The sequence below is a fragment of the Aristolochia californica genome, unplaced genomic scaffold (assembly GCF_029961685.1).
Source record: "Aristolochia californica isolate CCGP_79_NKW_82.1479 unplaced genomic scaffold, dmAriCali1.0.hap1 SCAF_6, whole genome shotgun sequence".
Lineage (NCBI taxonomy): Eukaryota > Viridiplantae > Streptophyta > Magnoliopsida > Piperales > Aristolochiaceae > Aristolochia > Aristolochia californica.
This window is the reverse complement of record NW_027182257.1, coordinates 39944317-40003837: the sequence shown is the minus strand read 5'-3', so window position 1 is coordinate 40003837 and position 59521 is coordinate 39944317. Positions and strand designations below refer to the sequence as shown.

At 38.2% G+C, this 59521-nt stretch overlaps 9 protein-coding genes across 13 annotated transcripts; 5 read left to right on the top strand and 4 right to left on the bottom strand.

Annotated features, from left to right (window-relative positions):
• Nucleotides 1–6113: 6113 nt before the first annotated feature.
• LOC137967120 (pentatricopeptide repeat-containing protein At3g48250, chloroplastic-like) lies at nucleotides 6114–8356 on the bottom strand. The gene has a single exon (XM_068813567.1). The coding sequence runs from the start codon at nucleotides 8266–8268 to the stop codon at nucleotides 6358–6360; it is 1911 nt and encodes a 636-aa protein (XP_068669668.1). The 5' UTR covers nucleotides 8269–8356; the 3' UTR covers nucleotides 6114–6357.
• Nucleotides 8357–8529: 173 nt separating this feature from the next.
• On the top strand, nucleotides 8530–14184 carry LOC137967119 (stromal 70 kDa heat shock-related protein, chloroplastic-like). The gene is made up of 8 exons (XM_068813566.1): nucleotides 8530–9345; nucleotides 9902–10154; nucleotides 11293–11372; nucleotides 11478–11620; nucleotides 11738–11836; nucleotides 11954–12143; nucleotides 12683–13081; nucleotides 13700–14184. Exons 1-8 carry the CDS (start codon nucleotides 8794–8796, stop codon nucleotides 14087–14089), a joined length of 2106 nt encoding a protein of 701 aa, XP_068669667.1. The 5' UTR covers nucleotides 8530–8793; the 3' UTR covers nucleotides 14090–14184.
• A 2394-nt stretch (nucleotides 14185–16578) lies between these two features.
• On the bottom strand, nucleotides 16579–20153 carry LOC137967184 (probable serine/threonine-protein kinase At1g01540). The gene is made up of 7 exons (XM_068813660.1): nucleotides 19356–20153; nucleotides 18179–18283; nucleotides 17865–17987; nucleotides 17606–17776; nucleotides 17389–17518; nucleotides 17095–17304; nucleotides 16579–16964 (listed from the first exon to the last, which is right to left on the bottom strand). The coding sequence occupies exons 1-7, from the start codon at nucleotides 19907–19909 to the stop codon at nucleotides 16815–16817; spliced, it is 1443 nt and encodes a 480-aa protein (XP_068669761.1). The 5' UTR covers nucleotides 19910–20153; the 3' UTR covers nucleotides 16579–16814.
• Nucleotides 20154–29126: 8973 nt separating this feature from the next.
• Nucleotides 29127–29696, top strand: LOC137935400 (transcription repressor OFP8-like). Its single transcript, XM_068780054.1, has one exon. The coding sequence runs from the start codon at nucleotides 29127–29129 to the stop codon at nucleotides 29694–29696; it is 570 nt and encodes a 189-aa protein (XP_068636155.1).
• Nucleotides 29697–32387: 2691 nt separating this feature from the next.
• LOC137935177 (uncharacterized) lies at nucleotides 32388–36341 on the top strand. The gene is made up of 9 exons (XM_068779867.1): nucleotides 32388–32885; nucleotides 33508–33560; nucleotides 34311–34370; nucleotides 34664–34741; nucleotides 35046–35175; nucleotides 35321–35373; nucleotides 35576–35752; nucleotides 35961–36103; nucleotides 36187–36341. The coding sequence occupies exons 1-9, from the start codon at nucleotides 32543–32545 to the stop codon at nucleotides 36203–36205; spliced, it is 1056 nt and encodes a 351-aa protein (XP_068635968.1). The 5' UTR covers nucleotides 32388–32542; the 3' UTR covers nucleotides 36206–36341.
• A 686-nt stretch (nucleotides 36342–37027) lies between these two features.
• On the top strand, nucleotides 37028–41504 carry LOC137934882 (uncharacterized). Of its 3 annotated transcripts, none has more exons than XM_068779448.1 (3): nucleotides 37028–37300; nucleotides 40772–40959; nucleotides 41123–41504. In XM_068779448.1, exons 2-3 carry the CDS (start codon nucleotides 40789–40791, stop codon nucleotides 41189–41191), a joined length of 240 nt encoding a protein of 79 aa, XP_068635549.1. In that variant the 5' UTR covers nucleotides 37028–37300; nucleotides 40772–40788; the 3' UTR covers nucleotides 41192–41504. The 3 variants fall into 3 exon arrangements, with proteins under 3 accessions (XP_068635549.1, XP_068635550.1, XP_068635551.1); XM_068779449.1 differs by having other exon boundaries at nucleotides 40757–40959; XM_068779450.1 differs by lacking the exon at nucleotides 37028–37300 and adding an exon at nucleotides 40413–40505.
• A 3538-nt stretch (nucleotides 41505–45042) lies between these two features.
• Nucleotides 45043–46565, top strand: LOC137934854 (heavy metal-associated isoprenylated plant protein 39-like). 3 transcript variants are annotated; one of them, XM_068779404.1, is made up of 3 exons: nucleotides 45043–45140; nucleotides 45943–46018; nucleotides 46106–46565. In XM_068779404.1, exons 1-3 carry the CDS (start codon nucleotides 45135–45137, stop codon nucleotides 46417–46419), a joined length of 396 nt encoding a protein of 131 aa, XP_068635505.1. In that variant the 5' UTR covers nucleotides 45043–45134; the 3' UTR covers nucleotides 46420–46565. The 3 variants fall into 3 exon arrangements, with proteins under 3 accessions (XP_068635505.1, XP_068635506.1, XP_068635507.1); XM_068779405.1 differs by lacking the exon at nucleotides 45043–45140 and adding an exon at nucleotides 45155–45349; XM_068779406.1 differs by lacking the exon at nucleotides 45043–45140 and adding an exon at nucleotides 45411–45555.
• A 1772-nt stretch (nucleotides 46566–48337) lies between these two features.
• On the bottom strand, nucleotides 48338–49520 carry LOC137934472 (heavy metal-associated isoprenylated plant protein 39-like). The gene is made up of 3 exons (XM_068778825.1): nucleotides 49293–49520; nucleotides 48879–48954; nucleotides 48338–48794 (listed from the first exon to the last, which is right to left on the bottom strand). The coding sequence occupies exons 1-3, from the start codon at nucleotides 49296–49298 to the stop codon at nucleotides 48382–48384; spliced, it is 495 nt and encodes a 164-aa protein (XP_068634926.1). The 5' UTR covers nucleotides 49299–49520; the 3' UTR covers nucleotides 48338–48381.
• Nucleotides 49521–57107: 7587 nt separating this feature from the next.
• LOC137934999 (transcription repressor OFP13-like) lies at nucleotides 57108–58218 on the bottom strand. The gene has a single exon (XM_068779614.1). It carries the CDS (start codon nucleotides 58045–58047, stop codon nucleotides 57262–57264), a length of 786 nt encoding a protein of 261 aa, XP_068635715.1. The 5' UTR covers nucleotides 58048–58218; the 3' UTR covers nucleotides 57108–57261.
• Between the last annotated feature and the right edge of the window lie 1303 nt (nucleotides 58219–59521).

Here is a 59521-nt window from a genome sequence, read left to right as displayed (position 1 = left end):
CCGAATATTGCAAAAACCGTTAAGGAAATTATTAATTTCTACATTAAGATTAGTTATCCTAGTCTATAGGAATGTCAGTTTCAGTTTAATTTGTTAAGTAAGTTTGTTTTGCACATATCGTGCCTGTCGTGTCTATTTTTAGTTGTTTTTATTGTGTATTAGTCTATTTATATATCATCCAAGGTTTATCCTCTGCATCAACGTCCGTTAGCATTTTGTTTTTATCAACTTTTAATCAGTGGTATCAGAGCATGATTAGCGACTCGGAGGAAAATTCCGTTCGGTGATGACGTAGCCGCATCCGTAGCCTTCGTCTTCCATTCGACTATCCCTTGTTTTTCTTGCGCCGCAGGCGTAGAAGGAGAAAGGAGAGAGCTAGACCTCTCCAGAGTCGAAATTTTTTCGAAACGATCCCCAAAATCAGAACTCTCTGTCCACCGAGGGCCGTTGTCACTGCCGCCGGTACCAGAGAAGAAAATTTCGGAACCCGTCGCTGAAGAAACAGAGCTGAAAAAAATAATTTTTTGGAACCCGTCACTGAAGAAACAATGCCGAAAATCTTCGGAACCCGTTGCTGAAGACACAGAGCCGAAAATCTTCAGAACCCGTTGCTGAAGAAATAGAGCTGAAAATCAAAGCTCTCTGTCCACAGAGGGTCGTCATTGCCGTCGCCGCGGACCTTCCTCGCCGCTGCCGTTGTCGCCGCCAATATCTGATCGAGGATTCGAAGCAACTCGTCGTGAAGGTTAGTCTATTGTTGAAACCAGTGCACCGAAAGGGTCGTACCTTTTAGGAAAGCAACCCCACATCTTATACAAGGACTCGCTCAATCTATACAAACACAAATTTCAACACTCTCCCGCACGGGAAAACCCGTGGACAAATATACCGGAAAAACCCAGGACAAATTCACCAGAAATACCTGGGACAAAACTCGGTGGGAGCGGGATCGAACTCGGGACCTGATACCATGTTGAAACCAGTGCATTAAAAGGCCCGAACATGGTATCAGAACAGGTTGGTCCCGAGTTCGAGTCCCGCTTCCACCGAATTTTGTCCCAGATATTTCTGGTGAATTTGTTTCGGGTTTTTCCTGTGAAGTTATCCACGGGTTTTCCCCATGCGGGGGAGTGTTGAAATTTGTGTTTGTATCGACTGGGCCAGTCCTTGTATAAGATCCGTGGGGTTGTTTTCCTAATAGGTTCAAACCTTTTAACGCAATGGTTTCCACATAGTATCAGAGCAGGTTGGTCCCGAGTTCGAGTCCCGCTCCCACCGAATTTTGTCCCAGGTATTTCTGGTGAATTTGTCCCGGGTTTTTCCTGTGAATTTGTCCACGGGTTTTCCCCATGCGGGCTGGGCGAGAAACGGTCCCCTGTTGTCTGTAGGGCCTTCGATTCCACCGGGGTCTGACGTGATAGAGGGGTACCTAACTAAAGAAGAATAGTGCTCTTTCTAAGAGTAGGCGTGGAGAGCTTTTTGCGGGGAGGCGAGCGTCGACCCAAGGGAGTGTTGAAATTTGTGTTTGTATCGATCGGGCCAGTCCTTGAATAGATCCGTGGGGTTGCTTTCCTAATAGGTTCGAGCTTTTTAGCGCAATGGTTTCCACATGGTATCAGAGCAGGTTGGTCCCGAGTTCGAGTCCCGCTCCTACTGAATCTTGTCCTAGGTATTTCTGGTGAATTTGTCCCGGGTTTTTTCGGTGAATTTGTCCACGGGTTTTCCCCGTACGGGGGAGTGTTGGAATTTGTGTTTGTATCGACTGGGCCAGTCATTGTATAAGATCTGTGGGGTTGCTTTCCTAACAGGTTCGAGCTTTTTAACGCAATGGTTTCAACATGGTATCAGAGCAGGTTGGTCCCGAGTTCGAATCCCGCTCTCACCGAATTTTGTCCGAGGTATTTCTGGTGAATTTGTCCTGGGTTTTTCTGGTGTATTTGTTCCGACTGGGCCAATCCTTGTATAAGATCCGTGGGGTTACTTTCCTAATAAGTTCAAGCCTTTTAGCACACTAGTTTCAACATCTATGAATTGTCACCTATCGAGTCACCCATCTCCGGCAGGATTCCGACCCGTCGAGATTAGTGACGTTGATCGAGTTTCTCCAAAATTCCAACAGAAATCTGGTATTTTTCTCTAGCTAACTTTTTAGTAGAAATTTTTTGATAAATTTTTATCATCGCTCCCAGTAGTCTAGCCAAGGCAGTCTAGCAGTATACCATGTCGTTTCAGTAGAATAACAAGAGCAACCTCAGTTTAGAAAAGGTGAAATTTATGGCTTCGAAAAGTTTTATACAACCAGTCATTCCACATTTTTATGGTCACTTGGAGCATACTCATGGAGAATTTTTTGAGGTCCAAAGAATATTGGACGGTTGTTATTTCTGAAGTAGCAGAACCAGTAGTAGGTGTTGTGCTTACAAATGCACAAAAGACAGAGCTTGAAGGGTTGAAATTAAAAGATCTTAAAGCAAAAAATTATCTATTCCAAGCTATTGATCGCTCAATCTTGGAAACCATTCTTTGCAAAAACACAATCAAGCATATTTGGAATTTCATGAAGAAGAAGTACCAGGGTACAACAAGGGCTAAGAGGCAGCAACTTCAAACACTTTGTTTGGAGTTCGAAATACTTTGAATGAAGTCAGGACAATCAGTTACAGACTATTTTTCAAGAACGATGAAAATCGTTAACAAGATGAGGATCCATGACCACAAAACAGAGGATGTTCTCATTTTTTATAAGATTCTTCGATCCTTGACACCAAAATTTAATTTTGTTGTTTGTGCTATAGAAGAAACTAATGATGTTGATTTACAGTCAATTGATGAATTACAAGGTTCTTTGTTGGTTCATGAGCAAAAAATTAACTAACAGGAGAAAGAAGAACAAACATTGAATGCTTTATTAGAAAATCATTCTACACCCAGTAGAGTTGATAGAGGACGAGGAAGAGGCAGAGGTCGAGGTAGAAGAGGCAGAAACAACAATGATCGTGGCAACCAACAACAAAATCATCATCACCAAGAGAGTCAATTTCAAGGGAGAGGCAGAGGACGTGGAGGCCACCACTCAACAACTTATAGATCAAAGTCAGCAGACAAGTCCACTGTTGAATGTTTCAGATGTCTTAGGTATGACCATTATAAATCAGAATATCAAACTGATTTGAATAAACAAAGTGGAGATCAAACTAACTTTGCAGAAAAGGAAGAAGAGGAGTCTCTTTTGATGGTGTGTCATGTGAAAGAAGAAACTCAACAAAACATGTGGTATTTAGACATTGGCTCTGATACCATCAAACAGTCTATATAAATAGACTAATACACAACTTGAAACAACTAAAAATAGATACGACAGGCACAATCCAACGTGCAAAACAAACTTACTTAACAAAGTAAATTGAAATTTACACTCCTAAAGACTAGGACAATTAGTCTTAATGTAAAAATTAATAATTTTCTCAACAATCCCTCCCTTAAACTGATGTTCCAGATATAACATTCAGTTTAATAAGAGTCAAACTTTGAAGCGACATCCCTCAAAGTGAATCGTTTAAAATGCAAACACCAAGTAGCTTCCTGAGCTTATAAAATGCATGCAACTTGAGAGACTTGGTTAGAATATCAGCAATCTGGTCTTTACTTCTGCAGTAAATAAGATTAATGACTCCATCATTTGTGAGATCCCTCAAGAAATGATACTTCACATCTATATGTTTTTTTTTTACCATGTAAAACTGGATTTCTTGAAAGCTTTATTGCTGAACTATTGTCACAATATATCTAAGTAGGTCCATCCTCCTTAAAATGCAGTTTTTTAAGGATTTTCTTGAGCCAAATAGCTTGACAAGCACAAACTGTTGCAACAACCAATTCAACTTCAGTGGATGATAATGTGACAATAGGTTGTTTTTTTTATGACCATGAAACAACTCCTGTCCCATCATGAAAATATACCCAAATGTGCTTTTTCGAACATCTGAATCTCCTGCATAATCACTATCTGTAAAGCCAAACATATTTGATTTTTTTCCATTTTTGTAGAACAACCCAAACTCCTTAGTACCTTGCAAGTAACGAAAAATTCTTTTTGTAGCCAAGAGATGAATCTCTGTAGGATGTTCCCTGTACCTGCTAATCACACTTACAACATGCATTATATCGGGTCTTGTTGCTGTCGAATACATTAAACTCCCCACTATTTGTTTGTAAAGAGTGTCATCAACCTTCTTTCCTCTATTATCTTTGTTTAGCTTCATGCCAAACTCAGATGGAGTATTTACAGGATTGCAATCCTTCATCTAAAACTTGTCCCAGATTTCTCGCACATACTTCTTTTGAGAAATAAAAATTTCGGTAGAAGACTGCACCACTTCTATGCCAAGAAAATAATACATCAAGCCAAGATCAGACATCTCTAAGGGCTACAAGCATAGCATGTGCCCTTATAGAAACTCCTGCTTGTAGCCCTTTGAGATGTTTGATCTTGGCTTGATGCATTATTTTCTAAGCATAGAAGTGGTACAGTCTTCTACTGGAATTTTTATTTCTCAAAATAAGTATGTGCGAGAAATCTTGGACAGGTTTCAGGTGAAGGATTGTAATCCTGTAAATACTCCATCTGAGTTTGGTATGAAACTAAACAAAGATAATGGAGGAAATAAGGTTGATGTCACTCTTTACAAACAAATAGTGGGGAATTTAAATGTATTTGACAACAACAAAACCTAATATAATGCATGTTGTAAGTGTGATTAGCAGGTACTTGGAACGTCCTACAAAGATTCATCTCTTGGCTACAAAAAGAATTTTCCGTTACTTGCAAGGTACTAAGGAGTTTGGGCTGTTCTACAAGAATGAAGAAAAGTCAAATCTGTTTGGCTTTACAGATAATGATTATGCAAGAGATTCAGATGACCGAAAAAGCACATCTGGGTATGTTTTCATGATGGGGATATGAGCTGTTTCATGGTCATCAAAGAAGCAAACTTATTGTCACATTATCATCCACTGAAGTTGAATTTGTTGTTGCAACAACTTGTGCTTGTCAAGCTATTTGACTAAAAAAAATCTTTAAAGAGCTACATTTTAAGGAGGATGGACTTACTCAGATTTATTGTGACAACAATTCAATAATAAAGCTTTCAAGAAATCCAGTTTTACATGGTTAAAACAAACATATAGATGTGAAGTGAAAAACCAAATTGCTGATATTCTAACCAAGCCTCTCAAATTTCATGCATTTCAGAAGTTCAGGAAGCTACTTGGTGTTTGTATTTCAAATGATTCACTTTGAGGGATGCCGCTTCAAAATTTGACTTTTATTAAACTGAATGTTATATCTTGAATATCAATTTAAAGGAGAGATTGTTAAAAAAATTATTAATTTCTACATTAAGACTAGTTGTCAGTCTTTAAGAGTGTACTTTGTTAAGTAAATTTGTTTTGCACATTAGATTGTGACTATAGTGTCTATTTTTAGTTGTTTTCACTTGTGTATTAGTCTATTTATATAGACTGTTTATTTATCAATATATCATCGAAAGTTTATCCTCCGCATATTATCAGCTTTTTATAAAAAACTACGATATTGGCAAATGCGATCCTGTTAGCGGACATATCGAAAAAACTGCAACGAATTCTGCCGCATGGGCTGCACTTATGGCGGCACCTGCCCCGCCAATGCATTAGGCCAGTACTGCGAATGCACGAATGCGCCGGCCGTGGGTGCCTCAATCTGCTGTCTCGTCCCTTGCTTTCTGCTTGCTCTCTTTGATGCATCTGCCAGACTAGACTAATCGTGCACATGTGGATTCCTCTCCGGTTTCAATGTAATCAACAACTTTGATTTACCTTAAATCCTTCGAAAGGGTCTACCTATAGCCTATGTCTTCTTCCAGACAATGCGCTCTCGTGAAGATGCCTTGGAATTTTCTGAAACTCGTCTCAGAGTGAGAAACGGCAATCAGGACTAATTGACGATCCTGATTGCAATCTCATGCTACGTGTATCAGGCCTGTAGTCTCGATAGTTTGCTGAAAAGCAAATATTTGCTGTAGAGCCATGTCTGAACATCAGATTCAAACATCAACAGAATTCCGAAACGAAAGTACATCAAAATCAACTTATTATCTAAATTCCAAATTAATGAGGAAAGTTATTTGCAGTAAAGTTTGTTTCCAAATTAGTCTCGATAGTTTGTTTGTTCATATTCTTTACATCCAAATTATCACAAAAGGCAACATAAGCAACACATAAAATAAGAAAAACCTAGCCATTCAACTCTCAGTTGTTACTGGTCAGTGTCGTTCGTTTTTGTTCCTCTTCCAAGTCTCAAATTCCTTGATTCCTTTCTCAGGAGACCACCAATTTGTTACCTGAATCATCTGTTGAGTTCACAGTACCTTTCTCACCTTTCTTGCAGCTACCAAACAGGCGCAAGATTTCTGAATGGTTGCGGATATGGTGAGGGCACTTGTAAAGCAAGTCTTGTGCTTCAGAAAACCGACCTTCTTTCAAGAAAGCCTCAAAGATGTTTCGATAAGAAGAAGATGATGGGAATCGCTTTGCAGATAAAGCCTTCAAATACTGTGTAGCATCTTCAACTGACCCAAATTTAGAGACATACTTGACAAAAGGATCTGCATAAGGAGGATAGTTCTGGCACTTCATTAAATTCAAAACCTTAAACGCCTCTTCAAGCTTCCCTCCCCCCAGTAATCTCTCAATCAATTGCTTGTATGTGACTTGCCAGGGCTTCAGCCGTGCCCTCTCCACCATCTCAACAACCAATGTGTAGGCACTGTCTACCCTGTTCTTACTGAGCAGCCCTTTCACCAGAACCTCCAAAAGATCAGCATCTGCATCCAAGTCTTTCTCAAGCATTTTTGTGAAACATGACAGTGCTTTATCAACTTCACCCATGAAACAATGGCCCTGAATCAAGATTGTCCAAGTCTTAATATCAGGCTTACATCCCTGTACTTCCATATCATCAAGCACTTTGCAAGCTTCATCCAATCTTCCAAACTTACATAACCCAAAGACTATCTGACTATGTGTAACGTTATCTGGTTCAAATCCAGCTTTTCTCATGGTTTCTACTATCTCTTCTGCTTTATCAAAATTTCCCAAAGCAGTCAAGGATCGATGAAGCCCATCGTACATCGACTTGGAAAGAGAAAACCCAGAAGACTCGTAGTTTTTGATAACTTTATGCACTAAATCAAGATCAGGGGTCTCATTTATCGAAATATAATTCAAAAGTATACTACAATCTTGAATTGAAGGCTTATATGGCCCTGCCATCATCATCTCGTGGAGTTCAACTGCCTCCTTAATCAATTTCCACTTCAAAAATTGTCTGAGAATCTTAACATAAGTGTCAATGTCGATCTCAAATCCTTCTTCTTTCATCTCCTTCACCATATTCCAGAATTCATCAATTGAATCCTCCCTTGCGAGAATCCTGAGCATTGCATTGTATGTAATAGAGTTGTGTTGATAGCCCGGACGATGCTGAGCCCAGTGAAAAAATCCCAGAGCTCGATATGGATGCGCTCTAATTTCCTTCAATATCATCAACACCGTCGTCTCAGTTACTGAAAGCACGCCGTCCCCTTCCAATTTCTTCTGAACCGCTTCACCCCAATCAGATTCCTGAAGAATTTCAACTGCAACAGCAACGCCAGCATCAGTCCCTCCCTTCTCCTGTCGGGTATAGAATTCCTTCAGCGCAGAGGCTTCATTTACCATTTTTGCAGTTTTAAAGCAGCTAGAAAGGGTCTTATAAGTCTCCTCATTTAATTGGTACCCCTTAAAAGTCATCTCCTTAAGCACGAACCAGAAGTCCTTGATCCATTCCTCGTTAACCAATATCCTGAGCATGAGATTGTACGCCGTCCCACTCAGCTTCGACTCATTATTCTCTATTACCCAACTAAAAAATTTCAAGGCTTTCTCAGGTGTTTTGCTGAGTTTTCTCAACGCATAAATGACAGACTCATGAGTTAATTTCGAGTTTGATTTTTCTGACAAGGTTTCTGTTTCTTCAGACGTCACTTCCGCGACGGATGAGAAGTGAAAGACTTGGGGTATATTAAGACATGGAAACTGTTGATTTTCCGAGGGAAGAAAGGAACAACGAAAATGGAAGCGGATCGGAGAGCGAGTCACCTGAGAGTAAAAAACGCGGGGTCTCGATCCTCCAGCGAGAAGCGGAGCAAGAACTCGGATGGAATATGCTCTCAGTTTTTCTTTGAACATAATGACTGGAAGAACGAGCTTCTTTTCCGTGTGAAGCTGCGTTTTGAGAAGCTCTTAAACCCTAAAACGAAGAGGTAGAAAAACCCTCGTTGACAAGGGGTAGAAGGCAGTGTTTTAAAAAAGCCGAAAGTATATTCCTTAAGCAGGTCACCTAGATAATAGAGTTACGTAAATACCCTAATTAGGTTTTACGGAAGCATGGCAATTGTACTATTTAAGCGGGTATAGATGGAAAAATGAACAAGATAATTGCACGTCTTACTTGTCTGGCTGCGACGGCAACGTATCGACAAGGTCGAGATAAAGAGCCCGAGGATAGGGAGGCGTCTCCTTGGAAGAGCTTCTAGTCTTCTCTGGAAAACCCAAAGCGGAGCTTGAAATTCATTTTTCTTCCAGGGTTTTCTCTGCTCTCTGATTTCTCAGGCTTACGCTTTTAACCTTTTATTATTCCGTATTTTTGTCTCGTCCCCTGTTGTTGTAGTCCTTTGATAAACCTGTTGGGAGAAACCCTAAGAGCCGGCGAAAATGGCGTCCACAGCTGCACAGATACACGTTGGTGGAGCTGGATTTCTTTCTTGTAAGACAAAAACAAAGGGAAATTATGGGCCTAGGTCGGTGTTCTTTGGCAGTGGTTCATCGCTGGGGCTCCCGCAGTCTGCTTTCTTAAAAGTCAGGAAAGGACCACGGAGGAGTTCCTCGCAAGTAGGGCCTGTTCGTGTCGTAAATGAGAAGGTGGTCGGGATTGATCTGGGTACCACTAATTCGGCCGTCGCGGCCATGGAAGGTGGGAAACCGACTATTGTGTCCAATGCGGAAGGTCAGAGGACGACACCCTCTGTGGTTGCCTACACCAAGAATGGAGATCGGCTTGTGGGTCAAATTGCCAAGAGGCAAGCTGTTGTTAATCCCGAGAATACCTTTTTCTCTGTGAAGAGGTTCATTGGGAGGAAAATGTCTGAGGTTAATGATGAATCCAAGCAAGTGTCATATCGGGTAATAAAGGACGAGAATGGGAACGTGAAGCTCGAGTGTCCGGCCATCGGGAAACAGTTTGCTGCCGAGGAAATATCAGCTCAGGTAGACTTGTATCTTGATTACCTTCGCAAATATGCCGCAATTGTTTCCTAATTTCCGGGGAAATCAATACCCTTAAAAAATAGTCTATGAGTGGCCTGAAGTTTCTCAGTGGTTGTGTTAAAGTCACGATAAGTTTGATGTACGGTACTTCTAGGTTCAACTTCAAAGTCCCCAAAAATGGCTAACTGAACCCGAAGGAAGAATTTTTTAGGAATCGGATTTTGGTCTCATTTTTTTCGTTAAACTTATTTGTTTAGTTTTATTGCATTTTATTATTGGAGCAAGTGTTGGTGTTGCACGTATTAATTCCGAAGTGAGTGTGGTATTATATCAATTGCGAGTGAAATTTGGTCTACATTGGTATCATTATGCAATTTATGTTTCTGGCCCATTTCCCCTGGCATTCTTGCCAATCACTGCTTGGGCTCCTCTGAGTAAGGAAATTCACATGATTAAGGAAATGCACACCTTTGACATAGTCTTCGTGAAAGCATTTCTGTTATATTGCAATGTCAGTAAGTTATTGACGGGGTCCTTGGGTGCCTTTTGATTTCAGGTTCTGAGGAAGCTTGTGGATGATGCATCAAAGTTTTTAAACGATAAGGTGACAAAAGCAGTGGTTACGGTTCCAGCATACTTTAATGATTCACAACGTACAGCTACCAAGGATGCCGGAAGGATTGCTGGGTTGGAGGTCCTCCGTATAATAAATGAACCCACGGCTGCATCACTGGCATATGGTTTTGAAAGGAAGAACAATGAAACTATTCTTGTGTTTGACTTGGGTGGTGGCACTTTTGATGTGTCAGGTACTGAATTATGCTGCACTCAGATTATGTCACTTATGTGTTTATTTTTATAGTAGTGGTTATTACTTAGTTGCTCACAGCTGATTTGGGTTTCTCTGTGGAGGTTGTGGATGTTGACTGGAATGTTAAAAAAATGTTATTCGATGCAAGAATCATTTTTCTTTGTTACTTATTGCAGGCTTTAAAAAAAATTCTTTTTCTCTGAATAGAAAATTCTTTTGTGATACAAAAAGTAGTGGAGGTGATTGTTAATATTTCAATGGAAGCTTGAATTATGCACAACTTCGCATCTTCCTGCAGATTGATATTACAGGGAGTAAATTTCCTCTTCAGAAACAATAAAATTTATGAAAGTAAGGAATTGTCATAAATTCTACTCTTTTTGTTGGGATTTGTTCCATCATATAATTTTTTTTTTTTGTTATTAGAAGTGTAGATGCTGAAATAAGTAAACAACTGTGGTGTGATGTAATTCATTCATGTTTTCTGTTTTGGTTTCAAATCATGTCTGGCTCAGAAATCAGAATCAGAGTAGGCGCCCAACCAAAATGCTGGTAGGTGAATTAAACAATAATAATGTGGTAAAAAGTTAATAAACAATCACTAATCTAGACTTGCTCATCTTGGTTAAGCTATTATAAGTAGCAATGTGCAATGTGCAATGTGCAATGTGCAACGTGCAATGCACTCAGTTGACTGTCCTAGACTGACTCTTTCAACTTGGCCGAGTAAAGATAGAGGGCGGAACAACCCATTGCAATATTGTCATCAATGGATTTATTTTAAACTCTTATCCAATGAAAAATTTATATAATGAAACCTCTGAGCTCTGCTACTCTAGTTCAGAGAGTTCCTTCGTGATTAAACAATAAAGTGAACCTTACAATTCTGTTTCTTCAAAAAAAAAGTCTCTTACAGAATTAGTTTTCATACATGTCAGTTGTTCAACTTAGAGAATCTAAGAGCCTTGTGGAAAGGTTTTATGTGCTCTGTAAAATTTTGTACTAGAGTTTCAAAGTTGAACTTTTGTTGTTTGTCAACTCAATTAATCTCTACAAACTGTAATGTGGAAATGATCTGCTGGTCCAATTTTCAACATCTTTCTTGTACTGAAGTTGTGAATTTTTCTGGATTGCAGTTCTTGAGGTTGGTGATGGAGTGTTTGAAGTGCTCTCTACCTCAGGAGACACACATTTGGGTGGTGATGATTTTGATAAGGTTGGATTGCCCCTGCCAATGCTTCTGAAAAGTGACTATAATTTAAATGTACTTTTGTTGCTCTTATTGGTGTCCTAAATTATTTATACTTTTTGATTGATGCAGAGAATTGTTGACTGGCTTGCTTTGAACTTCAAAAGAGATGAAGGGATTGATCTCCTGAAGGACAAACAAGCTCTTCAACGTCTCACTGAAACTTCAGAGAAGGCCAAGATGGAGCTTTCATCTTTGTCACAAGCAAATATTAGGTAGATAATGAAGTGTAGTGACTCTCTCTCTCTCTCTCTGAGTCCATGGTGGTGTTTTATAGAAAGTATATTCTTTTCTTCTCTGAAAAAAAAAAATCTTCTTTTCCTATTTTGCAGTTTGCCTTTCGTTACTGCAACTGCAGATGGTCCAAAGCACATTGAAACAACTCTTACAAGGGCAAAGTTTGAAGAGTTGTGCTCAGATCTGCTTGACAGGTACATAAGAACTTTTAAATGCATAAATTCTGTTGGTTCTCATGGTTATAAGTAACACTTGAACTTTGACTATTTGGTTTCATAAGTTGATTACACATGTTTTGCTGTATTGATCAGGCTAAAGACCCCAGTGAATAATGCATTGAAGGATGCAAAGCTTGGATACACAGATTTGGATGAGGTGATTCTCGTTGGTGGATCCACCAGAATTCCAGCAGTTCAAGAACTCGTGAAGAAGATGACGGGAAAAGAACCTAATGTCACGGTCAACCCTGACGAAGTTGTGGCTCTTGGTGCTGCAGTTCAGGTCTGTCCTAATGACATTGATATTGTTATCTTTCTCCCAACTCATAATAGTTTGCATAATATTATATGTTATGATACGCCCAATTGTGATATGAAGCTGTTCCAAAATGTCATTTTCATTTAGTTTACCAAGAATTTATGTACCTTGCTCATTCTAAGTATGCCCATTACGTTTTTTTCCTTCAATGGTGAATTTGCCCATTTTTTAATGTTTTTTTGGGAGCTATCAGCTGATTAATTTGTTTTCAGTGTGATATTAAGCTGTTCCAAAATGTTAATTTGATTTAGTTACCAAGAATTTATGTACCTTGCTCATTCTAAGTATGTCCATTACGTTTCTTTCCTTCAATGGTAAATTTGACCATTTTTTTATGTTTTTTTCTGAACTATTAGCTGATAAATTTGTTTTCAGATACCTTTTTGTAAAGTTAGGCATTACATTGTTGACGTATGAATAGAGCCTATGAAACTTGCCATTACGATACTTCTAGGGGCTACTGCCATTTGCTAATCTGTAAACATTCTTCTAAATAATTTCAGGCGGGAGTCTTGGCTGGAGATGTCAGTGACATTGTGCTCTTGGATGTGACACCATTATCTATTGGTCTCGAAACCTTGGGAGGAGTGATGACTAAGATCATTCCAAGGAATACAACATTGCCAACGTCCAAATCAGAGGTCTTCTCAACTGCAGCTGATGGGCAGACAAGTGTTGAGATCAATGTCCTCCAAGGGGAAAGGGAATTCGTGAGGGACAACAAGTCTCTTGGTAGTTTCCGCCTTGATGGTATCCCACCTGCCCCACGTGGGGTACCTCAGATTGAAGTCAAATTTGATATTGATGCCAATGGTATTCTGTCTGTTTCTGCCATGGACAAGGGCACGGGAAAGAAGCAAGACATCACCATTACTGGTGCAAGTACCTTGCCTAGTGACGAGGTAACTTTTGAAAACTCTGCTGTTTGTGGTGAGGATATAGAGACATTTCTTCTACTATTTCTTTAAAAACCTTGGGCATGCTTTGTACGCTGTCTAAATCGACTTTATTTGTAAATACTGCTTTGGCAGCTCTGTCTGCATGGTCATCTCACCTATCAAAATGAAGATCGTAAGATGTCTTGCATTTTTGTTGTGATCACCCTACTCCCTTCTGCTGATCAACCCAAAAGCAGAAGGATTCAATGTAGCCACACATTCAAGCTTGGCTTGAGTTTCTGGTCCTATTTATTGTTCTTAAAATGTCCATGAATGTATTTGGGCATTTACTGAGTTGAGTAAATTCATCTTATACAAGGTGAAGTGACTTAGAGAAGTCTGTTTAGGCCAATCTCCCATCGCTCCCTCTACTAGGTTGTTTTAGTTTGTACAAATAAGTAAAACCTGGGAGACTTCCCACTATGCTTACTTCAATCTCATAAAGAAGCAAAACCTTGAAGACTTCATACTATGGTTACTTCAATCTCCCACCGCTCCCTCAACTAGGAAATGTCATTGATGTACATTTTTAAGGTTGTAAACTTTTATCTTCTTACTGCATCTTACAAGCACGAAATGCAGGTGGAGAGAATGGTGAACGAGGCTGAGAAATTTGCCAAAGAAGACAAGGAGAAGAGAGATGCTATAGACACAAAGAACCAAGCTGAGTCTGTGGTGTACCAGACTGAGAAACAACTGAAAGAGTTGGGAGACAAGGTCCCTGCTCCAGTCAAGGAGAAAGTTGAATCAAAGCTTTCAGAGCTCAAGGATGCCATTTCTGGTGGGTCTTCCCAAGGCATGAAAGATGCTATGTCTGCTCTTAATCAGGAGGTAATGCAGCTTGGTCAGTCTCTTTACAACCAACCTGGTGCCCCAGCTAGTGGATCCTCGCCGGGACCAGAGGCTGCATCTACAGGTAAAGAACCTGATAGTGGAGATGTCATTGATGCGGATTTCACCGAAGGTAAATGAGAGCATTTGTGGAGATTTTGATGTGCTGTCTTCTCTTAGTAAATCTGTTCCAGGATATGATTTAGAGAAAGTAAAGATTTTGATTTTTCTTTTTTTGGAGACCTGCAAATGAGGGTAGATTTTGTAAACAGATCCACAAGAGTGAACAAACTAGCTTCTTGGACGAGCTATTTAAAAGAAAAAAACAAAGAAATTCTTTTGAGTGATGTAGTAGAATTTTTTTTAATTCAATCTCCATTTTTTTCAAGGGACGAGTTTTCACTAGGACAGGCTTGCCGGGGGGCAAATTATAAAATCACATAAAACCTACAATGAATTGTTATAACTCTTAGAGTTTGCGGCTTTCCCACGACGTACTTTAAAATTACACTTGATCTTACCCTCCTTACTTCCAAACTTTAAACAGTTGGGGAGCTCTAATGTGGCCGCTCAAATCCTCCTCCCCAGTTTATTTTCCCACCTTCCCTGAACCTGATCGCCTTAAACTCAGTACAAATCCAGACCAATCAATTTCTGCCTTTCTAACACTTCATCAATGTTATTTAGACCGAACAACCACTCCCTCAATCTACCTCTAACAGGTCCCATTGAAGCCCATCGACACCCTCTTTAGGGCCTTGTTGTTTCTGCTCCCCATCCTGAGCACCTACCCCTTGAAAGGACATGGAAAGGGGTCGGGCAAGAAAAGACAAACAACCAAGGTGAGAAGGTAGATCGGGCAGAAAGCGGTCTAGGGGAATTGCATTTGCAGCTGTAAGGGGAAAGAGAAAGTCTACCAAAGGACAGAGCCACTAGAGAAAGTTGTAGACGCCCACCAGGTAGAGAAACACAAGCATGATGAGCAAATATGAGAGGAAATAATGAAACTGGCACGACTTATGGCACTATCTACAAATATAAAGTATACAAAAAATTTTTAGTAATCACAATTCTTCCACGGATTGCTAGTACACTCTCTTATGTATTTTTTGCACTTTTGAATTCCACTTACAAGTTTGGGTTACCTGACGACATCTACAACAGATGAATTACAATTTCATAGAATTTTGCTTGCTCTAGCTAAGCTCATTAAGTATCATTTCTCCTATATGGAGATCAAAGAAGCAGTTACTGAGTTGCTAAATAACAAAGCTCCTGGATCAAATGACTTCAAAGACAAATTCTACAAGTTATCTTGGGAGTTCATTCAAGATGATATTCACATAATAATTTGTGACTTCTTCAAGAATGGCATTTCCTGTAAAGCGATGGGGGCCTCCTTTCTCCTCATACCGAGGAAAAACTAATCTGACTTCGCCAAAGATTCGAGGTCGACCAATCTTGTTGCTATCCCATATAAAATAATCGCTAGACTTCTTGCTAAAAGACTTAGGGACTGTCCTTCCCACTATTATTAAGGGTGGGCGTAGGTCGGGTTTATCAAAACCTGAACCTGAACCCAGAATCTTTAAACCCGACCTGACCCGATCACTATCCTTATAACCTGTCCCCATAAACTGGACTTAAACCTGATCTATCCCCACCCCATCCCTGTAAACCCTATCCGTCTTAACCCCTTTTTATATCTCTGTCTCATATGTGGGTTGGGTTCGGGTCGGTTCCTGCCCCATCCCCAATCCACAGGGTGAAATTAGAAACCCAAACTTTGGTTTTTCACGTTGGGTCAGATCAAGTTCCTCATAAAACCCGACCTGATGCCCACCCCAAAGGATTCAGCTAGACTGTCTATAAAGTGGTCTGGAACCTCGAGTGACCCTCAAACTAGACCTCATAAAGCAATTTAGAAAAAAATTGGCTATGGAAATAAATGGAAACCTTGGATTTGGACTTGACACCTTGGTATCCTACTTTATCTTTCTAAATGGAATCGTCTATGGCTACTTCAAAGGCACTCGAGGGTAGAGAAGGGGATGATCTTCTCTCCCCTCTCGTGTTCCATGTCGTTGGTGAGTTGTACATGCTTTGATGCATGCTGCTAAGAATGGTTGAACTCTATTGGTAAAGATACTCTAGATACCTCAATTATCCAATTCAAAAATAGCACAATCACCTTTTGAGAAGGAACAATCAAGCAAGTTGCTTATCTAAAAGCTCTCTTGGGACTATTCAAAGTAATTATTGGCTAGAAAATCAACTAGGCCAAGTTTGCTCTGTTCACCTTCAAGATTGCCGACAAGGAGTATTCGTCTCTAGAAAACCACCTTTGGCACTTTTACTCTTCTCTAGAATCAAGCCTACCTTTTTCTTTCCCTCTTATCTCTTACTTTGTCATGCTTCGGTATTCAATCTAGGCCTTTTGGTGTAGAAAATAAAAAAAAAGGACCATTTAGCTGTTCATGTGAAGAAATGCCCCCACTCTCTTAAGTCCATGACCCACCCAGAAGCTCCAGCTGAATAGTAAACAAAACATGTCCGCGGAAAAATAACAGGGTATTAGCTAGTTACAAAGTTTAAGGTTGAAAGGACAGAGCCCCAAAATCATAAAAAGACAGAACATTAAATTCCTTTTGGACATTTAGGACTGTAAAATTGTCAATAAATAAACATTTTGTATAGTACAGTTCGGGTAAAGGAAACAGATTCCATATAGAAACCAAATTGAAAGCAGGGTAAGAAAAGTGTAAGTGGCATCAATGTTCTTGAACTAGAAATGACAGCCAAGAATGGATGAATTGACATTTTCTAGCCTCACATAAAAATGGTTAATCACCTATTTCATTTTGGGTTATCTCCACTTAGATTGGAGATCATGACTTTCATTTGTTTCACCTTCCCTTGTACCAAATATATTCTGCTTCCTATCTAAATTTGTGACCTGGTTCACATTAGAATAGTCACTCCTGGAAATCGAAGATTCTCTGGCTATTCTCCTTTCCTGCAGTAGAATGTTATGTTAGCAAACAATGAGCAAAAGTAATTTAATCTGTTGATTCCTTTTCCATTAACAAAGACCTCAATGAACTTCCTATAGCAACAACAACAACACCAAGAAGGTATCTGCTTACATCGCGGAATAACAAATCATCTGCTTCCAGCATGTGAATGACATGCCCCATCTTTGGCCGCTTGTGAGCATCTGGATCAACACACTTCAGAGCAACTAGAAGGACCCGTTTCAGTGCCTTTGAAGAAGGCTTCTCTTGTAAATTTGGATCCACTACTTCCTCTGATCTCCGGTTTCCAACCATAGTTTTCAGCCACTCCACCAAATTCACCTGAAAACCATCAATTTCCAACTTCAATTCAATTCTTCACTTTACGAATTAAAGGCAAAAGGAGGTAAGGGATTCAAGATTGACCTCGCCAGGGGGCCGACTGTAATCAGCTGGGCTTCGCCCAGTTATGATTTCCATGATTAGCACTCCAAAGCTATACACATCACTTCTCTCAGTCAACATGCCAGTGCTGGCATATTCAGGTGCCACATAGCTGTAACAACCATGATATACTGATGGATATATCACAAATCATCTCAGAAAAGAACCAGACAGAAAAGACAAAAAGAATTGCACTAACCCAAATGTGCCCATCACTCGAGTGGTCACATAGCTCCTTTCAGAGCACAACAACTTTGCAAGTCCAAAATCTGAGACTTTAGGATTCCACTTCCTATCAAGAAGTATGTTGCTAGATTTTACATCACGATGTACAACCTTCGGTTCAAGCCCCTCATGAAGGTAAGCCAAGCTGTGAAGAGAAAGTGCCAATTTTGAGTTACATGTGCATTCACAAGACAAATTTGCCAACATTATTGCTAGTTAATAAAATAGCTTACCCTTTGCCTGTGCCCAGAATAATATTCATCCTTATATCCCATGTTAGAGGACTGAATTGCCCTACATCACCGTGAAGCCATTGATCCAAGTTGCCGTTATCCACATACTCATAGACCAGCATCCTAACAGACAAAACAATAAGGAAACCAGAAGCATTCAGTTCATTACACTTCAATAAATCTATCTCAGTCAAATATGAAGTAAAGAGCAGCATCTTGAGTAAAACAGGACTTGTAAACAGAAAATATATCAATTTTTATTATTGATTAAAAAAAAAAAAAAAAGAAGAAGAAGAAAGAAAGAAAGAAGATACCTGTAAGCTCCTTCTACACAGTACCCCAGTAATCTGACTAGATTTTTGTGTCTAACACGACCAATTACTTCAACCTCCACTTTGAATTCTTTCTCCGCTTGACCCCTGAAAGTTCATGCAATGTTACTTGTGGTATACTTAAAAGCAAATGATACCATGTTCATTTTTTTGAAGAGTAAACAATGCCATATTTTAAGTGCCCATTTCCCTCCAAACCCAAGAAAGAAAAGAATATCCATAACCAAAACTTTTTCCAAAAGAAACATTGGGTCAAGATGAGGTTATTCAAATTAAATTATTACCCATAAAAATTGTTGAAAAGCATATAAGACCTGAAAATACTTAATGGAGAATTCAAGTGAAAAAGTGAACCTGGAAGTAAGATATTCTGCTGACAGAAATTTGATTGCCATGAGTTCTCTTCTGTTTAGAAAGTTATCTAACAAAGTTGAGTTGATTTTACTTCGAGGCCATGAGAAGGGTGCAAAGATTTGAGAATGACAATGTCACAATTTCTTGAAGGAACAAGTTTCTCGTGCAACCCAAAGGATTCCGGAAAATAATCTTTCATGGACAACTGACATGATAAATTAAAAACAACAAGACAACACTGACGTAAATTCATCATATCACAACCTCAACTTGATAACTAAAAGTTGCAATGACACGAAGAAGAATAAAACAGTTTGGCACAATCTAGACCAGGAAGTTGTTGTGGTAAAAACAATCCCAGTAAATCTACTCGGGAAAATCCAAAAATTTTCCATCGCAGAAGAAAATAAGCTAAGAAAAGTTTTAAGCAACGGACCAAGCACAGCTTTTCGCTCCTGTCAGAAAGAAATGACACTAGTCACACTACCATTACAAGAAAGGAACAACAAAGGAAGATGTGGACAAAATCCAACCGAAAAGATAAGCACTTGGAAAAGGAAATAAAACAATTGCAGTAAAGGAATAAAAATAAAGTATTCCGACTGAAGAGAAGTTCAGGGCGAAACGGCTTCGGATTATTGAGATACAGATTGCAAGCTGAATAGGGAATGGGGTAAAAAGAGTAACGCCAAAACGAAGAAAAGCAAAATGCGAACACCAAATTAGCTTCCTTCACTTCACCCTATATAAACAACCTAATAATTTAAAATAAGCAGTTTTAGGGTATGAGAAAATTTGAGCTTACTTGTTATTAAGCAAATTCTTGACTGCAACCTGCGTATTATCCGGTAAGACTCCATGATAAACAATTCCATATCCACCTTCTCCGATCACATTCTCGTCCACCAACCCGCCCGTTGCATCCTCCAGTTCGCGCAGAGTGTACCAATGTCCCCACCCAAGGTGCGACACCTCGGGCGGCCCACTCGCCATGGACGTCGAATCGGTGGCAGTAGTCGAGCGGCTCTCCCCGCTCGCCTGCGACGAAGGACGGTCGGAAAATACAATTCGGTGCTCCGCCTTGCCAATATCAATCTGGATGTCCGCAATGGCAGGCGTCGGCGCCGCCACGAGCGCAACCTCTTGGATCTCCTTGGAGACGACCGGGGTGGGATCCACCGCCGAAAGCTTGGAGATGGACTTCCGGCGGCGGGCAGTGACGCAGAGCGAGAGGAGAAAAAGTATAAGAACGATGAACACCCCAACACAGATTCCGATCACTACCCATAACCGAAGGCCGAAAATAGAAGTGGGCTTCGACAACTCACTGTTGAGAAAAGCGGCATCGTAGATAGACATGACGGAAGAGAGACTTAAAGCCGAAAGAGCTTATCGGGCTTCTGGTCACCTTCCTGGACTGATCTATGAATTGACTCCACGGCAGAGAGTAAAAGAAACAGATATTGTCCAACGAGAAGTTGCAGATAAAGAAAAAGGAAACAAATTCACGGTAACTTCAAGTTCAAGGACTCAGATAAAACCGGCAGGCTACCGCCGGAAGAAATGGCGATTCCCGGCCATGAGCTTGCATATGCGAGCTGTGAGAGAGAGCGAAAGAAAGTTACGAAACTCGGATTGATACAGGTTTTATATATAGTAAGCACAGCAGAACGAAAGTCCCCCTAATATTTCGTCAGAATGACGATCTTATCCCGACGAGAGCGTGTTTTCACGGGAAAATTTCTCGGCAGAATGTCATAATAATAAGTGATATGTCACGACTCTCCAAGTCATAACCCTGGGGGGTTACGGAATAAGGAGGCCTGCAAAAGATAACCGTTAAGAAATCAAATGCTCCCTGTGGCATAGCCGTTCATCTCTGCGCACATCCAACGGTCGGTGCAAATCGAATATTTTGTACTAATTAATCTCTAGATTAATAATTAATAATTAAATAATCGCTTTTAAAATTTGAACCTTGATGTTAGCGCAAACCGATTTTGCCTGGTGAACTCGGAGCAGGAGAATCGGAGAGGAACGTTGTAAATATTGATTTTTATAAGGTAAGAAAATATATGGCACGTAATAATAAGAAGAGAATTTGAAGAATGCAGCGTCACCATTATTTATTGCATTCACATGAAATGCGTTCTAATATCCATATTTCTCAAACAAGTAGCTCCAGTAATATTCTGTTTTTTTGGCTACAGATGGGAAATCCAACGATGGCAAACCATTTGAAGCTTCCAATTGTCAGAAATATCTGCGGAATCATCTTGAATTTTGAGAGCATTCCGCCGGTGAGTCCTAAATCACATAAATGCCGCAATGGTTGAAGAACGAAGACCTCTGATTCCATGTAAATATCAGTTTGGACGTACACCAACTACTTAAGCAGCTCATAACTCAGAGAGCCAGAAGTCAAGCCAAAAAATTAACATAATTATTAGTTCAGCTCGGCTTGGATCCGACGGCTTGAATCGAATTCTCGATATCAAAATCGGGCTCGTTTAAATAAATGTGCCAACCCGAATCGAACCCTTGGTTCAATTCACAAACTCGCAAGCCGGCTCGTTACTTCACGAGGCTTCACATTAGAAATTTGGGGATTCGGCAGGCACCTTTGGAGTTCAAGGAATCAAGGAATTGGGGCTCAGGAAAATCAGAAGAAAATTAGGTGGTGGCGATGCATAGTTTGTTTGTTTGTGATTCTCCGATTTTTCCTAAGTTTAAACAGAGAAAAAAAAAAAACAGATTGCAATCTGCTTCTTTAAGGAAGTTTTGATTTTTTATTCAATTTCATCCTCTAATTCTACAATGTTCTTCCTCTTCGATCTTCGTTGCTCAATTGAATTTTATAACCGAGCATCGCAGACAGAAGTGATGGAACATAGGTAAGCTAATCGATTTTTTTGCATTCTTTATTTGTTGATATTCATGTTATGTTTTGTGCTGATTCTGGATATGTTGTATTCCCATTCTTAATATTTGTAGAATACTATTGTGGGGGCTGCTTTTGTTGTTGCAATTTTTGTGAGTTGTCTCTTATTCACTTCAACTTTCCCACATCTTTCTATTCTCACTTAGTTGTTCTTCATAAAAACAACTTTTTGGATGAAGGACAAAGTTTTTTTATTGGTTTTTTTTTTTTTTTTTGTCCATTTTTGAATGATAAATGGAGGAACTGAATTACCACTTGTTTGAAGGTACAAACTAACTTTTTAAAAGGATCCTCATTTTAGTTATCACGAAATCAAGATTTAGGATAGTGTGCATTGTAGGAATTTAAACTAGGAAAAATAACTAGCAGTTTCGATACTATTCATTGATCAATGAGCAAAAAAAACTAGGGAAGGCAAAAATCGACTAACCTAGCCAGTTTTCAATACTACTCAACCAATGAGCCATGCAAACCAACCTGAACTGGCTCCTGCCTAGTGTCCCCACTCCCTCTTTTAGTAAGCAGACAAGGAGGAACTCTTCCCTTTGAGCTTCCAGGTGGATGAGTAAACATAGAAACCATTCCTCATTGGCATACACAAAGGAGAGTTGACTCTAACATAGTTAAGAGGGATTGGTTCTCCATCAATTTTTTTGTTTGTATCCTGTTCAATTGGGGCTTAAATCCAATTGAACGAGTTTGCATGGAATCACCCATCATAGTATTGACACTAAACCATTGGTGGATAAGTTCTTTATAATTTTCATGGAGAAAATAAACATTGGGCTAATGAACCAATGTCTCATTCTCTCTCTATAATTTACATCATAGAAAATGTTTCTATCTCCTCTCTCATCTGTGTCTACATTTATTTGTTAATCTTTTTATTTATTTATTTTTGTTGTTTGGATTGCTTTGTTTCTTTATGTTTTTAATTTGTAATTTTTTTGTAAAAATAAAAATGTCAACACCTCCTGTTCAATTTATATCAGTAGTTAACATTACTTCTAGTGTAGCCATAGATAATGACTCAACACCACCATAGACATATCCCCCTAAAACTATTAATGTAACAGAAATGAGCCTAGACGAAGGTACCCTAAATGAGGAAGAAAGTGACTTTATCTAGAGTTTAAAAAAAATAAAAAAATCTCATGTATGGTTGGAATTCAAAAAAGTCTCATTTATAGATGGTACAAAAAAGGTTGTGTTTATTGTAAAACCAATTTGAGTATTATTATTAGTGGAGTGATCACACACATGAATCAACATTTGAAATGTTGTTCTAATAGAAAAGTGGCAATGAAAAAATACAAAACCACAAACTTTCAACCAATGGAGTCTAATGTTGATCAAAATCCATTTGGCCTTCCTTTTATGGATTTTGGAGGGAAATATGATCAAGCTAGAATGAGGGTACTCACTGCTCATTGGATTCTTATGCATGGGCATCCATTCATGATAGTAGAAGAAGAGGGATTTAATTTTGTCATAAAGATGACAAATATGAATTATAAAAAAATATCTCATAAGATCATTAAGGAGTGTATGTAGGTGTACAAGGTAGAGAAAAAAATTAAAAAATTTAATAAAAGAGATTAACAAGATTTGTCTTACAACGGATATTTGGAAGTCTCAAAATCAAAAGAATGAGTACATGGTTATTACCGAGCATTTTATTGATAGTAATTAGAAGCTACAAAAATGAGTCTTGAGTTTTGTACATGTTCCTCCTCCTCGTCATAGTGTTGAAATAGTATATGCAATTTACAAGTGTTTGAAAGATTGTGAAAAAAAATAGTATTTAATATTTCAATTGACAATGCTACAGATAATAATATTTGTCTGAGAGTTTTGAAAGATTATTTTTCAAGAAATAGGAAATTGGTTTGTGGTGGGAAGTTACTTCATGTGTATTGTTGTGCTCATATTATGAACTTATTAGTCCAAGATGGTCTTGTTCAAATTAAGGTTATCAATGAGAATGTGCATTAGAGTATCAAATTCAAAAATCTATTTGAAGTAAGACTTCACACTTTTTCTAAATTGTTCAACAATTACAACTAAGTACAAAAAGGTTGGTTATTGATTGTCCAACTCATTGTAACTTCATTTATGATATGTTGTCTTCTGAATTAAAATTCAAAGATGCATTTCTTAGATTTCAAGATAGAGAACCAACTTATGATTGTTTGCCAAGTTGATAAATGAAAAAAGGTTGAAATGGTATGTGAGATTCTAGAAGTTTTTAATGTTGTCACTAGTATAATTTTTGGGAGTGACTATCCTACTTCTAATTTATACCTTAATGAGGTATATAGGGTAAAAGAAGTTTTGAATTTTCATTTTATAAATGAAAATATTTTTTATTAAGACATGGTTAGTAGAATGAAAAAGAATTTTGAGAAGTACTGGGGTGAATGTAATTTGTTGATGGTTGTTGCTTCTGTTTTGGATCCAAGGTCAAATTAAGATTGATCAAATTGTGTTTTCTAGAGATATATTTTGATAAGGTACAATGAATATAAACTTAGTTCGACGGACCTTATGTGAGATTTATGATGAATATGTATCCATATATAATGTGGAGATTAGTAATGAAGAGATTACTTCAAGTATTAGCTCTACGGGTGTTCCCACAAGTCACATGTCACATTCTTCTTCAAGTTCAGGTTAGTCAAAGTTAATGAATTATGTGAAACAAATGGAAGTAGTGAATTCACCAAAGTTAGAATTGGAAAATTATCTTGAAAAAAGTGTGTATATACGTGAGGATATTTCACAATATAATGTTGACGTTTTAGAATGGTAGAAAGTGAGTAATTTAAAAATTTGGGTATTATCTAAGATGGCAGCAGACATCCTTGTAATTCTCATATCTATAGAAGTTTCAAAGTCTACCTTTAGTGCTGGTGATAGATTAATAAACCCATATTGTTCTTCCTTGGTACAAAATACAATTCAAGCTTTGATTTTGTGGTTTTGATTGGGTTCGTGCTCTTCATGGTGTTAAGAAATCAAAAGGTGAACCACTTTTGAATAATTATTTATTATGATATTTTTGAGTAAAATTTGAAGTTTTATTTATTAAATTTTTGTTTGATGATTACAACTTAAGAAGAAGACTGTGGACTACAAATTACTTTATTTTTTTATTTTTTCTCATCTTTGTAATTTTAATATTTTCATTATATTAAGTAATTAGTAGTGGAAGAGTATTTTTTTATCAGACAATAATAAGTTTTATTCTTTTGTATTTGTCATAGGTGGAGATTTTTCTCATGCGAACGGGGACCTTAGTATATTATTATCAAACATGAAGAGAAAGAGCAAGAGTTTATAAATTTATACTGAATTTATTGTTTTTTATTTGGATGATGTTAAATTGATATTGATATTTAATTTAATTTTTGTGTTAGATTATTGAAGAAAGTTTGTGCATAATATTATGTAGTGTTTATGAAAAATTTTATGCAGTGTATAGACAATTTTATGCAAGGTTTATGTAAAGAGGTTATGCCCAATTTTATGTAGAGGTCATATCCAATTTTAAGGAAAATTTATGCATACTTTTATATACAATTTATTTGACATGTATTTTATGTAAAGTTTTAAATGTAGGTTGGAGTTTGAGGTCGAACTCAGTTAAAATTATTGGGCTCGAGCTCGATTACAGTTAGGTTTGAAGCTGGGCTCGACTTGAGTTCGAGTTCAAAATATTTAAATAAAGCCTACCTCAAACATATGCAAGTTTAAGTTTGGCTCGACTGGATGCTACCCCTACATGTAGGTATCAGTTGGAAGCACCCCAACTGCGTAACTCAAGAGCTAGAACTCAAACCAAAAAATTAAACATAATTATTTTTCATACGTTTTAAAGACACTCACATACTGATTACTCATTTTTTTTCCATTTTATTTAGTTTATCTAAAATTTTATTATTATTTATTAAAACATAACAAAAATAGAATAAATATTAAAATAATTCTACCTTAATACCCATTTTCTATTTTATCAAATGGAATAAAAAAGAGTAAAGGGTTATTCCTTAGCCAATTATTCAATTACAGTTATATATAAGATCATTTATGTATTTTTTTCTAAGTATGTATATTTTAGATATATCTATGATTCTGGTGATTTCTCAAAAGAATGTTGTATATTTTTGTAATTTTCTTATATTTTTGTATGCATAATTATGTGATTTATTATAATTTTTACGATATTCATAAGTTTTAAATTATTTTTGTTATTATTCACTTTACTTATCCAATTACCCAATTTGTCATTCGATAAATCGGTAAATAGACACTTTTATTCCTTTATGTTATATATGATGTATACCCCTATTTTTTTTTTATCTTTGAATTAAAATGAAACAAAATGGAGGTTGTTCATCATGCGTATTCCATATGAATGAATGACTATGATTTTGTATAAAGTAATGAAAATTAATTATGGGATAAAATAAACATAAAAAACAAAAAAAAATTATTTTAAGTCATCAGTTAGATTCATGGTAAAAAAATTTGATCTTGAGTATTTTGATGATAATAGAATGTGTAGCTTGAAAGTGTGTTATTAACTGTGTTATCAGTATATTTTAAACATACGTCTTCTAACATAAATATTATGAGGTCTATAGAAAGCTCAAGACAAATGAATGATCAATCTAGTTGCTAAGTCAAGACCTGAAGTAAAAATATATTAAATATTATTGCTATGAAAAAGAATTTGCACAAAGAAGAAGGCTGAAGACTAGAGTCAAAGTCAAATAGAAAATATCAAGAATTCTATCTAAATAAGTAGATAGCCAACCAAACTTCGATTCTTAAGTACAAATATGTTATGAGGCTTTAGGACATGAAACATTTCAAAACAATGTTTTAACCAAATGTATATAAATATTTTACAATGGTAAATCCCTTAGAATAATCTATATCATGTTTAAATGTCAAAATTGTATACTCGTATATGGCATAATTGATCATCCAGAACATAGTTTTCACATAACTTATGAAGCACGATCGATCATTATCTCAAGCATGATCTGTCAAACAGAATACTGCGAGAAAGATGCTGTAAAACATGATCGATCATTATCTCAAGCGTGATTGGTCACATAGAATGTTGGCAGAAAGATGCTGTAAAGCATGATCGACTAATCGAATTGGATTGATGGATCAATGAGTTTTCTTAATGGTTAAAAACTCTTTAATTGATGCCCTAGTTGATCAATAGGCTTAGGAAATACAAAAAGATAGTCGTTATACATGGTTAATTGATCAACATTTTTTGTAATTTTTTACATATGGTAAAAAAAAAAGGACTAGTTTGGCTTTAAAACTTATAATTAGGCCCTAGCATACCACACCTCATAAATAACATATTTGTTGCAAAATATAAGAGAACTTGAAGAGATACTCGATTGTGGTTAAGAAAGGGTGAAGGAGGTAAGGGAGTTGGTTCTCTCATGCACCCTACCTTTTCACCTTATGCTTGTTCTGATGTTGGAGTCTTTCACCTTATTCGTGCAAAAAGAACAGGGGAGGACGAGAAAGAAATACCCGTTTTTTTTTCCATTTGGGACAACGACAGAGCACAGACGACCTCCTGCTTAGGGGTAAAGAAACAGAAGAAAGAAGAGAAAGCTTATATGGGCGTTTTTGGCAAGGAAAAAGAAAAGAGAAGTGAAAAGGGCAGACAAAGAAAAATGACATAAAGAGGGAGACATTGAGAGGGCATGCACTTGTTTCTATCTGAGTTGGGTGCCAAAGAAAAAAGAATAAAGAAGAGAATAAAGAAGGAGATAACGAAGGCCTTCGTCGAAAATTCTCTCCCTTTCTGACTTTTTCCCTCTCTGAATTTCATGCCTGGAAATTTTCATTTTTCTCTCTTCAAAACTTGCCTAGTCTATAACAAAAGTGGTTCCGTCCACTTTTGTGAGTGGTGGCTTTTTGCACTTAATTGATTAGTCGTTTAGGTTGTATTGGCCAACCTTTTGATATTGAGAGTTTTGGGATATGCCACGTCTCGCTGGGATATGCCACGTCCCGCGTTCGTATCCCGTGAAAGGCGGTAGAGAATGAGCGGGGTGAGTGTCAGAATGGTTTCGTCCACTCTTATAAGCGGTGGCTTTCCGCACTTAACTGACTAGTCTTTTAGGTTGTATTGGTCAGCCTCTTGACAAGTCCCATCTCTTTAAAGCGTAAAGATAAATTACGCTGATAATTAAATCCATAAATATTTATAAAATATATATGTGAATTTGAGTTATTCATAATTTTGAATGGATAAAATTTTCATCTGTATTAAAATTATGCCTATTTTCATCTCATATAAATAGGAATGTAGAAGAGGACAAATGAGACTATAAGAATATATTAGGGTATAGTGGTCAACATATATAACCCTTGAGGGGGTATTGTTATAATTTATATGAACCACTCTTAAAATGTTCAATAAAGTAGAAGACAACCTAGGTGGACCGGTTGTTCTATTGTTCCCCACTTTAAAAAAAAAATTATCCTTTTTTTATTTTTAGTTTATTTTTTGCATAAAAATCAATTTATGACATGGTATCAAAACGAGCTCGACTGTCACTCATTAGGAGGTTTGAGAATACGAGATAACAAATCGTAAATTTGGGTTGTCCCTGTGCCACCATAGGAAAATAAAATAATAAACGCCTCGATTCTCCCTTGACTAATTTCTCATTAGAAAATTAGTGATCAAGAACCCTGTTAGTTAGTGCTTGTTGGTTTATTTTTCCTATAGTTTCATATTAGTCAAGGAAACGATAAGAGTAACAAAAGATAAATTAATGTTTATATTATTTGTCACCCCTATATTATATGCTGAAAATGTTGTTATTGTTGTTGTAAAGACGTAACCTTCTAATATCATTACGATGTTAACCTTTAAAGAATAAAAAATAAAAAATAAAAAAATCCGTAAACCGTAATTAAGTTAAGAGGAGTTGTTGAGAGAGGCCCACCGGGGATCCGATCTGGAAAGTGGAAAAAGGACAAAAGGGCATCACGAGAAGGCGATGAGATGGGCCGGCAAGATGTCACATGTGTAACAACCCACATATTTTGTCTCTTAAATTAATGTCCCCTGATTAACATCTCTTCTTACGTGGATTTCATCTTCCGGAGGGAATAATCGGTGCTAAACAAGTCAAGCGCGTGGGTCCACTTTCCCTTCTTTGGAGTTGATTTATGAATTTTGGATTACACCAGCCTTTTTTGTCTTTAATCATCACCTACAAATCATTACCCAACCTGCATGGCACAAATCCTTGAAGCTTGCTCGTTTAAGGGTAATTATAAATAATAACATTTTTTATTATTTTTACTCTTCAAATACCAAAAATGTATTGTAAAAAGATTTCATTACCAGGTGCAAATTCGTCATTTCGTAGGGCTGAACCGCCGGGAGGAAGAATGATGAGCAGTTGGGCGAGCCAGGGATAGTTTTGGGATTTCCTTTGGACGAATCGCTCTCGTCATTTATTTCCGCCATAAGATGCTGAAACTACCCTCCTTCCCCCTTGATCTCCTCTTGTGTTTCTCTGCAACTATTGTGTTCGACTCCCAAGTTCTGAAGGTTCCCAAAGCCCAATTCCGGAAATGTCTCCTCCGAAGAGGAAAACCCTCCTCTTCTCTCTCAGCTGCGGCTGTCGCGACTCCAAGAGCGTCGCCGTCTCGGAGGAGAAGACCGCGACCGCCCGGCCGCAGTCGTCGCTGAAGCCGGAAACGGACCTCTTCTCCTCCACACTCGCTTCCTCCTGGGGAGAGGACAAGGACGAGTCGTGCTTCTCCGTTGACACCTCCCCGGGCTTCTCCGGTCTGTTGCAGCAGCTGAACGAGCTGGAGCAGAGCGTGCTGTCCTGGGCACCGGCCAAGAAGACCGGCGGACACGTGAGAAGCCGGAGCGAGAGCGGTAGAGTAGGGGAGAGCGTGGCGGTAGTGAAGGATTCTGACGATCCGTTATCGGATTTCCGCCGCTCGATGCTGCAGATGATCGTTGAGAAGGAGATCGTGAGAGCGGAGGAGCTGGCGGAGCTGGTGAGGAGGTTCCTCGCCCTCAATTCACCGCAGCACCACGACGTCATCTTGCGCGCCTTTGCTCAGATCTGGAACCAGGTCTTCTCCAGGTACCAGGACGCCCCCGACTTTTTGGCCAAATTACGGGAATAAACCTGGGATTTGGGATTGTGTAAAAAAGAAAAATGGGAATAATAAAAAAAGAAAAATGAAAATCTCACCAATTACTACCCTTCCCTCTCTCTCTCTCTCTCTGTTTTTATATAAAATCGAAAAAGGAGGAGTATTCTGTAAATTAATTGTAATATTTAATTTTCCAATGAGGAAGAGAAGACTACGATTCACTGGTACTGCTTCTGCACTTTCCGCTTTTCCAGTTGTGTGTTCACTCGGAAGTGGAGAAATGGCAATCGGATTCCCGGGAAAGAATGCCCAAACATATCAGCTCTGTTATTTTTTTAAAAAAAATTAACAGGTGATATCTCCATCGATCGCGAGAAGCCAGTGGGTATGATTGCTTATGCATTCTAAAAAAAAAAAAAAAAAGAATTGCGTGAAATTTGAAGAAGAATAAGTGGAGCAGGATTGTTTGTTAAGGTAATCGGATTGACTGGTTGCGATTGGATTTTTCTGTCGGAGAATCGTACTTCACTTCCAAAGGAAGTTCTACTTCTACCCACCTCTGGAGAATCTCTGATCATTTCAATTGACACAAAACATTGCTATATCAGTATTAAAAAAGATTTTTTTACTAAAAAAAATTAATTTTCTTAAGGATTTTGGGATGTCTATTGCTTGATTTTATAATGATCTAATCTCTGAAGTAAATTTGAAATGTGGATCCTCAGCTACTTGTGTTTTTGTTGAATACTCTTTGGCCACTGGTCACCAACTCTTTAAACAAAAGAATACACTCACGCATCATGGGCATAGCTTTGTAAGAAAAATGACAGGAAGTGAGCAAACTCTTTTATAATTTATATGAAGTTGAAGTCATCTTAAAAAAAAAAAAGAAACCCAACAAAGAAAATTTAAACAATGTAAAATTTACCCAAAAAAAAGGCTTTTTAAAAAAAAAAGAAAAAGAAATGCCCTTCGCCCTAAGAATATTCCTAATCTTCCGCCTTAACATCTATGTATAATAATAAAAGTACAACAATTACATCAATGCCCTTCACCCTAAGAAGGGTGGAAAAGACAAGAAAGAAAGAACTTTTACATCAATGCCACTATAAATAAATTATATCCTACAACACTCTCCCTCAAGATGCCCACCTTGGCGCATATAGTGGTTTAAATCTTGGATGTGATTAACTTTGTAAAGATATCTACAATTTGCCCTTGAGATGAAAGATGTCTGAGAGATATAATGTCTGCTTATAATTTTTTTCGTTTGAAATGGCAATCTACCTTAATATGCTTTGTTATCTCGTAGAAGACTGGATTGGAAACAATGTGGATAACTGTTTGGTTGTTACAATGAAGTTCCATAGATGTTTTTTTGTGGAACCTCAGTTCTGTCAAGAGAGATTTGATCTATAGAAGTTCACTTATCACATGGGTCATAGCTTTGTATTATGCTTCGACACTAGACCTTGCAACAATATTTTATTTTTTACTCTTCCACGTGATCAAGTTCCTTCCAACTAAAGTGCAATAACCAGAAGTGGATTTCTTATGATCAGGTAATCCCAACCTAAACATGTCTATATGGAATTTATGACCTAAAACTCCAATTCCACTTTTGTACTTGAAGGAGTTTAAAATACTCTCTTACATAAGTGACTGAGTTTGGACCTTTGATTATTATACTTGAACTTAGTTTTTTCATTATCTTATTTCTTGTGGGTGTTGGAATTATGGTTTCAAATATATTATTTATAAAATAAAATTACCATGATTTTAGAGGTGTGAGGCTCACTTCTAGATGTTTTGTCATTGGATGTTCAGTACAAGGAATAATGGCCAGCACATCCCCCTGTAGAAGTAGATTAATTGGGTGCAATAACTTAATGGACACATCCCTTGGGAATAAGGAGATGTATCTCTCTTGAGGGGACGTATCTCTCCTAAGGAGATGTATCCTTATAAATAGTCATTAGTGCTACACCATTTGGAAATCTATAAACTCCTCCATTGTATTACAAATGAGGCTAAGTCTATTTGCACACCCAATCTGGCTGAACGGGAGCAAACTTATCACTTGTAAACAGTGGGTGTATGTCCTTCAATGATGCTTCAGGTCTTGAGTTAGACTTGATCATTTTGAAGCTTTTGACCTTAAGATGCATTGATTCTTGAAAGTAGAATATCTTAAATACTTAGGTTTGCAAATTTTTAGATCAATTAAGTTTTATTAACATAAAAAACAGACAAGGTGAGGTGTAGGTGTAGCGGAAGTGATCGATCAGTCTCAGAGGTTGATCGATCAAGCAACATGAATTTGTTTTGCCTAGATACTATTGATCGATCAGTCCAAATGGGTTGATTGATCATGCTTTATTGCACAAATTAGCCATGTTTTAGATGATCGATCAATCAACCTTGGTTAATTGATCATTCTTTATATTTTTGGCATGTGCACTTTTGGTTGATCAATCATTGATAGATGTTGATCAATCATTGTAGTTTCAGTTAATCTTATAGACTTTTAAAGCATGAGAATAAATGATCCCAAGTGATTCTAACACATGAAATATATATGTATTTGAGAAATACTGGAATGGTAATTAAAATAATATACAAAATAATTTATTCTATCTCGTTTTTACCCCTCGCTGCCAACCTTCACTAACAAGGTAATGTTTTGGAATCTGGCCCGTGGTGACCCATGGAAGACGACGTCCTGGACGGTCGGACCCATTTTGTTTATCCTGAATCCCTGATATGAGTTCCGAACGCTCAATCCTTCTAGTCCCATAGCTGGTTCCCGACTTCCCGCCATAAGAGAGAATTTTTCAGGAGACGACTGTTAGATTCTCGATGACAACGAGAGCAAGATGACTACACCAGTGTCGGCAACCTCGTATTCCGTCCGTTCATTCTTCCCACTTCTTTCTTTCAACCATGGCTGCAGCTACCCGACTTTGTCTAGGAACTCTTTTTCTCTCTCCCACTTTTATTTTCCGAACACCCATTTCAGATTGACGGACAATTACGATGGCAGAAAACGCGTCTCCTCTTCTCTTCTTCCTCTGAGAGCTCTTCAAGACTCTGCCGCGGCTAATGAACAGGAAAATGATAACGAGGAATTGGCAGTACTGTTCGCCATGAGAAGTGAATATAACGACATTGTCATTGTTGATTCGCCAAAAGCAAGATATCTGCTTCTCGATTCAACCAGTAATTTTAACAAGCTTGCTTGTTACTTAGCTAGTTGCCTTATGATTTTTTATTTTTTTTAAGCAGGAGCGCTTTTTTTTTCTCATTTTATTTAGTTTGTTAGGATATGATTTTTATTGGTGATTAGTTAAAAATGGTGAGGCATACTTATAAACATCAAACACGGGGCTTAAGTTTTGGACCATCAAAAGCAGACTGCAGAGCTTTCTCTTCTGTATAATTTCTGATACTGAGAATCTTAATTTTTTTTTTAATTTTTAAACAACAGGAATTTTTAAAAAAAAAATCGCATTTTGTTCTCTCTCTCTCTAAAAAAAATACCTTCAAACGGAGTGGAATGAACTAGTTTGACTGAGTAATTTATAAACTACAATTGTATCTAAAATCATGTATTATTTTTGCTAATAATTCATAGGCCTCTGAAATTTGCTGCTTATCGACTAATTTGACTCATTTAGCCTATATAGGGTGCTACTATTCTTCAATTGCAGCAAAGTTTTTTTAATGAAAGAAAGAAATATATCCATTCAAACTTGGGAAGGGTTTTTTAACATTGATTGGTCTTTTCTTTATTTCCTTCTTTCCTCTTTATCCACTTAGTCTGCTTGGTGTCTTCCTGCAGATAATGTGCACAGCATTTATAATAAAGTGGAGAAATGGACTGATTCATATTGGGTATACAAAGCCTTTTTTCCTCTATAAAGTTTACCGCAGTGCTAACTTTTTTATATTTATGATAGTTTTACCAGAAGTTAACATGGCATTCATGATGAGTTTCTCATCAGGGGCTAATATACATTTTGAGTGGGTTCACTGACTAGAACTACCTATTATTGACTAGCCTCCTTCCTTTTTTTTTTTTTATCATACTCAGTTTGTTACTTTATGGGTTTGATCATAACTTATTTCAGCACGTACTTGCATCTTGCAATTCCTGAGCTTTATTCTTATTTGTTTTCATTCTTCTTCTTTTGACTGGAAAATGAGTTAGCTGGAGTTTATTTTCCATACGGGTTCCTGTGCCTTTACCTTCTTGAGGGCATGTCACTAGAGTCTATTTTCCGTCCCTTGATAGAATTTTTAGTAAGGCCTTTGGCTCAAGGCCACTTGTGGAGTGGGGTGTTTCTAGTTGAGGTTTGGGGTTTGGGGTTCAAATCACACCAAGGGTTTTTGGTGTTGTGTGTGTGTAATCAGATTTTTGAAAAATAGTACTCTTATAGTATGTGGCTGTGAGGGAGTACTTGAATTATACAGACCCTTGTTAGTAAGTTAAACCATTTGCCTTTTTCATTGATATGGTAATATTTTCTTGACGTCTTTTCTCGATACTCATCAGATTGTTACTTTATATAGCTGCTGTTGTTAAAACTGTTTAAGCAAAACACTGTAATGATTTTTTTACCTTGTTGAACTGCTGTGTTACAGGATGAGTTTGCTTGTCTTCCAGCTGTTATTCCACAGGGCCCAGTCGCCCTCTTGGGTTTGGTACTTCATCTATTCAAAATTTTATATAGGACATTCTGCTTTACAGATCTATGTTGTGTTCCAAGCTTTTTGGTTTAAGAAATGGGTGCATGCTGGAGAAACTGGCTTTGAACCAGCCAGTTTATGACACCACAGAAAATGCACTATGGCAATACTATCATTTACCTACTGTGGAATTATAACCAAACCACCTATAGTTGATGTAATCTTGTGCTACATCAATATCATGTACTTGGTGGTTCAAGCCAGAATTATATCATGTCTATTTGAGGATACTTGTATGTGCTTGGCAGGGTGGTGGAACAGCAGCTCATTTGTTGCTTGGTTTATGGCCTTCACTGCAGCTAGAAGGCTGGGAAATTGATAGAATAGTAAGGAAATCTATGAACTTGTTTACATAGAGGTTCTAAGCATTTTCACTGCTTACTGCCTAGGACATTTTCTTTTCAAAAATCTTGATAGAGAGAGCCTAAGCTTTATTATCTTCATTTCTTTAACTACTGAGTGCATATCATGCAGTCTTTGCAGTTTATACAGATGTTGCTCCTCTTGAAATATTTTTGATTTATTTTTTTCAGTATTTTTAAGTTAAACTACGTGGAAGTTTGATTGTTATTGAGTTGTTCAAATGCACAATTTCTCATCTTAAATGACATGTTGCCTACTAACTGGCAGTTGGTTGATCAAGCTAGAGAATATCTTGAGCTATCTGCCCTAGAACAGCGTAATCAAGATGGTGGTGTACTTAACATCCATGTAGGTGATGCTTTTTCTCCTTCAGCTGTTGTTCCAGGTGGATTTGCAGGTGAGATTCTACTAATTTATATATTGTTCTTTATTTTGACTCCTTTAGCTGTTTGTTGCCCTTAAAAAGGCCAATGATGGACAGATACCGTCTTTTACTGTCATTCCATCAAAACGACTTTGGTTGTTATGTCTTGTTGCTACAGGTATTGTGGTGGACTTATTTTCTGATGGAAAAGTCTTGTCACAGCTGCAAGAGGTATTGCTTGTTTGATCTCTTCAGCCTTTCTGAAGAAATGGTTGAGAGTTTCCTTGTGGTATGGGTACTCAGTACAAATGGATGGTTAGTTTGATTAGATATTCTTTCCATGTTCGTAATGGTCTGGATATGTAATTAGATTGGGTATCTTGGAAGCTGAAGGTTGTATATTTCAATTTTACTATATATTTTCATACCTCAGGTGGAAACATGGTTGGAGCTAAGCAAAAGGCTGATGCCCAATGGTCGTTTCATGGTAAACTGTGGGGGGGCCAATCCCAAAGAGTCAAACATTGGTGATGAAAATGTCTGCCATGGTGACAGTGTTTGGTTACATAATTCCACCATTGAGGCATTGTGCAAAGCTTTTCCTGGAAATGTATGTCTATCGTTCTCCTTATGGATGTACTCTTTGATAAGTTTAAAAGCATCATCTTTGATGAGGAAAATTTGAGGTCTTATTATGAACATGGAAATCTGTTTGAGTCAAAAAATAATAACCTGAATGAGCTCAATTGAGGATTTTAAGTGGTTCAACTTGTGAATAACCTTGTAGGCTTGAACCTTGGTTTGTTGCTCAATTGCAGTTAAACTGGAAGAAATTGTCTGAAAGGGAAGGTGCAAACTATATGGCACTCACAGGGCCAATGCCTGACCTGAATGCATGGGCTAGCCTCCTCCCAGATCGACTACGCTCAAATCTGGGTCAATGGAGACCTTGCAAATTTGGGTGAGTTTTTATTGCTATGATATAGCAGATATCATCATCATTGGATTGAATTGGAGCGTTGCTGAGTTCTGGTCTTATTTCAGAGAGCAGCAAATGCTTTGAGGTGACTTCAGAAAACAGCTACACATTTATGATTGATGCAGAAGGCTTTCAACAGAGCCACATTCCTTCAAATCCATTGTTCTGGATTAAAACCTTTTATTGATATACATTTCAATGTACATCAAATAAGAGCAAAAATTATTTGTAACAAACGAGAGTTTATTTCCTTTATTTTTTTATGTGTATTTGGAGAATTCAAGATAATAAATAGCCTGTACTTGTTGACTCAACTGAAAGAATGGAAGCAGTAGCTGCTCCTTTTTAGGAGGGCAGATAGAAATTCTATGGAGCAAAGGGCAGAGAAAATGATCGTTAAAAATAGATCTTTGAAAACATTTCTGATTGCTCCAATATGAATTTTGTATGTACTTCTAAATTTTATACAAATAGATCGCTAAAAATATCTTAGCTAAATTATTTTCAATATACGACTGATCAAATATGAAAAACTATTTGGTACGAAACATGCATAATGGTTATCTCAGTTGTCAGATCATGATCGGACAATTGAGAAAGCTGTTGATCAGATGGTTGAGAGTTGTTGATCATGATCGGATGATTGAGATAGTGTTTCGTATGTTTCGCACCAAATGACTTTTTGTATTGGATCAGTCTTTATTTTTAATGTTATTTAATTATATGATAAAATGTTATAGTCCAAACTTATTTAAATTAAATAATATTCAAGACAGTTCTTCAATAATACCCTTTAATTATATTAGGAGGAAAAATTATATTGTTTAAAAGTGTAAATCAATTCTTCTAAACATATATATTCTACGATTTGCACGGAAATACCGTGCAAATCATCCTGAGCCGGCCTATGGCAAGAGGAGTGGAAACACCTTCCGCCAAACACTTGTAGTGACTAGTCAGTAGGGGCGGCCCAACCCTAGCGCCCCTTCTTCCTACGTCGTTCATCATCGGCAGTGGACAATCCCGTCGGAAACATCTGGAGTTTTCCTATGGTTGTAAACTCTACGTGGTTCTGAGGAGCCCGACACTCCTGCTGTGTACACTACGAGCCTTCGTTAGTGACCCATAAGCCGTTCTGTGCTCGTTCAAGAAAAAATCTATATCCAATCCCTAACCAAGGTGCAGTAACTTTTTCTTTTTAAATGCTAATATCGTACTACTGTTCACTTTGCTTCTTTGGAAAATTTCTGGATCCATTCATTCTTCGCCGTCGTCTATTTGATTGTCCGATTATTGATTTTAGCATTTCATCTAATGGGCCAGATCGAGGTGCTTTAGTATTTAATTGTCTTTTGCATTGAAGCCATACATTGCACTCCTTAGATTTGATTGCTTAATTTGTTTTTGGGTAGCTCTATGTTTATACATGTCTGTGCGTTGTCGAAAGGCATTACATGTTTCTGTAAAAATGACAGAAAGTGGTGGCATTTTTTCCCCCTGGAAGATGGTATGTCGAAGCTGAATATTTTTGATACACCTGTCGACTCATCTATCAGCTTAGGGTACACTTCTGATGCGAGTGACAAGAACTTCCATCTGATTACTTGTCAAGGACTTTTTACTGGTTCGAATGGCTTTCTGGTGTGGAAGACTGAATTCTGTGACTTTTGTTACTCGCTAGGTCCAGTGAGGTCGCTAAAATGAACACAAGTCTTAGGAGAACTTAGCTGTTCTGAGTTGATTAATTTAATGGTTTAATTGTTGTGTGAAGGTTTTTCTCTGATTTTATAAACCTGTAAGGGATGCTGCATGAACATGAAAACATCATTAGTTATTTGACAACTCTGTTTGCTTTTCTCCCTAATAGTTGTTGATGTGCTGCCTGTGTGCCTACAAGGAAACTACAGGAAAACATAAACTGGTTGTTGCTCGAGCTTTAGTGCCATTATCAGGAATGGCAAAAGGTTGGTTACCAGGGAGTTTCTGCTACAGGTTGTTTATAACTTGGAGTAGCAAGGTTAAGATAACATCAAAGCAAGACCCGAATACTATAATTGAAGTAAATTGCCACTAGTATTATTCTCTTGTTAATAGAAATACATAAAAAAATTAAAAAAAATTATTCTATGAGAACCCAAATCTATGCCAAACATAACTAATGCCACAAAAAAAGGTTTTAAAGGGTCCCTACCAAACATGCCTCCTCCAAGTTATGAAGTATACACCATCAGTTAACTGACCTGACCATAAGTCATTGCCCTGCCAAAATATTCAGATTTTTTTTTCATTATACTGTTTACTAAGTGGCATGCTTAACCATTTTGGAGGCATTGACTGGAAAAACATTAGAATTGTTTGAGAGAATATTCTGATTCTATCGATTATCTACTCATATTAAAAAAATGCAATATTAGTCACCCTATTTTTTGTATCTGTATGTTTTTTTGGAATGTTGATTACTCACACAACCCCTCTCTCTCTCATACGTTACTCTAGAAACCCTCCTATGTGACCATTGAGTCAAATGCCCAAGTTACATTGATGGAAGTGTGATTGGCAACTCACTATTTCACAATATCACCAACATTACTCAGAGTTGAAAAGATGGAAGATTCACTGTAAATGTCGGCATTTACTCTGAGAGGGGGATTGATTATTATGAATTAATTATACTACATTACATTAGGTCAATTTTTTGTGCATTTATTCGAGTTTTGTATGTCTCAAGTGAGCTCTACAATCAACTTTGGCTTTTCTTTTTTTATTTCATTGCTGGTGTTTTCTTTTTGTTTATTGACTGGGTATAGTCCCACATTGACAAAATTTAAGAATTGTTATTGGGTTATAAGTCATTTTGGGATGCAAAATGTTTGCTTGGGCTAGGCCTAGTTTGTGCTCCGTTATGACTTTGTGCCCACATCTTAGGCTTGCTATGTGTAAACCTGGACATGAGTGAGAATGTTGAGAGAGATTAGACAGTCATTGATAATAGTTAAGAAGTGTTCATAATATTGAGCAATAGGCCTCCTAAGTGGCTAGTCAATTTGGGAAGGAATAGTGATCAATTTAACATTGTTTTTACCCCTTTTCTGTTGTAGAATTCAGATTTAATTATTCTTCTTTTGTCTTCCTTCTTGGGAGGTGGTGGTCTAGATTCCTATTTGCCTATTTTATGGGTCATTGAGATGCTGATCATACTCTATATAAAATTGCGGTATTCCTAATTGTCCATCAGTGAATGATTAGCTGAGGCAGTTGCCCAGTTGAGGCACAAAGCAGATGGATTTTCTATGAAAAGTTTTAATTTGATTAGAAAAAAGAGTTTCTTGCTCCTTGGAAATTGCCATTTATCTCTTTTGCTGTGTTTAGTTCTTAAAAGTTGGGTGGTCTGTGTTTAGTTTCTTACCTCAATTTCTGTAGTGAAGTTGAGGAGACAGCACATCATTTGTGTCTGCACAGGCAAAATACTTTCTCCTCATGGGGATCTCTTATAAAAAAAGTTGGCCTGTTTGCTTCCAACTCAATGTATTGCGTGACATTTCTGAAAGTTGGCAAGCACTTTGGAAGAGTACTGTTTATGGTGTGCATGCAACACAACAAAAAACATTCAACAGCATGTCCAGCTTTACCTGGTGTCTCACTGAGAGTATTCCCCACTCAATCCTTCTCTCTGGATGTTCTTCCATCCCAGCCAAGTTGATAGTTTTGCAAAAACAGAAAGCTAATTTCAAGTCAAAGAGCATTCCATGCTCCCATCTTCCCATGGTCCACATCCCCCCAAATGGCTGAAATTGAATTTTAATGGTAGATCCTTCCTCTAGGTGTGAGTAGCATAATGAGAGATCATGAATGTTTTCTCTGTTTCAGTTTTCTCAGGCTCAGCAGGTGTATGTGATTCAGCAGAAGTGGTGATCCAACATCCTTCTAACTGGCTAACAGATTTATTCTCAAGGATTCTCTTGTTAGGTAATGGAGAAAGGAGATTCAGCTATTGTCATATTTTTAATGGCCAAGCAGTTGGTTCCATCTTGTAGATTAGGCCATTTCTTTGATGAGGTTGTAGATCTTAATCAACAGTTGGCACTTGGCAGCTTGTCCTCTACCCAGCAGCTAGTATCAAATATTCTCTAGCCAAGGAAGGTGAATCATACCCTTTATGTCGTTGTTGGCAATGCCTTGAGTTGTTATCTTCCTCGTTGTTTTGAGGATTGAGATCTTTCCCTCAGGATTATATTTGTTATTCATTCATTTAAATCTCATCACCAATTCACGAAAAAAAAAAAGTTTGTGATATTCTTGTTTGTCAGGCCTTTCCAATTGGTTTTCATTATTTGCGTAGTATCTTCAATTTACCAGGGTTTGGATGTATGAAGACCGATCTCAGGTACCATTTAGTTGTCACACCCAAGTTTAAAATGAGTATGCTACGTTGAACTTTGAATTACGCTTCCATTTTGTTTCTGCCTTGTCGAACTTGGAATTGCCCTTCCATTTTATTTCTCCTCACTTTTGGAAAAAAATTGCATGTTGAACTCACTACTACCAAGTTATTCCTACACTCACTTTAATTTTGTATATTTATGGTGGAGATTCTTCTTTGTTGTGTATCAATCGAAGCTAATTTGATGTTAATAGTATTATGCTTTATAGGTTGAGCAACTTGCAGCATGGGACGCAAGGTTGGGTCACTTTACATAAACCCCAAAAAATTTGCCAGTGTTCAGAAACCATGCATGCAAGAGATGCTGTCATTCCTCAATTGCTTATCTCTCAACCAGAATAATGATGAGAAGTGTGTACGCCAGAAGGAAAAGTTGAATGCTTGTATGGATGCTCTGGTACATTAGTTGCCTCTATGTTCTTTAATTTTTCTGGCTTTTCTCTATGGTAGATGATTATTGAAGAATTCTAACTAAAGCTACAAAGTTTCCTTCCTTATTTTAGGACTGTTGCTGTGAATAAATAGAGTAAATGATCACTTGGCTTATGTTTATTTTGCAGAGTCGTAACAAACGGAAGCCTTGGGGTAGCATCAATTACCACTTGCAGAGGCTTAGCAGGCGAAAGTAGAAGTCATGTCCTTCATAAAGTCATCTGAACAATTGAAATCTGAGCCTAGGGGGCGTTAGTTTGCAAGCTAGTGAACTTTACGGTCTCTGGCATCGGAAAAGTCGGTATGGAATTGTTAGTACAATGGTTATTCATCCTGTACTGGCAAGAAACCATGATAGAGAAAGAATTATTTTTGTGGGAAGCTGTGATGGTCTTTCGTTTTTTGTTTGGTGAATCTTACCATGGATTTTGCAGGGCACATCTATTTGCAGTATTGTAATAAGTTCTTTATGGATGCTAAGCTCTATGACATGATTCTGATTTGTTTTTCCTTTTCAAACTAGTCATGTGTATAATGCAAACTGACCCTGTAAAGTTACTAAACAATATGGGCATTTTGTTAATTTATGGGAGCAGGTTTTGGCATAAACCTTAGCCAGTCTAAGAGTGACAGTCCGACCCGGGGAAGGGATATGGAATCAAATATACATCTTTTGAAACCAGAGTATCCATCACCATACGTTGTCCACTTTCATGTCACGCGTACACTGCAATTGACGGTAGGTGCTGGAGGCAAAAAACTTTCATTTGATCTTCTTAATCGAAATAGCCCCGGCGACGACGATCCGTCCCTAAACTGTTCACTCACCTTGCCAATCGTTAACAGCGGTGAACCAAGAGCTCCTTCCAGAGACAAATCCGGTCGCTAGAAAGATCAAGTCAACAAACCGAATTGGGCAGCTTAACGGTTTTCCACCACAATTTCTTAAGGATGCTTTGCGTTCAAGCCTCTTGATTGCCCATATAAACATTGTTTCTTTCATTTTTTAAACAAACCAGTTTTTTCGTGTCAATGAGAGATTTCCCCCCGTAAAGTGGGTATATTTTCAGAATTTATGTCTTACTCTTCTTCCTTTTTAGTTCATCTATTAATGGCATACATACCTCATCATTATTTTTTCCTTTTGTGGCTCTTTTATACTATCCAATTGAGGGGGAATCGGTATGTCGATTGATAAAATCTTTATATGGCTTAAAACAGTTTTTCGGGCTTGGTTTGACAAATATAGCCAAACAATGTTGTGGTTTGGATTCAATCGATGCTTAGAAGATCATTTTGTCTTTGTCGAGAATACCTTAAGAGGAAAGTGTATTACTAGCGGTTTATGTGGATGATAGTGATGTAGACAATATAAAATAAGTCAAAGAAAAGATATACAAAGAATTCAAAACGAAAGATTTTGGACTTCCGAAATATTTCTTGGGTATTTAGGTCTTCCAGTCAAAGAATGGGATCGTTTTATCTTAGAGAAAGTATGTTCTTGATTTACTTGAGGACATAAGGAGGATGGGATATTGACCAACGAATACTTTTATGGATACTAACACAAAGCTATATGCAAGCTCTGGTAAAAATGTTGATATAGGTAACTTATTTATAGAGACTTGTGGGAAAACTTATTTACATCATATTGACTAGACCGAATATATCATATGAAGTAAGTGTGATTAGTCAATATATACACAAACCACAACTTACCCATTGGCAAGCCCTGGAGAGGATCTTGAGGTATTTAAAGTATATAATATCCTTTTCCCATTTTGACTTCTCATTTGAACTTATTGGACACAACTTCAAAAGTCTGAAATACTAATCAATATTTAGATATATGAGCCACACTACATGAGTTTAGCTACTAACTAGAAATTGAATCTGCTATTTCACTTCAATTACCATGACAACAAACTCTTAAACCATACCTGCATTTTTTTCTAATGTCTACATGTTCTAATAAAACATAGAAGCTCTTTACATATAAAATAAAGTCCTTTCTTTTTCTACTTAAAAGATTTTTCATGGGTTTATTTTCTAGTACATTTGGTCTTTGCTACATTCTCATCATCTTTCTTATCACTAAGGTGGGATTCCTCTTCTAAGTGAAGGCTTCTTTATAGTAGTTGCTCGAGGATGAAATTTTGTCTTATTTAGTAGCTAAATAACTAAACTGAAACATAAGTTTTCTACTCGTTTCTTAAAGTTTTATATCAAAATTTGTTGACATTTTTACTCTCTAATATAAAACTCGGATCAGACCCGACTCCCCGACTCCAAGTCTTCCATCCATGCAAGAGAGCATGAATTCAGTAGGATGACGATGGGATCAAGCTACAATGGGAACCTTGGGGAATGCCTGGTCAAAAATGAACTTGACATGGATTCCAAATCAATTGTTGCATTCTCAGTAGCCATGAGAGTACGGAAAAGTTCTACGACCTCTACAGTTTACCGAATCGAGGTAACTCAGGTTGAACCAGTAGCCTCAAGAACCTGCCACTTGGCCTTCCCGAGATCTGAATGCGAACAGACAACTCTGCCCATCTCTTCAGACAAAACAAAACGCCATTGAAAGCGTACCTGGTTCAGACAAATGAAAAGGCCAAAGCAAGACTACTCTTCCATTACGTGGCCAGCCGACTCTGATTTGTTTCACTGTCGTCGAAACCGGAAAAAGGTCATCTATATGCTGCGGATATCGTCCAACGGCTCTTCTTTCATTTTTTCTTTTTCTTTTAAATCTCAGGCAAACGTAGTACGATGGAGATTTGTTCGAGAAGATGGTCTCATGGTGACGAAGCTCTGGAGTCTGGATTATCGATGATAGCAGTGCCCGCCTTCGTCGTCACATCGTCTACAGTTCCGCGGGAATATCATATTGGTAAAAACTGAATTTCGAATTAGTTAATGTAAATAATAATTAATTTTTAAACAATAAATTCTCCATTTCTTCTCAATATTTATATTAATTTTTATTTATGGTCTTGAATAAGCGTGCGTGCGTGCGTGCGTGTGAGCCACGGCTCTTGCCCGTCCACTAATTAGGATATTCTCCATCATGGACTTGACCAATGTCAAGTAAGCTTGTTCACCACGCAACCGTGCTTCGACCTTCCTTTTTTTTAAGTTTAAATGACCAAACTACCCTCATAAGTATTAAAAAAATCCAACCTAGTCCCTTTGGGCCTCTGGTTATATTGACTTAATCGGCGGAGTAGGAGAAGAAAATACGGGGTCTTGACGTTCCAGAACTTTCCAAGCCTAATCTTGAACAAGTCCACGAAGGTCGAGCGTTTTTACCACGTTCTGCCGTCCTGCTTACGTGATGGACCCCATCTTTCTTGTCTATCTTTATCTCGTAATTAAAACAGAAGGATCAATAATGGCAATCTTCTGGCTAAAAACAGGACTGTTGTGGTGGGCGCGATTTGAGGGGTTTAGATCACGCTGATGTAACAGGCCCAGTTAAGATTTAATAGTCAAGAGGAGTGGGGCCCATTGTCATGCGTCTCATTCTTTCGGAGCCAATTTTGCCGTCATCAAACTTGGGAAATATTAATTCCACAGTTTTTAAGTTTCTTATCTCCTTATGAAGAAGCTCAATTGACGACTCTTGGTGCTATCGGGAGACGGGCTCACATAAGAAGCAACGCGGAGGCCCTACCCCGCTTGGCCCTGTCATGGCCGACGTCACATAATTGAATTTGAAAATCCCCGCGAGTTTTTATCGTACATAGGGAGGCAATTAAAATAATAATTGCGACGACTCTGATCTCATAATCCTCGGCGATCGCTCTTAAAATATTGCCGCGTGGCGACAACGTCGGCTATGACGCTTGACTCCGGGTCGTCGTTTTCCACACCGCCGACGCGCAAATAAAACCAGGGCCTCGTCTCGCGTCGGGTATGACGCTTGACTCCGAACCTTCCTCGAAACGCTTCACATCACTTTTCTTGACTCACTTTCCTTGACTCACTTTTTTCTCCATTTAAATTCAGTTTCCTCTTTCCCAGACTCGTCGTTCGGTCTTCTTTTTTGGAACCCGGGAGCCCTCTCTCCGAGATTCTACCTCCTTCTGTTTCTTGATCCAATTTGCGGTTCGGGTATCAGATCGTTAGTGGGATATGAAGGTTAGATTTTCGCACCCAATTAACGAATTATCACCACTTTTGCTTTGTTTGGTACCTAGTCTTCTCGCCTGTTTTATTTAGTGTTGCAGAGAATATTGGTTATTTTCCCTTTTGGATAGGGTTCTGATGGATTACTAGCTCTTTGTCTCTTCCGCTTCGGTCTTTTACGAGATTATTGAGCTTTGAATTTGGTCGGTTTGGAAGATTCGGTAAGTTCAATGCTGATAGATGCTGTGTGAGTTATTTGGTATCAAAGCTTTTGAAGCAGGACCATTTGGGATCTCTGTTAAACGTTACCGGTTTTACCTTCGCGTCTTCCCCTCCGCAAGTCATAAGGAGCCCTTGCCTTTTCTTTCTTTTCCATTCTGGATGGTTGTTCCCTATACGTGTTGTTTCGATAATAGATATCCTTCTGGTAGAGAATCTTACTGTGCTTCAATCTTTCTACTCTGTTTTTTTCTTTCCTTAGCTTCCGTCTTTCACACGGTTGACTTCTCTTGAATTTTGGATGGGATTCTAGAATTTAGACGTGTAAAAGCTCAATTGCCTTTGTTTTGGTAACCAAATACTCAATTGTTTGGAAAGCAAGTCATCTTTTTCAATTCTTTCCACCTTTCTCTTTTTTTTTTCTTTCCCTGCGACTTCACAGGAGTTGGATAAGGTTCTAAGTTGCTTCTTTTCCGTTGGGCAACAGTGTTCTCACTTTTCTGGGCTTTCCAAGCTCTGAAATCATAACGATTTTTCTTGTCCCCTAAAACTCTCCTGATTTATTAATCATATTCCCCTTTTGTGATTTCTACAGAAATTGGTGTTGAAACTGGACTTGCATGACGACAAAGCCAAGCAAAAGGCGATGAAGGCTGTGTCAGGCCTTTCAGGTATCCATCTTTTCAAATTCCGCCAAAGTGATTTACTTTTAATAAGAAGTTAGGGGTAATTAATATCCTCTTCTGTAATATTTACAGGTATCGACTCCATTGCCATTGACATGAAGGACAGGAAACTTACAGTGATCGGCGACGTCGACCCAGTTAATGTTGTAAGCAAATTGAGAAAGGTCTGGCACACAGAGATAGTCTCAGTCGGCCCTGCAAAGGAGCCCGAGAAGAAGAAGGATGACCCCAAGAAGGAGGTCAAGAAGGATGACGATAAGAAGAAAGATCCCAATGATCACGTTGCAGATCTGGTGAAACTTTACAAGGCCTACAATCCCCACATGACCGCACAGTATCATGTGCAGAGTGTAGAAGATAATCCAAATGCCTGTGTTATTTGTTAGAATTACCCGTGTAGAACATTTCTTGATCTTGTTAGTTACTCGGAAGAACAGATCGGCTCCTGTATATAGTTTAATGTTGTATTACTTATTCAGTGTTACGATGATAGAGGTAATAAAATCTACCGATCGAGTGATCTTTTCTCTCTCAGAAATCTGAAGAATCAGTTTGACAGTATAATGTTTTTGAGTAGATGATCGAAGAGAAATTAAAACTTGCCGTTTCGGAGGTCATGAAATCGGAAGACGGGGGATGGGCATTCATTCAACTATTCACTCAACTGGATTCTGAATTATTATTCGAACAGTAACTACTGCTAGTAATCCGAAGGCTGATGGCTTTCTTGTCATGAAGAGAAAAGATAAGCGATAACTCTCCGAGTTGTAATTTGGCTCTGTGCGTCATATTTGAAAGGGTCATATCCATGGACGGCTGCTAGCATCATCTGTCGGTCAGTCGAATCGTTCGTACTGCCTAGGGGTTTCACATCCGACGTTCTAAAAAGCCAAGACAAAATGATTTGATACTGTATAGCATTGTGTACAGCAAAATATTCCTTCATTTGATGCCGTCTCTGCCGTCTGAAACGAATTAAGGAGAATGCTTCTGAAAAGCAGAATCAAAGCAAATTATCTGATTTGATTTGCCAAATGTCGTCCATTTCATCAAAGATGTTTGAACCTGTAGAGGGGAGCTCATTAAATTCCTCCCTCAAAATGATCAGTATCTTCTCTACTTCTTTTCCTAATTCTCGAAATTCGAACCTGATCTGCTCTTTAGCGTTATAATGGCTGGTTGATTTCAATGCATGAATCCATAATAAGTTCTGGGTTGCGATAATAATGGAAAATTTCTTCATAAATCAACAAGAGCACGGCTCCGAATCTCCTGCAATAAACAACGGCGACATGGACGATGGAACCCTGCCTGCCCTAACCACTTATATCTCTGGAATCCAAGTAGCTGGTCTGCCAGAAAATAATGGGTCCTATCTGTTGACATGTTTGAAGAGGGGCGAGATACGGAACCTAGATTTGACACTAGGAATCAGACACTAGTGCCATTAATATGAATGGATGTCCCGTGGGATTAAAATATGAATGGAAGTTGGCCTTATTGCCGTTTCATTGTTGGGGAGCTCCTCCTCCTTGCTGACAGCGCCAACATTGGCAGCTCTGGTGACATTGTTCATCTTAAACTAATCATTCTTTTTGGCGTTATAGATGCAAACCAGGGTTAGGTAATTGGTTTGTGATGAAAGCCAGAGCATGACTTCCTTCACGGCTAGTGAGGAATGTTTATTTTCTTTCTTCATTTCTTAACAAGAATCAAGCCACGTCGTATATCCAGCTTCCCTCACTACTGCCATGAATTTCGTCGATCAGAGCTTAATTAACAAGAACTGGGACCATCCATTTTGTTCTATCAGTTGCCAGTTTCGTAGCCACCCTTTGCTAGAGCCACTTAGTGATCTAATTAAAAATACAGGGTGTTACAAAATACAGGTTAAGAACATGCTCAGTAACGAATAAACTAGTACAGATCTTCAAATCTCCAAATTAAGAATGAGGGATGGGTTTAAATAGTCTAGGAGCAGTGCTGGAACATAGCTTGGCTTCAAATCTCACAGAACTCTGGTTTCAATTACCCGAGTGAGTGCCGTCTCAATCGCGGTCAGTCTCTAAAAGAATTTCAGTTCAACACAGATCCTGCCTCAATTGGGATAGGCACGTTGGAATGCAATGACGCCTGTGATAGCAACTGAAAGTCTGAAACCACTAAGCTTTTCCATCTCCATTCTCGAGGTTCCTTCACCTCTTACACTATATTACAAATCTTATGCTTCTGGTATGATGCAAAATTTTCCGAAGAAAAGTTTAGCATCACAGAAAAGACTCGAGAATGAGAGAACTTTACCGATCAAAAAAAAGACTCATCCTTTGTCATCTTATATAGTAGTCTATTTAACATATCACACAAGCATTTGGGTTTTCCTCCATGCTGTGAGCGTAGTAATATGTGGTCATCTGCGGATTGTAGGCTTTGTAGGCCATGACGAGCTCGGCTATCTGTTCATTCTGGGCGGGTTCCTTCTTCTTCTCTTCTTCCTTCTTGGGTTCTTCCTTTTTGGGTTCTTCTTTCTTTGGTTCTTCCTTCTTGGGTTCCTCCTTCTTGGGTTCCTCTTTCTTGGGCTCTTCTTTCTTGGCGTCCTCCTTCTTTGGCTCCTCTTTCTTCTGCTCGGGCTCCTTGGCAGGTCCCACCGTGACGATGTGCGTCGGCCAGCTCTTCCGAAGTCTGCTCACCACGGCGACGGGATCGACTCCTCCTATTATGGTTAACGTCTTCGACTTGATGTCAACGGAGATGGAATCAATCCCTGCAGATAACCAAAAGCCATTACTTTTCGGAGTACTCGGAATTCATCCAACAGCTGGATAAAATTTCCCAGAGAATTGAGTACCTGGAAGGGCAGATACAGCCTTCATTGCCTTCTGCTTGGCCTTGTTGTCGGGCAAATCCAATTTGTAAACCACTTTCTGTAAAAAACACAAGCAACGCAATAAAATTCAACAGATTCAGATCAGTAACAGTTACAGGAAGGAACAAGCAAATCCATAGAACACAATCAAATAAGGAACCTCCAAAAAGAATCTAAAGCTTAATACAGACGATCTGATGCCCAGAATACTCAACTTCAGTATCTCAACAGAAAAAGCACGAAGGAATAAACGAAAAAAGAGTACAGTTCTTCAAATTGCTTAAGACCCAGATCGGGAAATGCGCAAACATCCCCAGGGGAGTCTTACGTGAACGTATCAGGAGATACCCATAATATTCAGAGAACAGTCAAAATAAAGAAAAAAAAAAATCTCACCTTCATATCTCCAATACTCTTTTAAAGCAGAGTGATAGGCAAATGAAAACCAGAGAACTAGTTCATCAGACAAAAGAGAGAAAATAAAAAGAGGCAAGGATTTGGGGAGGAGAAGGAAGGAAATGTAGCGAGATGGTTGCAGGGAGAATTTAAAGAAGCGTCCCGTGATTGAACACTGGACGGTGGAGGAGAGAAAAATAAGGGAATCAGAGGGCGAGAGGGGATGGAGCATGCGCTGTGGGACCAGAGAAAGGAGAGACGGGAGAGGTCGATGACGATGAAGATGAGTAAAGTTTTGCACCCAAAAGTCGGCCAATTATTTTTTCTTTTTTGGCTAGATGCGTGTCTGACGTGTACAGATTAGAGTGGGTCCCATCACCACCCTAAAAACCAGACGATCGAGGATTCCAATTCCGATATGCGGTGAGGATGGTCTGGTCAAATCCGGTTCAGATTTGGATCTGGGATAATAATTGTGATATTTGATAAAAATGTATAATTAAAATTCATAAAATTAGAAGCATGAATTTGGCTACACGTGAGACAATGAGAGGGAATAGAGTGTCTTTGACCCAACGCTTGAGCAGTTTGAAGCAGCCTTTTTAATAGCAGCCCTCTGACGGCTGGTTTTTCAAACTTGAACCGCTCGCGGAGCCGCACTTCACTTCACTCTTTCCAGATTGCCGGCGGTGTTTGACAAGAAAAAGGTGTACGAGTACCTTATCGGTTATATTGCTTTTGTTTAAAGCAACTTTAAACAAAAAACCAAGATAACTAAAGACGAACACACTAGTTAGGGGTCACTGTACTATTACTACTATTGCCAAATTTTAAGCCTGACCCAATTGGACTCTTCACCTATTTATTTCACTAAAATCCGGCCCAACTTATCATGGGATAGGTATGGGCTTATTCACTTGACCTAACATAAATAGGGGGTGGCATCGAACCGAACATATTCGCCTAATAGTTTTGCACTCATTAGAGCACACGAGCCAAATTTTAGTGACCAATGGTTCAATTCACGAACCAACTCATTTACTTCACAGCGCTTCGGCCTCCAGGGACTTCGAGGTTGAATTTGAGTTTGAGATTCCGAGCGTTACCCAGTATATCATCTTCTTCGCCCTTCGGATAGACAATCCCTACTTTTCCTTGGAATTCAGTCTCTTTTTTGTGTTACAGTCTCCCCTATTTTTTAAGGAATTTACAACTGAAAATTTTAAATTCACTTTCATTCGTTTGAGTTTTGTATGCTTTATATAGTGGTTTTGCTTCTGATAGTATTCCCTCATAGGCTTTGGTGCATGATCCATCTGAAGATTTTTTCATTTCTTTCTTTTTTGGATTTGTCTTTATTGTTTGGATTGCCCTTTTTGGATTTATCTTTGTCGTTTGGATTGCCTTTTGTTTAGTTCTACTGTAGTTATAGATAATGACCCAACTCCACAAGAGTCTTGTCCCCCTTAAACTGCTAATGAAATAGAAAGGAGCCTATATGAAGATACCCCAAATGAGGAAGACGGTAATACTATCCTGAATACAAAAAGACAAAAAGGTCTCATGTTGGTTTGAATTTTAAAAAATTTCATTTCTAGATTGTGCAAAAAGTCCCCAATGTGTTGATTATAAAAATAATTTGAGTATTAATAGTAGTGAACTAACAATACATATGATTCGACATTTGAAACATAATAATAGTAGAAAAGTGACAATAAGAAAACAAAAAACTATAAACTTTCAACTAATAGGGTCAAATGTTGATTATAGTTTAGTTCGCCTTCCTTTTATGAATTTTAGAGGCAAATATGATCAAGATAGAATGAGTGTAATCATTTCTAATTCGATTCTTACGCATGCACATCCGTTCATGATAATAGAAGATAAGAGATTTAATTTAATAATGAAGATAAAAAATGTAAAATATGAAACAAAATATCCCATAAACCATTAAGGAGTCTGTGGAGGTGTATGAGATAGAGGGAAAAAAATATTGAAAGAGATTATCAAATGCATGGTTATTATTGGACATTCCATTGACATTAAATGGAAGCTACAAAAACGAGTCTTGATTTTTGTGTATTTTTTTTTTTTTATTGTGGTGTTGATATAACAGATGTTATTTACAAGTGTTTGAAAGATTGAGAAATTTAAAATAAAATATTTAGTATCACAGTTGATAATGTTGCTTATAATGATGTTTTTTTAGAGTTTTGAAATACTATTTTTCAAGAAATAGGAAATTACTTTGTGGTGAGAAGTTGTTTCATGTGCGTTGGTATCCTCATATTTTAAACTTATTAGTCCAAGATGGTCTTGGTAAAATTAAGGATATTGTTGAAAATGTACATGAGTGCAAAATCCATTAATCAATATGAGGATAGATTTCGTATTTTTTTAAAAAATTGTGCACCAATTGCAATTAGGTGCAAAAATGTTGGTCATTGATTGTTCAACTCTGTTGGATTTAAGATCCCATGATTACAACCTCGAACAAAATAAGATAAGAAAAGAGAAAAGAGAAAGAGAGAGAGCTTGAATGCTCTCCTCCAACTCAATGGCCTTTATTTATAGTTTTAGAGAGGATGTTACAATGTCTATAATGCCCTTAGCACTAAAAGTTTTACATAAGAAAAGACATAAGTAGACATGTTCCTCTTTGACTAATTACACTCTTGTGCCATCTTTATGATAAGTCTTTTTATTTACCATGATGCCACCTCTCTTGGATATGTGGGTTTGAGCCTATCTTCTAGCACTCCCCCCTCAAGCTGAGGGTGAGAGAACAATATAAACACCTACCTTACTGCAAATGGTGGATAGTATTTTCTCATATAAAATTGTAGTCCATCATATCTTCTAACACTCCTCCTCAAGTTGGTGGTCTCTTTGTTCTTTACAAAGAGACCCAATTGGCATAACATAAGAGAGAATAAAATCACACCTAGCCGTAAGATAAAGCCTCATACTTCAGTCAAATGGTTGTAGTCAAAAAATATTTTCTACTAAATTTCACAGGTAGAAAAGTAGCCCTACTATAGGGCATAGAGTTTACCCACTTTCTCATGGTTGCTCAAAAAAATACCTCTTGGGTGAATAATAGACTTAACTCATGATGGATGTTGGGTACACTCCTAGCCTCTATAGATAGTGGGTCTATAAGCATTGCTCAAAGGTGTAGTAATGATCTCCTCCATCACGGTGTTCCAATACGGGATACCGACTCTCAAATGGTAGGAGTAAAACTGCCAAATAAGGGCGGTAAAAGGTACCAAAAGATAATATTTTGGGGCCACCGTGTACTTTATTTTATTCATCAAAATAACCAATACTGATAATAGTCAACAATTGAGGAGACTTTTTTCAATAATAATGTCTCAATCAAAGAGACATAATAGTAGTAGCGGTAATAAGGCAATTCCCAAATAACACATACCAAATAAGCAGTAATATAGCAGCGGATAATCAGTAGATAGTAAATGTCCTCAAGAGCAATAAGGACATATAAGAAAATATGCATCAAGTCCATCCTTGAATAAGGAAGATATGCACCAAGTAATAAGTTGATGATAATCCAAGGTAATAATTCAGGGTAATAATTAAGCCAGAGTCAAGACGGTAGCAGATAGTAGATAGTAGCTTTGACAGTGAGTAAATCAAGTCGAGCAATAGATCGCCAATAATAAATTGAACCAAGTGTTGTTTGATAATCAATAAATCAAACAATCTCCAATGTGTTCATCCTTCATACTTCTCCTTCTATGATCCCCCTCAAGCTAGGAGGTAATATCAATTATCCCAACTTGATATCAACAAATATTTTGTAAGCTCAAGTGTTAATCCACCTCTTGTATGATCAAGTAAAAGAAAGTTAATATCAACAACTTCACTAACTCAAATATTATAAACCAAGTAATTCAAGAGAAACCAAATATTATATTTTTGGCCAAACTACACCAACTCGGGTAGGATAAGAACAACCCGAGTTTGACTAGTCCTTTGTGTTGGCCAAAAATCACTTTAAATCATATGTCTTATCTTCCTGTTTTTTTTATGAAGAAACAAGTTGGATTTAGGTTACCCCTGTAATAAAAATTTTAAGTCGATCTTTGACCTAAATGTAACCTGTTGCCACCCTAGATTCTGGGTAGCTAACTAGATTATGTTTCATTCGAAGTCCTGATAGTTTTTCCAATAAAATTATATTGATACCCTTCAAACTTGAGTGGTAATTGGTGATGGTATGGAACAACATTTAGTCAACTTCTTTCCCTTTTTTAAATATTAAATGGTAAATGAGTAAAATTATCTGATTATTTAATCGAAGAATTTTTAAATTTTATTCTATTTTATTAATAAATTATAAAATAAAAAATTGAAAAATCAATTAATGGATTAATTAAAACTGACACCCCTACTAACATTGATGAATAAACTCAAACAGATATCTAAATCTTCAAATTCTCTGTTTCAATTACCAGAGTCGGTCTCAATGATAACCATTCTCTAAAAGGGTTTGAATTCAACACAGATACTGTCAGAATTGGGAAGGTTCTAACCCAATTCATTCTGGACGGGTTTCTTCTTCCTTCTTAGGTTACGAAATCTGTTTGTCCCTCATTTTAATGGGCGGTTACACTAATTGGGTGGGGGATTCACTGCAAAAACACAAAGAAAATAAGGATTATTTCAACTTACTATTTCTCCTTCCATGCTCACATACATCAACGTCCCTCATCATCTTTTTCTTCTGATACAGGGACCCATGCCAGCAAATTTGATTTCACATTTCTCCAAATAAATGTTAAAATATACTAACAATCGTGTATATATTAACAAATTTGCAGGCATAAAGCAGGAAAGGAAAAGCTCAATTATAAAAAGAAGGGGAGAGGAGGATGCTCTCACATTTTCAACAAAAGTTTGCAACAAGATTTGAGTGCCGGAGACGAAGAGATATCCCCTGCCGGATGCTAGTCACCGCCACCTGCTGCACAACTTTGCTTTATTTATCTGCTTTTTACCTTTTAGTACAAGGCAACTGTTGCAGGGGAAATGACCACTGCGTCAGTCAAGTCAAGGTTCTCTCTCTCTCTCACACATTTTGTCGAGTATTGTATCTGCAGATGTTGGCATCCATGTTCCCTCGAGCCACAGGGTAAAGTCCGCTTACACTCGTACAAAAGTCAAAAATAAAATTTCATTGCCAAAGGCCTTTCTTTGCTTCTCCTGCTTCATCTACTCCAACCCAGAAGACAGCTATAACAATTCTCAATAAGAAAAAGAAAGTGGAGAGACCCGCATTCCCTTGCTCTCTGTTAGTTTCCTGCTCGTCCCTACCATGTGGGCGACTGTAAACGAGCTCAAGTGGAGACAACAAGAGGGCATTAAGCCAGGCAGCTGCCCTGCCAAGAACTTTTACATACTCCGCAGCATACATCCAAATCGTTACAACTTTCTCAGAGAATCTCAATCTCCGGTCTCACCACCTTTTCTTTTCCTTTTTCGTTGAATCAATGTCATCCTTTATCTCTTGGCGAAGAAGAAAGTAAGAAAAAATGGATGGACCCCCAAAATATATAAAACAGTCCAGGCTCCAGATTTAAACGGGTTTTTTTATTTTTATCTGAGATTTAGGGTTTTAAATGCAAAAGAAAAACAAAACGTAAACAAAAAATTCTGGGAGAGGTCCAGTTGAGAGGCAGAGGACCTATTCGGTACCTTGCTGGCAACTGAGACCGGCCCAGTGGAGGAGCAGAGGACAAAAATTAAGAATCCAAAAGGTGGACGTCCACACACTCTTGGTTCCAACCTTTGTGCTTGATTCTCTGATGCCCTCTCCTAAAAAGATGTGAATTGTGAAGTTTTGCATGGCTAAACTACACGCAGACTCGGTGTATATTCACCTCCTTTCTGTAAGACTGTAACGGCACCATGCGGATTGATTCCAACTTTGAACTTGAAAGCCGAAAATCTTGTTTATCCTCCTGCCTCTCTCTCTCTCCAGATGCCTTTCTTTTTTTGCCTTTTCTGCTCTACAAAACAAATGCTGACCCTCAAAAGGACTTCCCTTTTAGATAGCATGAAAATTCCGAGAAGAAAATATCCATTAACACCATTAAGTATATCTGTCCCGAGCTTTCATGGATGCTCCACCCAGTGATAAGAACAGGAGCTTGAAGATCAGATTTATTTAAACCAGAATTTTGAATACTCCTGGTTTTACTTTCTTTTATGAATCGCCCATGCAGTCTGAAGCAGTTGTTGTGTTAGCAGTCACGTTGAGTCGTTTTACTGAAAATGACCCACTTCTGAGTTCTCTGACCCCATCTGCACTGAATAGAGACACCGAACTTTTGAAAGAAAAGAAACAAAGAAAGCTGAAACAACATGGATGTCCTACTTTCATTAAATAATAGTAACGAATAGTATGAAGCAATTACTTGAGGAACATTAAAAGAAAAGGTAAAAAAGAAGTAGTCTAGTCCCTCTCTGGAGGTGGGGGGACCCTTATGCTGTGATGGAGGGGCATGTCACCTCAATTGCTCCCTTGGTTCTTCAAGGAAAGAAGCAAGAGGATTTAACTGCATTTGTCCTAATACTAGAGAAATATCCCAGTCAAGGACCACCCAAGTGTAGTCTCATTGAAGTCCTTCCCTTTCATCAATTGGAGGAAAATAAAGGCCAATGGCCCTACAACTTCAGATTGTGCCACCACCCTTTATTTTATGAGTTTTTAGTGCAGAATTCTGGCTCAGTGGCCCAATGAAGACTGTCAATCTGTAGCCATGAAGAATGGAAATTACAAAGCAGTGTCATTCTCACTTTTTTTTTTCCTTCCTTTTAATGGCCTAAATCAGCTGGCAGATTGGTAGAACAAACAAGTGAAAAGCTGACCAAAAAGTTCAATGATCAAATGTTCTGAACCATTTTGTAAAATTTTGTTCAACCCATGACCGACTTCATTTAAACTTTAGAACAAACATATGATCTTACCCTTGATTCTGAGAAAATGACTGTGAGAGAGAGCCGATGGCTTCTCTTTATGTATCATCTCCTTTCAGGTTTCAGGAATAGGAAAAAACCTGCACAGAAACAAGTAATGAGTAACTTTCGGGATAAGCCAAAAATCCTTCTTGGTGAAATGGATCGCTGTGCAACCAAAACGATACGTCAGATACCAGAAGAAAAAAACTAAGAAGAGACGTCAATGGCAAGCAAACTGCAAACGACTCCCACTGAAAATCGTAGTCCGATCCCTTATCCGTGGTTAACAGTCAAAGATATTCAGCAAGCAACAGGCATTTTTTAAAGTAAATTACGTGACAGTAACCTGCGTTCCTCTGGGTCTGACCTAGATTTTGACGTTGCCTCCCAACGTTAGCACGAGTAATTGAATGAGGGCAGATCTGAGACTGAGACTGAACCGTGCAATCAATTATAGCTCAGATGGGGGCAGAGAAAACAAGGAAAATCCATTCCTTGCGCACGAAAAGCTTCCGCACTCTCGTGCAGTTGCTGCGCTGCGCCTTGCCTTTCGAAATCTAGAACTAGAAAGAGAACACAGAACGGATGCAGAAAATTCTCTCCCTTTTCCTTTTTTTCAATTTTTAAACCAATGAGAAATGCCTTGTAACTGATTTTCTGCTCGAGTTTGGCATTAGAGACTTGGGATTAATAGCGGATGAAGAATGGGCGTGAGACCCATTTCAGCATTTATATTAATGTTGCGTGGAGGTGAACGTTTGCAACGGGCGGGTAGAGTGCCCGGTGAATGAGCCAGAGAGAGAAGAAACGAAGAATTCAAAAAGGATATGTTGAATAAGGAGCCATAGTTCGTGTTTCTCAGAATAAGAGGCAGAAAAATCGCAATATTTTACATTCGCATTCTTCTCCCGTTAATGGTGGCCACAGAAGAAAATTTGTAGAAAGAAGAACAAAACAAGGACGAACTTGTTTGCTCTGTTTTTCAGCTCCCGGATTCGTCTAAACATACACGCAGAGGAATTAAGTTTTCTAAACTTTCTTCTTCGTCGTCGTCGTCGCTTTCTTCTTCAATCAGATTCATTAGCAAATCCGCAAACGCCAAGACGATTATCTTGTGCGTTTTCTTCTCATTGAGCCTCAAATAGCAATGCAAAAGCTCCTGCAAACACGACCAATCCCTCAGCCCATGGGCTTCCACCATCTCCTCCATCGACACTCTGAAATCCATGTAAGGATCCTCGGACGCCATTGCCATCGTCACACTCTCTTTGCAGAAACCCACTTTCGACTTTATTTCCTCGGTTTCCCTAGACAAGCGTTTAAGAAACGTAGTCTCTTCATCAGCATCCATATCTGCTTCCTCTTCGGAATGAGAGCTGGGGATCACCTCCTCCATGATCGATTTGGTTGTGCAGGGAGAGAAGAAGAATCTCTGAGAACTGATGGCTCCTCTGGGGACGGACTCTAGGTGATGGGCGTCGCTGGAGTCGGTCGATAAGGAGGAAGAGCTGGCGGAGAAGGACTCATCACGCGCGGGGAGCATATGACGGGCTTGTGGATGCTCGGCTTCTTCTTCATTAAGAGTGGTGCAGAGAGAAGAAGAGGTGGTGGATGAAGAAGTGTAGTACATGGAATTGAAGCTCTTGTAGACTTCTCTGAACGAATCAGTTTTGGCTTGCTGGATGCAGACCCATGTCATGGTCCGGGGGTCTGGTGGTCTGAGATTGAAGATAGCTTTAATGGAGGATTTGAGCTTCGGTTTCCCCATCTACCCCAGTTCAAGAGATCGAGGGAAACAGGGGAACAGAGAGAGGGAGAGAGAGAGAGAGCTTTATTGTTTGGAAAAGAGTGAAAGGGAGAATAAATGAGAGAGAAGGTGAGAGTCACATGAAATGAAATAAATTTATGGGTGGGAGATGCATGAAAGAGTAAATGCAGGCGACTAGACGAGGGAAAGACGGAGAAAAACAGCTTTAAAATTCCATCAATTCCACGCCAGAAATTGACTCCCCTCATCGCCAGTTTTTCTCATCTAAATAGCTTCAAAACGTCCCCATCCCTTCTTCTCTGGACCCACCAAGATTTCATTGTAAATACAGTAAGCTTAAACACAGACCTTGAAGGTAAGGTAGAGGATCACACAGTCACAGTGGTTGGTCCTCGAATCTCTTTTTACGCCATCCCCAATGTGTTTGATGAGGTCCTCAAAGAAGAATTAGAGATTAACTCGGTTCCGATTCCGAGTGCTCAATACTCCCCAAAATCTGCCGGCCTTGCTCGTGATTTACAAACTAAATCACTTGCTTCATTCGGTCGGCAATGCCTAAATGTGGCTTCTTCTTCAAAAGGGGCCGTTGGTTGAACTACAGTGACCTTTTAACAGTTTTTTTTTTTTTCATTTTTCAGTTTGCGACGCATCCAGAATGCTTTTAGACGCACATCCCACGAGAGAGAGAGAGAGCTAGCCAACCGCCATTTTCATTGCTTTTATTATGTAGCATCAGCTCTGCGAGACATTATTCACTTCAATATGGGTATATATATAAAGCATCGCAGTAGAATCAGATACACCCACAAGAGCAAACGCAGAAAAACAATATCTTTTGGCTATTAACCCCCCTTCATGAATCGAAAGGTCTAGTTTGTTTCAAAAAGAAGAACTTGTTTTCTTATCTGTGCTTGTGTTTAGGGATGAAACTAGTAGTTCACAGAGACCAGCTATTTTATTGTTTCATTCTAACTACTGAGAGAAAAATAACGAGTAAAACGATGTAATTTTTTTCCCACGATTTGCTGCGCTAAGACCAACGGTGACCAACCGCACAAATTATTGTCTCTTGGAGACAAATGATCCACTTTGGGAAAAACAAATGAGATACAAAAGGTACTTGAATCACAATTTCAACCCACATCCGATATGATCTTGATGACAAGATTTGGGACCCACAGCAGTGAATCATCCACATGAAAATACAGAAGAGACAAAGCAAGTTGATCATAATTAAATCATATCTAATAGGCTCTGTTTTCACTTTTTTTTTCTCTCTCGTTCCGGAATGCGTAATAATCAGACATATAAGATGATAATCCGTAGGGGCAGACTGTAGACAGGCCTGTGAATCGCCGGCGAGTAATTGAAAAGAAACGGATCGAGCATGTGGGCATGGAGCTTTCGGGGAAGACGAGAGGACCCCACACTCGTCCTGTTTGCAGATGAAACGAGCGTTCGGAAGATCCACTCC

Coding starts and splice junctions, on each gene's coding strand:
- LOC137967120 (XM_068813567.1), bottom strand. CDS start 8,268: ATGTTCAAAGAAAAACTGAGAGCATATTCCATCCGAGTTCTTGCTCCG.
- LOC137967119 (XM_068813566.1), top strand. CDS start 8,794: ATGGCGTCCACAGCTGCACAGATACACGTTGGTGGAGCTGGATTTCTT. Junction 11,621..11,737: donor TTGTCACAAGCAAATATTAG/GTAGATAATGAA, acceptor CCTATTTTGCAG/TTTGCCTTTCGTTACTGCAA. Junction 11,837..11,953: donor TGCTCAGATCTGCTTGACAG/GTACATAAGAAC, acceptor TGTATTGATCAG/GCTAAAGACCCCAGTGAATA.
- LOC137967184 (XM_068813660.1), bottom strand. CDS start 19,909: ATGTCTATCTACGATGCCGCTTTTCTCAACAGTGAGTTGTCGAAGCCC. Junction 17,777..17,864: donor ATTCTGGGCACAGGCAAAGG/GTAAGCTATTTT, acceptor TTCTCTTCACAG/CTTGGCTTACCTTCATGAGG. Junction 16,965..17,094: donor ATGATTTGTTATTCCGCGAT/GTAAGCAGATAC, acceptor ATTCTACTGCAG/GAAAGGAGAATAGCCAGAGA.
- LOC137935400 (XM_068780054.1), top strand. CDS start 29,127: ATGTCTCCTCCGAAGAGGAAAACCCTCCTCTTCTCTCTCAGCTGCGGC.
- LOC137935177 (XM_068779867.1), top strand. CDS start 32,543: ATGACTACACCAGTGTCGGCAACCTCGTATTCCGTCCGTTCATTCTTC. Junction 33,561..34,310: donor AATGGACTGATTCATATTGG/GTATACAAAGCC, acceptor GCTGTGTTACAG/GATGAGTTTGCTTGTCTTCC. Junction 35,374..35,575: donor TCTTGTCACAGCTGCAAGAG/GTATTGCTTGTT, acceptor TTCATACCTCAG/GTGGAAACATGGTTGGAGCT.
- LOC137934882 (XM_068779448.1), top strand. CDS start 40,789: ATGGGACGCAAGGTTGGGTCACTTTACATAAACCCCAAAAAATTTGCC. Junction 40,960..41,122: donor ATGCTTGTATGGATGCTCTG/GTACATTAGTTG, acceptor TTTATTTTGCAG/AGTCGTAACAAACGGAAGCC.
- LOC137934854 (XM_068779404.1), top strand. Junction 46,019..46,105: donor GGCTGTGTCAGGCCTTTCAG/GTATCCATCTTT, acceptor TAATATTTACAG/GTATCGACTCCATTGCCATT.
- LOC137934472 (XM_068778825.1), bottom strand. Junction 48,795..48,878: donor GGCTGTATCTGCCCTTCCAG/GTACTCAATTCT, acceptor GGTTATCTGCAG/GGATTGATTCCATCTCCGTT.
- LOC137934999 (XM_068779614.1), bottom strand. CDS start 58,047: ATGGGGAAACCGAAGCTCAAATCCTCCATTAAAGCTATCTTCAATCTC.